This window comes from Zosterops lateralis, assembly GCF_965231275.1.
Source record: "Zosterops lateralis genome assembly, chromosome: 31".
Lineage (NCBI taxonomy): Eukaryota > Metazoa > Chordata > Aves > Passeriformes > Zosteropidae > Zosterops > Zosterops lateralis.
Window position 1 is genome coordinate 107773 of NC_139791.1, and position 70743 is coordinate 178515.

At 47.0% G+C, this 70743-nt stretch overlaps 3 protein-coding genes across 3 annotated transcripts in view; 1 reads left to right on the top strand and 2 right to left on the bottom strand.

The window, feature by feature from the left end:
* Window positions 1-16807: 16807 nt before the first annotated feature.
* RABAC1 (Rab acceptor 1) lies at window positions 16808-21972 on the top strand (the record flags this gene model as incomplete). The annotated part of the gene is made up of 5 exons (XM_083880671.1): window positions 16808-16878; window positions 18378-18575; window positions 20228-20319; window positions 20810-20911; window positions 21581-21972. 5 exons carry the CDS (start codon window positions 16808-16810, stop codon window positions 21667-21669), a joined length of 552 nt encoding a protein of 183 aa, XP_083736797.1. The 3' UTR covers window positions 21670-21972.
* Window positions 21973-24288: 2316 nt separating this feature from the next.
* ATP1A3 (ATPase Na+/K+ transporting subunit alpha 3) lies at window positions 24289-59745 on the bottom strand. The gene is made up of 23 exons (XM_083880700.1): window positions 59700-59745; window positions 52843-52965; window positions 51767-51826; window positions 50647-50850; window positions 49643-49756; window positions 48814-48948; window positions 47036-47153; window positions 45040-45308; window positions 43106-43304; window positions 41936-42045; window positions 40300-40434; window positions 39099-39291; window positions 37795-37970; window positions 36623-36759; window positions 35771-35921; window positions 33801-33969; window positions 33141-33295; window positions 31577-31700; window positions 29793-29938; window positions 29032-29162; window positions 27137-27238; window positions 25451-25542; window positions 24289-24504 (listed from the first exon to the last, which is right to left on the bottom strand). Exons 1-23 carry the CDS (start codon window positions 59703-59705, stop codon window positions 24476-24478), a joined length of 3078 nt encoding a protein of 1025 aa, XP_083736826.1. The 5' UTR covers window positions 59706-59745; the 3' UTR covers window positions 24289-24475.
* Window positions 59746-64635: 4890 nt separating this feature from the next.
* GRIK5 (glutamate ionotropic receptor kainate type subunit 5) overlaps window positions 64636-70743 on the bottom strand; it is a gene marked incomplete at both ends in the record, with an annotated part of 17759 nt that continues 11651 nt past the window's right edge. Inside the window, 6 exons of the mRNA XM_083880775.1 lie at window positions 64636-65037; window positions 65618-65739; window positions 66393-66521; window positions 67010-67235; window positions 68847-69012; window positions 70225-70398. Of these exons, the coding sequence (XP_083736901.1) occupies window positions 64636-65037; window positions 65618-65739; window positions 66393-66521; window positions 67010-67235; window positions 68847-69012; window positions 70225-70398 (1219 nt within the window). The remainder of the gene's footprint in view (window positions 65038-65617; window positions 65740-66392; window positions 66522-67009; window positions 67236-68846; window positions 69013-70224; window positions 70399-70743) is intronic.

Consider the following 70743-nt stretch of genomic DNA (forward strand, 5'->3'; position numbering starts at 1 on the left):
TGGGTCTGGGGTCTTCAGGGGCGGGTTTTATGGGTCTGGGGTCTCCCGGGGCGGGTTTTATGGGTCTGGGGTCTTCAGGGGCGGGTTTTATGGGTCTGGGGGCTCCCGGGAGGGGTTTTATGGGTCTGGGGTCTTCAGGGGCGGGTTTTATGGGTCTGGGGTCTCTGGGGGTGGTTTTATGGGTCTGGGGGCTCCGAGACTGATCCGGGGGTCTCTCTGTGGGTCTGGGGTCTTCAGGGCGGTTTTTATGGGTCTGGGGTCTCCCGGGGCGGGTTTTATGGGTCTGGGGTCTCCCGGGAGGGGTTTTATGGGTCTGGGGGCTCCCGGGGCGGGTTTTATGGGTCTGGGGGCTCCGGGATTGAGCCGGGGGTCTCTCCGTGGGTCTGGGGTCTCCGGGAAGGATCTCTATGGGTCTGGGGTCTCCTTGGGGGTCTCTGGGAGCTCCGGGGGGAAACTCGGGGGTCTCTCCGTGGGTCGGGGGGCTCCGGGGGTGTTTCTGTGAGTCTGGGGTCTTCAGGGCGGGTTTTATGGGTCTGGGGGCTCCGGGGGAGGGTTTTATGGGTCTGGGGTCTCCACAACCATCCCATGGGGGGGTCTCTATGGGTTTGGGGTCTCTGGGGGCGGTTCTGTGGGTCTGGGGGCTCCGGGATTGAGCCGGGGGTCTCTCTGTGGGTCTGGGGTCTCCAGGGGCGGGTTTTATGGGTCTGGGGTCTCCATGGGGGGGTCTCAATGGGTCGGGGGCGGGTCTCTATAGTTCTGGGAGCTCCAGGGGTGGTTTTATTGGGTCTGGGGTCTCTCCATGGCTCTGAGGGTCTCTGGGGGAGGATTTATGGGTCTGGGGTCTCCACCACCGAGCCGGGGGGGTCTCAGTGGGTCGGGGGGAGTCTCTATAGGTCTGGAGTCCCCAGAGGGAGTTTAAATGGGTCTGGGGTCTCTGGGATTGAGCTGGGGAGGTTCTGTAGGTCCAGGCCGGGTTTTTTGGGTCTGGGGTCTTCAGGGTGGGTTTTATGGGTCTGGGGTCTCCACCAAGAACTCGAGGGGGGTCTCAGTGGGGTCTGTGTCTGTCTGGAGTCTCTGGAGAGGAGTTTCTATGGGTCTGGGGGCTCCAGGAGAGGTTCTATAGGCCCAGGGCCGGGTTTTTTGGGTCTGGGGTCTCTCTATGGGTCTGGGGTCTCCACAGGGGGGGTCTCCCATCCTGGGGGGGATTTCTATGGGTTTGGGGTCTCTGGGGGTGGTTTTACTGGGTCTGGGGGCTCTGGGTCTGGACCAACGGTGTCTCTGTGGGTCTGGGGGCTCCAGGGGAGGTTTTTATGGGTCTGGGGTCTCCATGGGGGGGGTCCCAGTGGGTCGGGAGTGTCTCTATAGGTCTGGAGTCCCCAGGGGGTGTTTTTATGGGTCTGGGGTCTCCAGGATCAAGCTGGGGAGGTTCTATGGGTCTGGGGGCGGGTTTTTTGGGTCTGGGGTCTCTCTATGAGTCTGGGGTCTCCACCACCATCCCAGGGGGGTCTCAGTGGGGTCTGTGTCGGTCTGGAGTCTCTGGGGGGAGTTTCTATGGGTCTGGGGTCTCCAGGGCTGTTTCTATGGGTCTGGGGTCTTCAGGGGCGAGTTTTTTGGGTCTGGGGTCTCCACCACCATCCCATGGGGGGGTCTCCCATCCCGGAAGGGTCTCTGGGGGTGGTTTTATGGGTCTGGGGGCTCTGGGTCTGGACCAACTGTGTCTTTATGGGTCTGGGGGTCTCCATGGCTCCGAGGGTCTCCAGGGGCGGGTTTTTTGGGTCTGGGGTCTCCAGGATGGAGCCAGGGGGGTCTCCCCTCCCTCCCAATATTTTCTTATCTGTCTGGGGACTCTGGGACCAAATTTGGGGCAGTTTTTATGGGTCTGGGGGCTCCAGGACAGGTTTTATGGGTCTGGGGTCTCTCTATGGGTGGTTTTTTGGGTCTGGGGTCTCCCCCCACCCTCCCAGTGTTTTCCTCGGTGTCTCGTCGCCGCCGGAATTATGAAAAATTCGCCCCATCGACAGCTCTGTGGGTCTGGGGGCTCTCCATGGCTCCAGGAGTGTTTCTATGGGTCTGGGGTCTTCAGGGCGGGTTTTATGGGTCTGGGGTCTCCATGGGGGGGTCCCAGTGGGTCGGGGGGAGTCTCTATGGGTCTGGAGTCCCCAGGAGGTGGTTTTATGGGTCTGGGGTCTCTCCATGGCTCCAGGGCCGAGCCAGGCCGGGTTTTTTGGGTCTGGGGTCTCTCTATGGGTCTGGGGTCTCCAGGATCGAGCCAGGGGGGTCTCTCCTCCCTCCCAATATTTTCGTGTCTTTCTGGGGACTCTGGGACCAAACTGGGGGGACTTTTTATGGGTCTGGGGTCTCTCCATGGCTCCAGGGCTGGACTAGGGTGGGTTTTTTGGGTCTGGGGTCTTCACTGCCGAGCCGAGGGGTCTCCCCACCCTCCCAGTGTTTTCCTCGGTGTCTCGTCGCTGCCGGAATTATGAAAAATTCGCCCCATCGACAGCTCTGTGGGTCTGGGGTCTCTCCATGGCTCTGGAGTCCCTGGGGGCGGTTTTATGGGTCTGGGGTCTCTGGGGGCGGTTTTATGGGTCTGGGGTCTCTATGGGGGGGTCTCCCATCCCGGAGGAGGGGTCTCAGTGGGTTTGGGGTCTCTGGGTGCGGTTTTATTGGGTCTGGGGTCTCTCCATGGCTCTGAGGGTCTCCGGGGGCGGTTTTATGGGTCTGGGGTCTCCATGGGGGGGTCTCAATGGGTCGGGGGCGGGTCTCTATAGGTCTGGGGTCTCCAGGGGTGTTTCTATGGGTCTGGGGGCTCCAGGGGAGTTTCTATGGGTCTGGAGTCCCTGGGGGAGGTTTTGTGGGTCTGGGGTCTTCAGGGGCGGGTTTTTTGGGTCTGGGGTCTCCAGGATGGAGCCAGGGGGGTCTCCCCTCTCTCCCAATATTTTGGTCTCTGTCTGGGGACTCTGGGACCAGATTGGGGGGACTTTTTATGGGTCTGGGGGCCCCGGAATCGAGCCAGGCAGGAACTGAGAGCGGTTTTTTGGGTCTGGGGTCTCCCCCCTCCCTGCCAGTGTTTTCCTCCCCGTCTCGTCGCCGCCGGAATTATGAAAAATTCGCCCCATCGACAGCTCTGTGGGTCTGGGGGCTCTGGGATTGAGCCAGGAGGAGTTTCTATAGGCCCAGGGCCGGGTTTTTTGGGTCTGGGGTCTCCCCCCACCCTGCCAGTGTTTTCCTCGGTGTCTCGTCGGCGGCGGAATTATGAAAAATTCACCCCATCGACAGCTCTGTGGGTCTGGGGGCTCCAGGAGAGGTTCTATAGGCCCAGGGCCGGGTTTTTTGGGTCTGGGGGTGGTTTTTTGGGTCTGGGGTCTCCCCCCTCCCTGCCAGTGTTTTCCTCCCCGTCTCGTCGCCGCCGGAATTATGAAAAATTCGCCCCATCGACAGCGCGGCTCAGGCTCGATTAGGGCAGATGGGACATGACAGCCCCCGATCAATACGGGCCCGGCCGCCCAAGTGTCAAGTAATGAATCAATTTCGACTAAATTTTCCATTTTTCAGAGGGGTCTCTCCTCTTCTCCCCCCTCCTCCCCGCTCAGGCGGGCGAGAGAGAAAGAATATCCTCTTTTGTAAAGATATTATTATCGATTGCGGCGGCAATTTGACATCAGGGGTAGTTAATTCCACTTCGGAATAAAATTGAAAACACTTGAGAGAAAGAGAGAGAGAAAGAGAGAGGGGGGGGAAAAATAAAAGAGAGAGACAAAGGGATGGATTTTTGGGGGGGTAAAAGAGGGGAGGGGGGAAATGAGGTGAGGGGTGGGGGGATATGGGGGTGAAATGGGGGGAAATGGGGGGAAATGGGGTAAAAATAAGGAAAATTTTGAGATAAATGGGGAAAAAATGGGGAGAAATGGGGTGAAATAAGGAAAAAAGGGGAGAAAATGGGGAGGAAAGGGGGAGAAATGGGGAAAAATGGGGAGAAATGGGGTGAAAATGGGGAAAAATGGGGAGAAAATGGGAAAAGGGGGGAGAAAATGGGGAGAAAATGGGGTGAAAACAGGGAAAAAATGGGAGAAATGGGGAAAAAATGGGGTGAAATGGGGTGAAAATAGGGAAAAATTGTGAGAAAATGGGAAAAGGGGGTAGAAAATGGGGAGAAAATGAGGAGAAATGGGGTGAAATGGGGTGAAAATGAGGAGAAAATGAGGAGAAAATTGAGAGAAATGGGGAAAAAATGGGGGGAAATGGGGAAAATTTGGGAGAAAATGGGAAAAGGGGGGAGAAAATGGGGAGAAAGGGGCAGAAAATGGGGTGAAATGGGGAGGAAATGAGGAGAAAATGGGGGAAAATGGGGAAAAATGGAGTGAAAATGGGGAAAAAATTGGGGGGAAATGGGGTGAAAATGGAGGGAAAGTGGGAGAAAATGGGAGAAAATGGGGGGAAATGGGGTAAAAAGGGGTAAAAATAAGGAAAAATTGAGAGAAAATGGGGTGAAATGGGGAGAAAGGGGCAGAAAATGGGAGAAAATGGGGAAAAAATGGGGAGAAAAGGGGTAAAAATAAGGAGAAAATTGAGAGAAATGGGGAGAAAATGGGGAAAAAAAGGGGAGAAAATGGGAAGAAATGGGGTGAAATGGGGAGAGAATGGGGGGAAATGGAGGAAAAATGGGTGAAATGGGGTGAAAAGGGGTAAAAATAAGGAAAATTTTGAGAGAGATGGGGAGGAAGGGGGAGAAATGGGGAGAAAATATGGGGAGAAAATGGGGAGAAAATGGGGAGAAAATGGGAAAAGGGGGGAGAAAATGGGGAGAAATGGGGAGAAAATGGGGAGAAATGGGGAGAAAATGGGTAAAAATAAGGAAAAAATGGGGTGAAATGGGGAGATGTGGGGGGATATGGGGGGGAAATGGGAGAAAATGGGGGTAAAAGGGGTAAAAAGGGGTAAAAATAAGGAAATTTTTGAGATAAATGGGGAGGAAGGGGGAAAAAGGGGGAAAAAATAGGGAAAATGGGAAAAGTGGGTAGAAAATGGGGAGAAAATGGGGGGAAATGGGAGAAATGGGGAGAAAATAAGGAAAAAAGGGGAGAAAATGAGGAGAAATGGGGGGAAATGGGGTGAAAATGGGGTGAAAATAGGGAAAAATTGGGAAAAAATGGGGAGAAAATGGGGAGAAAGGGGGAGAAAATGGGAAAAATGGGGGGAAAATGAGGAGAAAATGGGGTGAAAATGGGAAAAGGGGGGAGAAAATGGGGAGAAATGGGAAAAAATGGGGTGAAATGGGGTGAAAATGGGGGGGAAATGGGGTGAAAATGGGGAAAAAAAGAGAGAAAATGGGGAGAAAAGGGGAGAAAACTGGGAAAAATGGGGAGAGAACGGGGAAAAATGGGGTGAAAATGGGGTGAAAATGGAGAGAAATGAGGAGAAAATGGGGAGAGAATGGGGCGAAATGGGTGAAAAAAGGGTTTTGGTGAGGGGGAAAGGGGCAGAAAAATGGAGAGAAAATGGGTTTGGGGAAAAGGGGGAAGGAAATGGGGGAAAATTGGGAGAAAAATGGGTTTAGGGTGAGGGGAAAGGGGAAAAGATAAAAGGGGAAAAATGGGGTGAAAAGGGGTGAAAATGGGGAGAAAATGGAGGAAAAATGGGGAGAAATGGGTGGAAAAATGGGTTTGGATAAAGGAGGGAAAGGGGAAAAGGGTTCCCACCCTGAACCCCACGTCCCTCATCCCGCATTCCTGATCCTGAATTTCCCATTCCTGAATCCCTCATCCCGCATTCCCGAGCCCACGTCATCCCAAATCCCCCCATTCCCGATTATCCCGATTATCCCGATGATCCTGATGATCCCAAATCCCCATCCCGATGATCCCGATGATCCCGATGATCCCACTGACCCCAGTCCTGATGATCCCGATTATCCCATTCCTGACCCCAATCGTCCCGACTACTCCGATTATCCCAATCCCAATCCCAAGGATTCCCAATCTCCATTGTGCCAATCCCAATCCTGACGATCCCGATTATCCCATTCCTGATCCCAATCGTCCCGACTACTCCGATTATCCCAATCCCAATCCCAACGTTGATTATCCTGATGATCCCAATGATCCCGACTATCCGGAATATCCCAATATCCCAATCCTCCCGCTGCTCCTGATCCTGAATATCCCAATATCCCAATATCTCGAATATCCCAATATCCTGAATATCCCAATTATATCCCAATGATCCCGACTATCCCGATTATCCCAATATCCCAATCCTCCCGCTGTTCCTGATCCCAATCCTGATCCCGAATATCCCAATTATCCCGAATATCCCGATTATCCCAATTATCCTGATCCTCCCACTGTTCCCAAGCCCAACCTCCCAATTATCCTGACTATCCCAACTATCCCGATTATCCCGATATCCCAATTATCCCAATTATCCCAATTATCCTGATCCTCCCACTGTTCCCAATCCCAAATATCCCAATATCCTGATATCCTGAATATCCCGATTATCCCAACTATCCTGGTCCTCCCACTGTTCCTGATCCTGAATATCCCGATTATCCCAATCCTGAATATCCCAATATCCCGAATATCCCGATATCCCAATTATCCCAACCCCACTGTTCCCGATCCCAAACATCCCAATATCCCAAATATCCCAATATCCCAATTATCCCGATATCCCAATTATCCCAATCCTCCTGCTGATCCTGATCCCAATCCCCATCCCGAATATCCCAATATCCCAAATATCCCGAATATCCCGATTATCCCAATTATCCCAATTATCCTGATCCTCCCACTGTTCCCAATCCCAAATATCCCAATATCCTGACTATCCCAACTATCCCAAATATCCCAATTATCCCAATCCCACTGTTCCCGATCCCAATCCTGAATATCCCAATATCCCAATATCCTGAATATCCCAATATCCCGAATATCCCGATTATCCCGATCCTCCCACTGTTCCCAATTATCCCGACATCCCCGATATCCCGACGATCCCGACGATCCCAATTATCCCTCTCCCCTCCCCTGTTCCGTCTCCCGCCGGCGGCGCCGCCGTTTGTGTTTAACGTTTCAATTTGGAGGAAGCCAAACATTCAATCAGGCGGATTAACTGGTTAATGCCGCGCATCGCTCACTGTCGCCGCTGCCACCACAGGGAGGGGACTGTCCCCTCCCCATTGTCACCATTGTCACCATTGCCAGCCACCCACAGTGTCCCCAATGTCACCACAGTGTGCCCAATGTCACCAGTGTCACCATGGTGTCCCCATGGCTGGGGGACTGTCCCCTCCCTATTGTCACCCACAGTCCCCACAGTGTCCTCAATGTCACCACAGTGTCCCCAATGTCACCACGGTGTGCCCAATGTCACCAGTGTCACCACAGTGTGACCATGGTGTCCCCATGGTAGGGACACGTCGCTCACTGTCGCCGCTGCCACCACAGGGAGGGGACTGTCCCCTCCCCATTGTCACCACTGCCACTGCCACCCACCAACGGGGTCCTCAATGTGTCCCCAATGTCACCAGTGTGACCATGGTGTCCCCATGGTAGGGACACGTCGCTCACTGTCGCCTGCGACACCGACACAGCGGGGACGGGGAGGGGACTGTCCCCTCACCATTGTTACCATTGTCACCATTGCCAGCCACCCACAGTGTCCCCAATGTCACCACAGTGTGCCCAATGTCACCAGTGTCACCATGGTGTCCCCATGGCTGGGGGACTGTCCCCTCTCCATTGTCACCCACAGTCTCCACAGTGTCCCCAATGTCCCCAATGTCACCACAGTGTCCCCAATGTCACCAGTGTCACCACAATGTCACTATGGTGTCCCCATGGGGTCATTACTGTGGGGAGAGGGGACACAGCCAGGGGACTGTCCCCTCCCCATTGTCACCCACAGAGTCCCCACAGTGTCCCCAATGTCCCCAATGTCCCCAATGTCACCAGTGTCACCAGTGTCCTCATGGTGTGACCATGGTGTCCCCACTGCCACTGTGAGGAGGGGACTGTCCCCTCCCCATTGTCACCGCTGGCACTGCCACTGTCACCCACCCACAGTGTTCCCAATGTCCCCACAATGTCACCAATGTCACCACAATGTCACTATGGTGTCACCACGGTGTCCCCATGGGGCCATCACCTCTGGGGTGAGGGGACTGTCCCCTCCCCATTGTCACCCACAGTGTCCCCAATGTCCCCAATGTCCCCAATGTCACCATGGTGTCACCGGTGTCACCACAGTGTCACCAGTGTGACCATGGTTTTCACGATATCACCAGTGTCACCATGGTGTCCCCACTGCCACCGCAGGGAGGGGACTGTCCCCTCCCCATTGTCACCCACTGTGTCCCCACAGTGTCCCCAATGTCACCACGGTGTGCCCAATGTCACCAATGTCACCACAGTGTCACCACAGTGTCACCACAATGTCCCCAAATGTCCCCTCAGTGTCCCCAAATGTCCCCAAATGCCACCACAGTGTCACCACACTGTCCCCAAATGTCACCATAGTGTCACCTCAATGTCCCTTCAATGTCCCCAAATGCCACCTCAGTGTCCCCAAATGTCCCCAAATGCCACCACAGTGTCCCCTCAGTGTCCCCTCAATGTCCCCAAATGTCACCATAGTGTCACCACAATGGGGACACTGAGGTGACACTGAGGTGACATTTGGGGACACCGAGGTGACATTTGGGGACATTTGGGGACATTAAGGTGACACTGAAGGAGCTCCGGTCCCGCCCCTCCCTCTCCTTAATTAATCCCCCCTCTGATTAATAATGGGGTAATTAATAATGGGGTAATTAATTAATGGGGGATTAATTAATTAACGGGTAATTAATTAACGGGTAATTAATTAACGGGGGATTAATTTGGGAGGGGGGAGGTGTCTGGGCTGGGGCTGGAGGGGGTCCTGGGGTCGGTTCTGGTCCCGGTTTCGGTTCCGGTTCCGGTTCCGGTTCCGGTTCCGGTTCTGATCCCGGTTCTGGACCCGGTTTGGACCCGGTTTGGACCCGGTTCTGGTCCAAAGGGCAGTTCCCGGTCTCGGTTGTGGTTCTGGTCCCGGTTCTGGTCCCGGTCCAATGAGGGATCCCGGTGCCGGTTCCAGTCCCGGTCCTGGTCCCGGTCCGGGTCCAACGAGGGGTCCAGTCCCGGTTCTGGTCCCGGTTCTGGTGTCGGTTCCGGGTCCAGTCCCGGTTCTGGTGTCGGTTCTGGTCCCGGTTCCGGGTCCAGTCCCGGTTCTGGTCCCGGTTCCTGGTCCAGTCCCGGTTCTGGTCCCGGTTCTGGTCCCGGTTCCTGGTCCAGTCCCGGTTCTGGTCCCGGTTCTGGTCCCGGTTCCTGGTCCAGTCCCGGTTCTGGTCCCGGTTCTGGTCCCGGTCCGGGCCCAACGAGGGGTCCAGTCCCGGTTCTGGTGTCGGTTCTGGTCCCGTCCCAATTCCCGTCCCCGTTCCCTGGTCCCGGTCCGGGTTTCCCGTTCCCCATTCTGGGGGTCTCCAGGGGGGTCCTGGGGGGTCTGGGGGGTCTCTGAAAGGTCCTGGGGGGTCCCGAGGGGTCCCGAGGGGGGTCTCCGGGAGGGTCTGGGGGGGTCCGGGTATTTGGGGGGGTGTCCGGGGGGTCCCAGGGGGGTCCAGGTTCCCCATTCTGGGGGGGTTCTCGGGGGGGTCCCCGTTTTGGGGGGGGGTCTGAGGGATCCCGGGGGGGTCCTGGGGGTCCCAGGGGTGTCCGGGGGTCTTTGGGGGTGTCTGGGGGAGGGTCCAGGGGGGTCTCTGGGGGGGGGTCCCGGTCCCATTTTCCCATTTCCCGTTCCCGTCCCGGGGGCTCCCGGTGTCTGGGGGATCCCCGTTGTGGGGGGGAGTCCGAGGGTCTTTGGGGGGGTCCTGGTGGGTCTGGGGGTCTCGGGTGGGTCTGGGGGTGTCCTGGGGGTCTCCGGGCCGGGGGGGGGGTCTCCAGGTCCATTCCCGTCCCCATGTCCCATTCCCGGGGGGGGGTCCCGGCCCCATTCCCGGTCTGGGGGGGTCTCCGGGGGGTCCCCGTTTTGGGGGGGGGGGGTCCTGGGGGGTCCCGGTATTTGGGGAGGGGTCCTGGGGGTCTCCGGGCCGGGGGGGGGCCCAGCGGAGCGCAGCGGCCGCCGCGTTCTGTTCCCGTTCCAGGGGGGTCCCCGTTTTGGGGGGGGGTCTGGGGGGTCCTGGTGGGTCTGGGGGCTCCTGGGGGGTCCTGGGGGGTCCCGGTATTTGGGGGGGGGTCCTGGTGGGTCTGGGGGTCTCCGGGGGGGTCCTGGGGGTGTCCGGGGGGGTCTCCAGGGGGGTCTCGGGGAGGGTCCCGTTTCTCACTCCCGTTTCCGGGGGGGTCCCGGTATCTGGGGGGGTCCTGGGGGGTCCTGAGGGGTCCCGATCTCTCGGGGGGGGGTCCTGGGGGGGTCCCGGTATTTGGGGGGGGGGGTCTCCGGGCCCAGCGGAGCGCAGCGGCCGCCCCATCCTGGCCCCAAGGGGAGGGGTCTCGGTGTCTGGGGGGGTCCTGGGGGCTCCTGGTGGGTCTGGGGAGGGTCCCGGTGGGTCTGGGGGGTCCTGGGGGGGTCCCGGTATTTGGGGGGGGGTCTCCGGGCCCAGCGGAGCGCAGCGGCCGCCGCGCTGATCAATATTCGATTTAGGTGCTAATTCGCCGCCGCCGGAGCTGTCAGCGGGTGATGGATGGGGGGCGGCGGGCGGGGGGCGCGGGGGGGTCTGGGGGGGTCTGGGGGGGTCTGGGGGGGTCCAGGGGGGGCACAGGGAATTGGGGGGACATTGGGGACCAATGGGGACATTGAGGGGACAGGGGGGGACAGGAGCTGTCAGCGGGTGATGGATGGGGGGCGGCGGGCGGGGGGCGCGGGGGGGTCTGGGGGGGTCCAGGGGGGGTCTGGGGGGGTCTGGGGGGGTCCTGAAACACGGGGGGGTCACCGGAGATGGGGGGGGGGGCACAGGGGACCAATGGGGACATCAGGGACGGGGGGGGACATTGGGGAGTGGTGGGCGGGGGGCACAGGGGGGGTCTGGGGGGGTCCTGGGGGGTCTGGGGGGGTCCGGAACACGGGGAGGGGTCCAGGGGGGTCTAGAGGGGTCTGGGGGGGTCCTGGGGGGTCTGGGGGGGTCCAGGGGGGTCTAGAGGGGTCTGGGGGGTCTGGGGGGGTCCAGGGGGGTCTAGAGGGGTCTGGGGGGGTCCTGGGGGGTCTAGAGGGGTCTGGGGGGTCTAGAGGGGTCTGGGGGGGTCCAGGGGGGTCTAGAGGGGTCTGGGGGGGTCCTGGGGGGTCTGGGGGGGTCCAGGGGGGTCTAGAGGGGTCTGGGGGGTCTGGGGGGGTCCGGAACACGGGGAGGGGTCCAGGGGGGGCACAGGGAACTGGGGGGACATTGGGGACCAATGGGGACATTGGTGGGCGGGGGGCACAGGGGGGGTTTGAGGGGGTTTGGGGGGTCTGGAACACGGGAGGGGTCCAGGGGGGGGCACAGGAAATAGGGGAGGGGTCCTGGGCAGGGGGGGACATGGTGGGGACATTGGGGACCAATGGGGACAAGGGGTGACAACGTGGGGGGTGATGGATGGGGGGTCTGGGGGGGTTTCTGGGGGGGTTTTGGGGGGTCCAGAGGGGTCTGGGGGGGGGGTCTGGAACACGGGGAGGGGTCTGGGGGGGCACAGGGAATAGGGGAGGGGTCCCGGGACCAATGGGGACATCAGGGACAGGGGGGGACATTGGGGAGTGGTGGGCGGGGGGCAGCAGGTGATGGATTTGGGGGTCTGGGGGGGGTCTGGGGGGGTCCAGGGGGGTCCAGGGGGGTCCAGGGGGGGCACAGGAAATAGGGGAGGGGTCCCGGGACCAATGGGGACATCAGGGACAGGGGGGTGACACCGTTGGGGGGGTCTGGGGGGGTTTCTGGGGGTCTGGGGGGGTTTCTGGGGGTCTGGGGGGGCCCAGGGGGGGTCCTGGGGGGTCTGGGGGGTCACCGGGACAGGGGGGGACATTGGGGGGGAGGGACACCGAACAGTGAGACCCCCGGGACTGGGGAAGGGGGAAAATCCCGGAAATCCCTTGAGGGACCCCCACCCAAAATCCAAAATAAGGACCAGAGACCCCCAAAATCGGGTCTGGGACCCCCAAAACCAACCCTGGGACCCCCAAACCCATTTGAGGACCCCCAAAACCAACTCTGGGACCCCCAAATTGGGTCTGGGACCCCCAAATTTGGGTCAAGGACCCCCAAAGCCAATTCTGGGACCCCTAAACCCACCTGGGGACCCCCAAAATTTGGGTCTGGAACCCCCAAAACCAACCCCAGGACCCCCAAAACCAACCCTGGGACCCCCAAATTTGGGTAAAAGACCCCAAAACCCCCAAAATCGAGACCAGGGACCCCCAATTTGGGTCTGGGACCCCCAAACCCATTTGAGGACCCCCAAAACCAACTCAGGGACCCCCAAATTTGGGTCAAGGACCCCCAAAATCAACCCCAGGACCCCCAAATCAACCCTGAGACCCCCAATTTGGGTCTGAGACCCCCAAAATTGGGTTAAGGACCCCCAAAATCGATTCCAGGGACCCCAAAACCAACCCTGAGACCCCCAAATTGGGTCTGGGACCCCCAAATTGGAGTCAAAGACCCCAAAACCCCCAAAATCGAGACCAGGGACCCCCAAACCAATTCTGGGACCCCCAAACCCACCTGGGGCCCCCCAAAACCAACCCCAGGACCCCCAAATTTGGGTCTGAGACCCCCAAAATCAACCCTGGGACCCCCAAATTGGGGTCAAAGACCCCCAAAACCCCCAAAATGGATCCCAGGGACCCCCACCCCTCCTCCCCCGCCCCAGTCTCCCCCTCCCCAATTCCCCCCCCCTCCCCCGGTGATTGATGGCGGCGGCGGCGCCGCGTTAATTAACACTTGAGTTAATTAGTTCGGGCCCATTTACGAGTGAAAATGTTTTTGATTTAAAATAAAAAAAAAAATAAAAAAATAAATTTTCCGTTCGGCGGCGCCGGGTGATGGATTTTGGGGAGGGGGAGGGGGGGTTTGGGGGGTGGGGGAGGGGGAAAAATGGGGGAAAAAATGAAAAATAAAATGGGGGAAAAAAGAAAAATAAAATGGGGAAAAAATGAAAAATAAAATGGGGAAAAAAGAAAAATAAAATGGGGGAAAAATGAAAAATAAAATGGGGGAAAAAAGGAAATAAAAATGGGGAAAAAAATGAAAAATAAAATGGGGAAAAAATGAAAAAAAAAGGGGGAAGAAAAGAAAAATAAAATGGGGAAAAATGGGGGAAAAAAAGGGAAAAATATGGAGAAAAAATGGGAAAAAATGAGGAAAATATAAAAAATAAAATGGGGAAAAAATGAAAAATAAAATGGGGAAAAAAGAAAAATAAAATGGGGAAAAATAAAAAAAAAGGGGAAAAATGGGGAAAAAATGAAAAAAAAAATGGGGAAAAAATGAAAAATAAAATGGGGGAAAAATGGGGGAAAAAAAGGAGAAAAAATTAGGGAAAAATGGGGAAAATATAAAAAATAAAATGGAGAAACATGGGGAAAAAAATGGGGAAAAAAATGGGGAAAAAAAAGAAAAATAAAATGGGGAAAAAAGGAAATAAAAATGGGGAAAAATGGGGAAAAAATGAAAATAAAATTGGGAAAAATAGGAAAAAAAGGGGAAAAATAGGAAAAAAATTGGGAAAATAAAAGAGAATAAATGGAGAAAAAAAATGGGGAAAATAGGGAAAAATGGGGGAAAAAAAAGAAAAATAAAATGGGGAAAAATGAGAAAAAAATGGAGAAAAAATTAGGGAAAAATGGGGAAAATATAAAAAATAAAATGGAGAAAAATGGGGGAAAATGGGGGAAAAAAGAGAAATAAAATGGGGGGAAATGGGGGAAAAAAAGAAAAAAAAAGGAAAAAATTGGGAAAAAATAAAAATAATAAATAGGGGAAAAATGGGGAAAAAATGGGGGGAAAAGAAAAATAAAATGGGGAAAAAAAGGAAATAAAATGGGGAAAAAAAAGAAATAAAATTGGGAAAATGGGGAAAAAAAGAAAAATAAAATGGGAAAAAATGGGGGAAAATGAGGAAAATATAAAAAATAAAATGGGGAAAAAATGAAAAATTAAATTGGGAAAATGGGGAAAAAAGAAAAATAAAATGGGGAAAAAAAGGAAATAAAAATGGGGGGAAAATGGGGGAAAAAAGAAGAAAAAAGGAAAAAAATTTGGAAAAATAAAAAGAATAAATAGGGGGAAAATGGGGAAAAAATGGGGGAAAAAAAAGAAAAATAAAATGGGAAAAAAAGAAAATAAAATGGGAAAAATGGGGAAAAATGAAAAATAAAATGGGGAAAAATGGGGGGAAAATGGGGAAAAAATTGGGAAAAAAAAGGAGAAGAAATGGGGAAAATATGAAAAATAAAATGGGAAAAAATGGGAAAAAAAATGGGGAAAAATGGGGAAAATATAAAAAATAAAATGGGGAAAAATGGGGAAAAAAAGAAAAATAAAATGGGAAAAAAATAAAATGGGAAAAAAAGAAAAATAAAATGGGAAAAAATGGAAAAAAAGAAAAATAAAATGGGAAAAAATGGGGGAAAAATGGGGGAAAAATGGGGAAAAAAAGAAAAATAAAATGGGAAAAATGGAGAAAAAAAGGGAAAAATATGGAGAAAAAATGGGAAAAAAGAGGAAATAAAGGGGGGGAAAATGGGGGGAAAATGGGGGGAAAATGGTGAAAATATAAAAAATAAAATGGGAAAAAATGGGGAAAAAAGAAAAATAAAATGGGGAAAAAATGGGGGGAAAATAGGGAAAAAAGGGGAAAGAAAAAGGGAAAAATGAGGAAAAATGTGAATTCACGGGCAGGTGCTGCCCCCTGGCGGACGAGAATAACCCCAACAAAAATCCCCCAAATTTTCCTTTAATTCCCCAAAAAAATATTTTATTTCCCTCAAAAAATTCACTTTTTTTTCTGGAAATAAAATCTTTTCCCACAAAAACTCTAAAATCACCTCCAAAATAATTTTTTTTTCCCCCCCAAAAAAATATTTTTTCATCAAAATTTACCCTTTTCTTTACTCTTTTCCCCAAAAAATTATAATTTTTTCTCACTGTTTATTTTTTTTTCTTTCCTCCCCCCAAAATTATATTTTTTCCTCAATTTTTACCCAAAAAAATCTAATTTTTTCTCTCAAAAAAATATTTTTCTTCCCCAAAACCGTTTTATTTCTCATTAGCCCCGCCCACTAATGAATATTCGTCAATAACCACGCCCCAAATATGTAAATATATAAAAACCACGCCCACGACCCATATTTGTCAAAACCACGCCCCTAAATTGTCAATCTGGATACCACGCCCCCAAAATGAATATTTATTATTAGCCACGCCCACAAATCTGTATAAGACAGAAGCCACGCCCCTAAATATGTAAATATGTAGAAACCACGCCCCAAGTCTGTATAAAGTCAAAACCACGCCCCCAAAGCCATATTTGTGAAAACCACGCCCCCAACGTCTCCATAAGGCTCTGGCCACGCCCCTAAGCCCAGATTTGTCAAGACCACGCCCCCAAATGTGTCAATGCAGATAGCCACGCCCACAAAGTCTGTATAAGGCTCTGACCACGCCCCCAAAGTAATATTCCTCGTTAGCCACGCCCCTAATTACGTAAATACCCCAAACCACGCCCCCAACGTCTATAAAAGGCGCTGGCCACGCCCCCAAGCCGCGCGCGCCGCCATTTTGCCCTTTGGCCACGCCCCCAAGCAATACAAGACCGTGGCCCCGCCCCTGACCACGCCCACCGTTACATCACTACATAAACCACGCCCCCAAACCCATACACAGTCATTGCCCCGCCCCAAACCACGCCCACCGTTACGTCAGCGCACAAGCCACGCCCCCTAAGTCAAATAAGGCCCTGGCCCCGCCCACAATGACATCACCTCAATAAGCCCCGCCCACCGCTGGCCCCGCCCCGGCCACGCGTTTCCCGCGTTTCCGGCCCCAGGTAAAGGGGGGGAGGGGCTGTTTCCATGGAAACGGGGGCGGGGGGAGCCCCGGGACCCCCAAAAACGGCATCGGGACCCCAAAAAACCCCCCGGGACCCCCAAAATCCCCCCCGGGACCCCAAAAATACCCGGAAATGACCCAAAAAACGCCAAAAATCCCCAAAAAACGCCGAAATTGCCCCAAAAATACCCAAAAATCCGCCCTGGGACCCCCAAAATCCCCCCCGGAATCTCCTGGGAACCCCAAATCCCACCCGGGACCCCCAAAAACGGCATCGGGACCCCAAAAATCCCCCCGGGAACCCAAAAAGCGCCGAAATTACCCCAAAAATACCCAAAAATCCGCCCTGGGACCCCAAAAAAAACAGGAATTGACCCAAAATCCCCCCCAGACCCAAAAATTCCCCCAAATTCCCCCAAATTCTTCCCCAAATCCCCCCAAAATCCCCAAAATTCCCCAAAATTCCCCCCAAACCCCCCCAAAACCCCCCAAATTTCCCCCCAAAACCCCCCAAAATCCCCAAATCCCCCCCAAATCCCCAAAAAACCCCAAAACTCCTCCAAAAAAATCCAAATTTTCCCCCAAATCCCCCAAAAAATCCCCAGATTTCCCCAAAAAAATCCCCAAATTCTCAGAAATTCACCCGAATTCTCCCCAAATTTCCCCCCAACCCCCCAAAAAATCCCCCAAATCCCCCCAAAACCCCCCAGATTTCTCCCAAATCCCCAAAAAAATCCCCAAATTCTCCAAAATTCCCCCCAATTTCCCCCGCAGCCCCCGATGGCCGAGGCGGGTCCCCCCCCCCAGGAGCTGCTGAACCCCCCGAGCGACGCCCGCGGGGGGCTGCAAAGGTAAACGGGATTTTTGGGGGGATTTTGGGGATTTTTTGGGGATTTTTAGGGATTTTTTGGGGATTTTTTGGGGGATTTTTAAGGGGATTTTTTGAGGATTTTTTTGGGATTTTTTGGGGATTTTTTTAGGGGATTTTTTGAGATTTTTTTTTATTATTTTTGGGGATTTTTAAGGGGATTTTTTTTGGATTTTTTAAAGGGATTTTTAGGGGATTTTTTTGAGAATTTTTTGGGGATTTTTAAAGGGATTTTTGGGGGATTTTTTGGGGATTTTTTGGGATTTTTTTTGGGTTTTTTTTTTGGATTTTTTGAGAATTTTTTTGGGGATTTTTTGGGGATTTTTTGGGGATTTTTTGGGATTTTTAAGGGGATTTTTTGGGATTTTTTTGGAGAATTTTTGGGGATTTTTGGGGATTTTTTTTTAAATTAATTTGCATTTTGGGGGGATTTTTTTGGGATTTTTTGAGGATTTTTTGGGGAATTTTAAAGGGATTTTTGGGGATTTTTTAGGGGATTTTTTGAGAATTTTTTAGGGATTTTTGGGGATTTTTAAAGGGATTTTGGGGGGATTTTAAAGGGATTTTTAGGGGATTTTTTGGGGATTTTTTGAGAATTTTTTGGGGATTTTGGGGGGATTTTTTGGGGGATTTTTTGGGGATTTTTTGGGATTTTTTTGAGGATTTTTTTTGGATTTTTAGGGATTTTTAAAGGGATTTTTGGGGGAATTTTAGAGGATTTTTTTGGGGATTTTTGGGGATTTTTTGAGGATTTTTTTTTATTTTTAGAGGATTATTTTGGGATTTTTAGGGGATTTTTTTGGGGATTTTTCGGGGGGATTTTTAGGTCAATTTAGGGATTTTTGGGGTGGAATTTTTAGGGATTTTGTGGTTGAATTTTTGCGGATTTTACGGTGAATTTTTGGGTTAATTTTGGGTGGAATTTTTGGGGATTTTGGGGTGGATTTTTTGGGTTAATTTTCTGATTTTTTTGGGGTATTTTGGGATTGAATTTTTGAGGATTTTTGGGTGAATTTTTTGGAATTTTTGGGTGGATTTTTGGGCAAATTTGGGGATTTTTTGGGGGATTTCGGGGTGAATTTTTGGGCAAATTTGGGGATTTTTTGGGGGATTTTGGGGTGAAATTTTTGGGCAAATTTTGGGATTTTTGGGGGGATTTTTGGGGTGAATTTTTGGGCAAATTTGGGGATTTTGGGGTGAATTTTTGGGTAAATTTTCTAATATAATTTTTAATTTTCTCCTATTCCCCCCCAGGCTGTCGGTGCCCCGCTGGGCGTGGCAGTGGGCGGAGTCAGATTTGGGGTGGGATTTTGGGGTGAATTTTTGGGCAAATTTGGGATTTTTTGGGGGGATTTTGGGGTGAATTTTTGGGGATTTTTGGGGATTTTGGGGTGAATTTTTGGGGATTTTTGGGGATTTTGGGGTGAATTTTTGGGTAAATTTTCTAATATAATTTTTAATTTTTTTTTCCCTATTCCCCAGGCTGTCGGTGCCCCGCTGGGCGTGGCAGTGGGCGGAGTCTCGGCGGGCCGGGCTCCGCCCCTGGGGGACCTTCCTGGACCAGCGACGCTTCGGGGTCCCCAAAGACCTGGGGGAGCTCTGGGCGAGGCTGGGCCACAACGGGGACAGGTTCCAGAGCAATTACCTCCTTCTCTTCCTGGGACTGGTCGTTTACTGCCTGTGAGTCATTTTGGGGAAATTCGGGGCAAATTGGGATTTTTGGGGATTTTTTCAGATTTTTTTAGAATTTTTTTGGAATTTTTTTGGATTTTTTAGGGGTTTTTTTGGGATTTTTTTTTTTGGATTTTTTGAGGATTTTTTCTGATTTTTTGAGGATTTTTAGGGGATTTTTTGGAATTTTTTTCAGATTTTTTGAGGATTTTTTTGAGATTTTTTGGGGATTTTTTGAGATTTTTTTCAGATTTTTTTGGGATTTTTTAGGGTATTTTTTGGAAATTTTTTGAGATTTTTTGGGGATTTTTTTCTGATTTTTTTGAGGATTTTTAGGGGATTTTTTGAGAGGTTTTTTTTTCAGAATTTTTTGTGGATTTTTAAAGGATTTTTTCAGATTTTTTGAGGATTTTTTCAGATTTTTTGGGGGATTTTTTTCAGATTTTTTCAGACTTTTTTGGAGATTTTTTCAGATTTTTTGGAGATTTTTTTCAGATTGTTTTGAGGATTTTTTTCAGATTTTTTGAGGATTTTTTCAGATTTTTGGGGGATTTTTTCATATTTTTGGGGAGATTTTTTCAGATTTTTTTGGGGATTTTTTTTGGAATTTTTTCTGATTTTTTTCAGGATTTTTAGGGGATTTTTTGTGGATTTTTAGAGGATTTTTTTCAGATTTTTTTCAGAATTTTTTGTGGATTTTTTGAGGATTTTTCGAGGATTTTCGGGGTCCCCATTCTCTTCCTGGGACTGGTCGTTTACTGCCTGTGAGTAATTTTGGGGAAATTCGGGGCAAATTGGGATTTTTGGGGATTTTTTGGGGATTTTTTTGTGATTTTTTTAGAATTTTTTTTGATTTTTTAAGGGTATTTTTTGGAAATTTTTTGAGATTTTTTTGGAATTTTTTTCAGATTTTTTGAGGATTTTTTTTGAGATTTTTTGGGGATTTTTTGAGATTTTTTTCAGATTTTTTTGGGAATTTTTAGGATTTTTTTTTGGAATTTTTATGATTTTTTTGGGGATTTTTTCAGATTTTTTTGAGAATTTTTTTTGATTTTTTGAGGATTTTTTTCAGATTTTTTGAGGATTTTTAGGGGATTTTTTTGAGATTTTTAGGGGATTTTTGGGGAGATTTTTTGAAGATTTTTTCAGATTTTTTGGGGATTTTTTCAGATTCTTTTGGGGATTTTTTTTTTTTAATTTTTCAGATTTTTTGAGGATTTTTAGGGGATTTGGGGGGGGATTTTTAGGAGATTTTTTGAGGGATTTTTTCAGATTTTTGGGGATTTTTTGGGGGGATTTTTTTCAGAATTTTTGGAGATTTTTTTTCAAATTTTTGGCAGGATTTTTTGGGGATTTTTTGAGGATTTTTTTCAGATTTTTGGGGGATTTTTTTGGGAATTTTTTCACATTTTTCGGCGATTTTTTTGAATTTTTTTGAATTTTTGGGGGGATTTTTTTTCACATTTTTGGGAGATTTTTTTATATTTTTGGGGGATTTTTTCAGATTTTTTGGGGATTTTTTGGGGGATTTTTCTGAGATTTTTTGGGGATTTTTTTTCAGATTTTTTCAGATTTTTAGGGGGGTTTTTTTGGATTTTTGGGGGGATTTTGGGGTGGGAAATCCCCTCCCAGTTCCCTCCCAGTAACCCCAGTACCCGCAGCGTCACCTCCCCGCTGCTCCTCGTGGCTCTCGCGGTTTTCGTCGGCGCCGCCGTCGGGGTCCGGCTGAGGGAGAGACCAGTGACCCTCCTGGGTGAGACTGGGACGGACTGGGATGGACTGGGGGGGACTGGGAGGGACTGGGAGGGGATTTGGGGGGACTGGGACAAACTGGGACAAACTGGGACAAACTGGGAGTTACTGGGAAGGAGCTGCAGTTCCCAAAGCCGCCACCAGGGGGAGCCATAAATACACTGGGAGTTCATTGGGGGGAACTGGGAGGGGACTGGGATAAACTGGGAGGGACTGGGAGGGGACTGGGGGGGACTGGGACAAACTGGAGGGGACTGGGACAAACTGAGAGGGACTGGGATGGACTGGGACAAACTGGGAGGGACTGAGGTGGACTGGGAGGGACTGGGACAAACTGGGAGGGACTGGGAGGGACTGGGAGGAGAATTTTATTCTGGTTTTTACTGGTTTATACTGGTTTTCATTGGTTTTTACTGTTTTTTTACTGTTTTCTGTGGTCCATACTGGTCCTGACTGGTCCTGACTGGTCCTGACTGGTTTCTCCCCCCCAGGTCGGGAGTTAAGCCCCGCCCACCAGCTGGGCGTGGCCGGGGGCGTGTCCCTGCCCCTGTTCTGGCTGGCGGGGGCGGGGGCCGCCGTTTTCTGGGTGTTGGGTGAGCCAAAAATACCCCAAAATTACCCAAAAATATCCCTAAAAATATCCCAAAAATACCCCAAAATATCCCTAAAATTGGCCCAAAAAATATCCCAAAAAACACCCAAAATATGCCCAAAATTGGCCACAAAAAATCCCCCAAAAATCCTGTAAAAATCCCCTCAAAAGTCCCTAAAAATACCCCAAATTTGGCTCCCAAAATACCCCAAAAAATAACCCAAAATTAGCCCCAAAAATAACCCAACATTGACCCTGAAAATCCCCCCAAAAATACTGCAAAAATACCCAAAAACCCCCAAAATTTGCCCCAAAAATCCCCCCAAAATACCCCAAAATTAGCCGCAAAAATACTCCAAAATTGTCCCCAAAAATCCCCCAAAAATACCCCAAAATTTCCCCAAAAATCCCCTAAAAATCCCCAGAAAATCCCCTAAAAATCCCCAAAAATACCAAAAAAATTCCCCAAAAAATACCCAAAAATCCCCTAAAAAATCCCCTAAAAATCCCCCAAAAATCCCCAAAAAATCCCCCAAAAATCCCCCAAAAATCCCCAAAAATCCCCAAAAAATCCCCCAAAAATCCCCCAATTTTTTTTGTTATCATTTTTCATGTTATCCCAAATTTCCATCCCCCCCTGACCCGTTTTTCTCTCTCTTTTCCCCCCCAGGAGCCGCCCTGGTGTTTCTGGGCTCTCACGCGGCTTTTCGGCAGCTGGACCCGCCCGAGAGCCCCGAGCTGGAGATGGAGCCCGTCTGACCCAAAAATGTCCCAAAAATATCCCAAAATCCCCAAAAATCCACCCAAAAATATCCCAAATCCACCCCAAATCCACCCCGAGAGCCCCGAGCTGGAGATGGAGCCCGTCTGACCCCAAAATACCCAAAAATATCCAAAAATCACCTCAAAATCCCCAAAAATCACCCCAAAATACCCAAAAATCCACCCAAAAATATCCCAAATCCACCCCGAGAGCCCCGAGCTGGAGATGGAGCCCATGTGACCCCAAAATGTCCCAAAAATACCCCAAAATCCACCCAAAACACCCCAAAATATCCCAAAATACCCAAAAATCCACCCGAAATAACCCAAAAAAATCCCCTAAAATCATCCCGAAAATATCCCAAAAAATACCAAAAATATCCCAAATCCACCCAAAAATACCCAAAAATATCCTAAATACCCCAAAATACCCCAAAATCCCCAAAATATCCCCAAATGTCCCCAAATACCCCAAAATCCACCCAAAATGTGCCCAAAAATCCACCCAGAATAACCCAAAACACCCCAAAATACCCCAAAAATGTCCTAAAATAGCCCTAAATCCACCCAAAACACCCCAAAATGCACCAAAATTGCCCCAAAACGCCCCGAAATCCAGCCTGGGAACATCAAAATCCACCCAAAATATCCCAAAAATATCCTCGGGACCCCCAAAATGTCCCCAAAATACCCCAAATCCACCTAAAAATCCACCCAAAATACACCAAAATACCCCAAAATACCCAAAAATATTCCAAGTACCCCAAAATATCCCCCAAAATCCCCCAATTTCCCCCCAAAAAACGGAATAAAGGCGTCACGTGAACTCGAACCCGCTGTGTGGATTCTGCTCGTTAATTAAAGAAATTAATTAAATCCTGAGCCCACAATTAATTAATTATCCCCGACCCCCTCAATCAATTGACTCGACTCCCCCATTAATTAATTAATTCTGACCCCCCCCATTAATTTTTTGCTGACGACCCCAATTAATTAGTTCTGACCCACCCAATTAATTAATTCTGACCCCCCTCCCAGTTAATTATCTCCTCTAATTAATTAATCTTGACACCCCCCCCAAATTTTTCAGGACGGCCCCAAAATTATCCAAAATTATCCCAATTTTTCCCGATTTTTCCCCAAATTATCCCAAATTTTCCCAAAATTTCCCCAATTATCCAAAATTACCCAAAAATTATCCCAATTTTTCTCAATTTTTCCCAATTTATCCCTAAATTATCCCAAAAAATCCCGAAATATCCAAAATTATCTAAAAATATCCCAAATTATCCCAAAATATCCCAAATTTTCCCCATTTTTTCCCATTTTTTCCCCATTTTTTCCCCAAATTACCCAAAATTATCCCAAAATACCCAAATTATCCTCAAATTATCCCAAATTTTCCCCAAATTCTCGTTTTTTTCCCCCCAAAAAATAAAATAAAAACTCCACTCGGGTCCAGTTTCTGCTTCATTTGGGAAATTCTCAGATTTTTCCCCGTTTTTATTTTGAATTTTTCGTTTTTATTTTTATTTTTATTTATTTTATTTATTTTAGGGGAGGGGAAAAAAGGAAAAAAAAAATTAATGATTTTAACATTTTATGGTTTTAATATTTTATTTTATTTTCTTCTTCATTTTAAATATTTTACAATTTTAATGTTTTAATGTGTTTTTTCTTCTTTATTTTTTTCTTCTTTTTTTTTTTTTTTTCTTCTTTTTTTCTTTTTCTTTTTCTTTTTCTTCGTTTGTTTCTTTTTTCCGGTTTTTTGTGGTTTTTTCCCCATTTTTTTTTTTGTTGTTGGTTTTTTTTTCTCTCACGACGACGACACAAAAGGGAAAAAGGAGAGACCCCAACCCAAAAAAAAATATCCCCCGTTTTGGGGGGAAAAAAGGGAATTTTGGGGGAAAAAAAATGGAAATTTTGGGGAAAAAAAATGGGATTTTTTGGGGAAAAAATGGAAATTTTTGAGGAAAAAAAAGGATTTTTTGGGAGGAAAAAAGGGAAATTTTGGGGGAAAAAAATGGGATTTTTTGGGAGGAAAAAATGGGATTTTTTTGAGGAAAAAAGGATTTTTTTGGGAGGAAAAAAAGGGATTTTTTGGGAGGGAAAAAGGGATTTTTTGGGAGGAAAAAAGGGAATTTTTGGGAGGAAAAAAGGGAATTTTTGGGAGGAAAAAATGGGATTTTTGGGGGGAAAAAATGGGATTTTTGGGGAGGAAAAAATGGGATTTTTGGGGAGGAAAAAATGGGATTTTTGGGGAGGAAAAAAAAGGAAATTTGGGGGGAAAAAAAAGGAAATTTTTGGAGGGGAAAAAAAGGGATTTTTTTGGGAGGAAAAAAGGGATTTTTTGGAGGGAAAATAATGGGATTTTTTGGGAGAAAAAAGGGAATTTTGGGGAGGAAAAAATGGGATTTTTTTGGGGAAAAAAAGGATTTTTTGGGGGAAAAAAGGAAATTTTTGGAAGGAAAAAAAATGGGATTTTTTGGAGGGAAAAAGGGATTTTTTTGGGAGGAAAAAAAAGGAAATTTGGGGGGAAAAAAAGGGAATTTTTTGGGGAAAAAAGGAAAATTTTGGAAGGGAAAGAAAGGATTTTTTTCGGGAGAAAAAAGGGAATTTTGGGGAAAAAATGGGATTTTTTGGGAGGAAAAAAAAAGGATTTTTTTGGGGAAAAGAGGAAATTTTTGGAAGGGAGGAAAAAAGGGATTTTTTTGGGAGGAAAAAAGGGATTTTTTGGGGTGAAAAAGGGTATTTTGGGGGTCCCGTGAGGTTTTTTTGGGGGGTCTCTGGGGGTTTTGGAGGGTCAGTAATAGGTTTCCTTCTCCACCCAACCTGGAAATGAAATAGAAAAGGAGAAAAGGTGAGAGTGGAAATGCCCAAAATTCCCAGAATTTATCGCCCAAAACCGTCCCAAAATCTCCCAAAATTAACCCCAAAAATTAACCCCAAAAATTCCCCCCAAATTACCCCAAATACCCCCCAAAAATTCCCCCCAAATTACCCCAAATACCCCCCAAAATTCCTCCTAATTTCCCTAAAAATGTGCCCAAAACTGCCCCAAAATCTCCCCAAAATTCCCGTAAAAATCTCCCAAAATTCCCCCCAAAATCCCCCCGAAATTCCCAAAATTTCCCCCTGAAATCCCCCAAAAAATCCCCCAAAATCCCCTCAAAAAATCCACAAAGAAATCCCCAAAAATCGCAAAAAAATCTAAAAAAATCCCAAAAAAAATCCCCTAAAAAATCCCCCCAAAATACAAAAAAAAATTCCCCAAAAAATCTCAAAAATACCTCAAAAAAATTCTCAAAAAATCCCCCAAAAAATCCCCAAAAAATCCCCCCCAAAATCCCCAAATTTTTCCAAAATCCCTTGAAATTTCCCCTAAAAATCCCAAAAAATCCCCTAAAATTACCCCCAGAAAATCTCCCAAAAATCCCCTAAAAATCCCCAAATTTTTTCAAAAAAATCCGCAAAAAATCCTCAAAAACCCCCCAAAAAACCAAACAATTCCTCAATTTTTTCCCAAAATCCCCCAAACCCCCCAAAACCCCCCAAAGTCTCCCCAAACCCCCCAAAACCCCCCATAATTCCCCCAAAAAAAACCCCTTAAAAATAAAAAAAAAACCAAAAAAAATCCCCAAAAAAATTTTTAAAAATTTAAAAAAAAATTTTAAAAACCCCCAAAAAATCCCCCAAAAAATCCCAAAAAAATCCCAATTTTTCCCCAAATCCCCAAAAATCCCCAAAACCCCAAATCCCCCCGAATTTCCCCCCCGACCTCCGGGGTTGCGGCGCAGGATGAGTTTGCGGATCTCGTCGTAGACGAAGATGAGGAAACTGTACGGGAAGGCGCAGAACCACCAGCTCGGCCTGACGACGGAAAATTGGGCACGGGGGTGAAATTTGGCCAAAAAAATTAAAATTAAAATTAAATTAAAATTAAAATTAAAATAAAATTAATAGAAAAATTAAAATTAATATAAAAATTAAAATTAATATAAAAATTAAAAATTAAAATTGAAATTAAATTAAAATTAAAATTAAAATTAAAATTAAATGAAAATGAAAATTAAAATTGAAATTGAAATTAAAATTAAATAAAAATAAAAATAAAAATAAAAATAAAGATAAAAATAAAAATAAAAATAAAAAATAAAAAATAAAAATAAAATAAATAATAAAAATAATGAAAAATTAAAATTAAAATTAAAATAAAATAACAAATAAAAATAAAATAAAAATAAAATAAAAATAAAATAAAAATTAAAATAAAATAAAAATAAAAATAAATTAAAATTAAAATTAAAATTAAAATTAAGATAAATTAAAAATAAAAATAAAAATTAAGATAAAAATAAAAAATAAAAATAAAAATAAAGATAAAAATAAAATAAAAATAAAAATAAAAATAAAATAAAAATAAAAATAAAAATAAAAATAAAAATAAATTTTTTCCCCCATTTTTTGGGGGGGTCCTGACCTCATTTTTTTGGGTCCCTGAACCTGTTTTTGGGGTCCCATCCCATTTTTGGTGTCCCTGGGCCATTTTTTAGGGTCCCGACCCCATTTTTCAGGTCCCAGTCCTGGTTTTTTGGGTCCTGAACCCATTTTTGGGGGTCCTGACCCATTTTTTTTGTATCCTGACCCCGTTTTTGGGGTCCCTGACCCCATTTTTGGGGGTTCTAAACCTGTTTTTGGATCCCTGACCCCGTTTTTGGGGTCCCCAGACCCGTTTTTGGGCCCCCAGACCCATTTTGGGCTCACTTGAGGGGGTACATGACACCCCAATCCCATTTTGGGGGTCCCATCCCCTTTTTTGGGGTCCCCAGACCCGTTTTTTGGGCTCCCAAACCCGTTTTTGAGGGTCCTGAACCCATTTTTGGGGTCCCCGACCCCATTTTTGGGCCCCCAGACCCATTTCAGGGCTCACTTGAGGGGGTACATGACACCCCAGACCCATTTTTGGTGACCCCAGACCCGTTTTTTGGCCCCCAGACCCATTTTTGGGCTCCTTGAACCCATTTTTGGGGTCCCCAGACCCGTTTTTGGGCCCCCAGACCCATTTTTGGGGTCCCTGAACCCGTTTTTTGGGCCCCCAGACCCGTTTTTGGGCCCCCAGACCCGTTTTTGGGCCCCCAGACCCGTTTTGGGGCCCCCAGACCCGTTTTTGGGCCCCCAGACCCATTTGGGGCTCACTTGAGGGGGTACATGACACCCCAAACCCATTTTTGGGGTCCCTGAACCCGTTTTTTGGGCCCCCAGACCCGTTTTTGGGCCCCCAGACCCGTTTTTGGGCCCCCAGACCCATTTTTGGGCTCACTTGAGGGGGTACATGACACCCCAAACCCATTTTTGGGGTCCCTGAACCCATTTTTGGTGACCCCAGACCCGTTTTGGGGCCCCCAGACCCGTTTTTGGGCCCCCAGACCCGTTTTTGGGCCCCCAGACCCATTTTTGGGCTCACTTGAGGGGGTACATGCGCAGGGCCACGTCCATGCCGGGGCAGTAGGACAGGAACGCCGCCAGCGCCGTCTCCTCAAACAGCCCGAAAATCAGGATTTTGTTCCTAAAAAACGGGGGAAAAAAGGGGAAAAAAGGGTCAGAGGGGGAGGTGGGAAAATAGGAGAGAAACCCCAAAAAAATCCGCCCAAGAAAGCCCAAAAATCCCAAATAGTTCACCCAAAAATCAAAAAAAATCCACTTGAAAATCCAAAAAAATCCGCCCAAAAATCCCAAGAAATCCACCCAAAAATTCACCCAAAAAATCTACTCAAAAAACTCAAAATAATCCACTCAAAAATCCCAAAAAATCCACCTAAAAAATTCCCAAATATCAAAAAAAAAATTCGCCCAAAAATCCCCAGAATTCACCCAAAAATTCACCCAAAAATCCACCTAAAAATACCCAAAAATCCACCTGAGAAACCTCAAAAATCCACCCAAAAAAACCTAAAAAGCCACCAAAAATTCCCCAAAAATTCACCCAAGAAATCCCAAAAAATCCACACAAAAATCCCCAAAAAATCTACCTGAGAAAACCCCAAAAATTCACCAAAAAAAATCCCCAAAAAATCCACCCAAAAAAACCCAAAAAATCCACCTGAGAAAACTCAAAAAATCCACTCAAAAATTCCCAAAAATCCACCTAAAAAAATCCCCAAAAAATTCACACAAAAATCCCAAAAAATCCACCCAAAAAAAAACCCAAAAAAACCACCAAAAAATCCCAAATTTGGGGAAATTTTGGGTGATTTCGGGTGGATTTTTGGGTTATTTCAGGTGGGATTTTTTTGGGTAATTTTGGATGGGATTTTGGGTGATTTCGGGTGAGATTTTTTTTGTGATTTTGGGTGATTTTAGTGAGGTTTTTTTTGCTGATTTTGGGTGATTTTGTTGGGATTTTTTTGCTGATTTCGGGTGGAATTTTTGGCTGATTCCGGGTGTGATTTTGGCTGATTTTGGGTGGAATTTTGGGCTGATTTTCGGTCAATTTTGGGGCATTTTGGGACTCGCTTCATGCCCTGCTGGAAGACGGAGTTGTGGCACATTTTGGGTGATTTTTGTTTGGGATTTTTTTGGCAATTTTATGTGATTTTAGTGCGATTTTTTTTGGTGATTTTGGCTGATTTCAGGTGGGATTTTTTGGGTGATTTTGCATGATTTTGGATGGGATTTTTTTGGCAATTTCAGATGGAATTTTTGGCTGATTCTGGGTGGGATTTTGGCTGATTTTGGGTGGGATTTGAGCTGATTTTCGGGCATTTTGGGACTCGCTTCATGCCCTGCTGGAAGACGGAGTTGCGGCACATTTTGGGTGATTTTTGGGGTTGTTTCAGGTGGGATTTTGGGTGATTTCAGGTGGGAATTTTTTGGTGATTTTGGATTATTTTGGGTGAGATTTTTTTGTGTTTTCGGATGGGATTTTTGGGTTATTTTGGGTGGGATTTTTGGGTTATTTCAGGTGATTTTGGGTTGAATTTTTGGCAATTTTGGGTGGGATTCTGGGTGGGGTTTTGGGGTGATTTCAGGTGATTTTGGGTGAGATTTTTTGATGATTCTGGGTGGGGTTTTTGGGTTATTTTGGGTGATTTTGAGTGCGATTTCGGGTTATTTCACATGGAATTTTTTGACGATTTCGAGTGGGATTTTTGGGCCATTTCAGGTGGGGTTTTTTTGGCGATTTCGTATGGAATTTTTGGCTGATTTCAGGCAGGATTTTGGCCGATTTTGGGCCAATTTTCGGTCAATTCAGACTCACTTCATGCCCTGCTGGAAGACGGAGTTGCGGCACATTTTGGGTGATTTTTGGGAGATTTCAGGTGGGATTTTGGGTGGAATTTGGGGCATTTTGGGACTCACTTCATGCCCTGCTGGAAGACGGAGTTGCGGCGGGTCTTGCAGATGATGAGATCCGCCCACTGCACCACCACGATGCTGACGAAAAACGCCGTGTGGCAGGTGAACTCCACCACCTTCCGCTGCTCGTAGGTCTGGGGAGGGGCCGCAGGGTCACAGACCCCTCCCCGAATTAAATCCCACCCCCGGGATGGCCCAGACCCCCCCCAGACCACACCCCGAAATTCCCGTCCCTGTGGGACCCCCGGGGTGGGCAGAGGAGGGGGAGAAGTGACCCCAAAATGGGGGAAAATCCTCCCAAAAAATGGGATTTGGGGTGCAGAGACCCCTCCCCGAATTAAATCCCACCCCCGGGATGGCCCAGACCACCCCCCAAAAACCCCCCGAAATTCCCGTCCCCGTGGGACCCCCGGGGTGGGCGGGAGGAGGGGGAGAAGTGACCCCAAATGTGGGAAAAATTCCCCAAAAAAATGCGATTTGGGTTGAAAAGACCCCTCCCCAAATTTCTTTTGGGAATCCTCATTTTTTGGGAATTCCCATTTTTTTGGGAATCCCCATTTTTTGGAACTCCCATTTTTCTGGATCCCCATTTTTCACGATCCAATTTTTTTTTTCAAATTCCCGTTTCCCATCACCCCCATTTTTGGCCACCCCCATTTTTTGCCCCGCCCATTTTTGCCCCACCCATTTTTTTGCCCACCCCCATTTTTTCCCACCCCCCATTTTTTCCCCCCACCCCATTTTTTGGGCCCCCCCAGACTGACCCACTGCTGCCCGTAGGAGTCCTCGAGGTCGTTGATGGTCCGGTCGTCCCAGCGCAGGCGGATCCCCACCAGGCACGAGGGCAGGAACCCGTTCTCCGCCAGGATCACGAAATAGGCGAAGAACCCGCCCAGGGCCTGGATCATCCCTGGGGGGGCGGGGACAAATGGGGTAGGGTCACAATGGGAGCCAATGGGAGTCAGTGGGATGCAGTGGGAGTCGATGGAACCCAATCAGAGTGAATGGGACATGATGGGAGCCAATGGAAGTCAATGGGATCCAATGGGACCCAATGGAACCCAACGGGACCCAATGGAACCCAATGGGAGTCAATTGGACCCAATGGAACCCAACGGGACCCAATGGAACCCAATGGGAGTCAATTGGACACAATGGAACTCAACGGGACCCAATGGGAGCCAATGGGAGTCAATGGGATCCAATGGGAGTGAATGGGACACGATGGGACCTGACAGGACCCAATGAGAGTCAACGGGATCCAATGGGACCCAATGGAACCCAATGGGACCCAATGGAACCCAATGGGATCCAATGGGATCCAATGGGAGTCAACAGGACCCAATGGGACCCAATGGGAGTCAATGGGACTCAATGGAAGCCAGTGTGACCCAATAGGAGTTAATGGGGCCCAACAGGACCCAATGGGATCCAATGGAATCCAATGGGAGTCAGTGGGACTCAAAGGGACCCAACAGGACCCAATGGGAGTCAATGGGACCCATTGGGATCCAATGGGACCCAATGGGAGTCAATGGGACCCAATGGAACCCAATGGAACCCAATGGGACCCAATGGGACTCAATGGGACTCAATGGGAGTCAATGGGATCCAATGGGAATCAACAGGACCCAATGGAACCCAATGGGAGTCAATGGGACCCAACGGGACCCAACAGGACCCAATGGGGACTCAATGGGACCCAATGGGACTCAATGGGAGTCAATGGGATCCAATGGGAATCAACGGGACCCAATGGGAGTCAATGGGACCCAACATTGATGACCGTGACTGACCCCAGAGTGACCTCAGAGTGACCTCAGAGTGACCACTGACCGGCCTGGCCATAGGCCATGCTGATGGCCCTGGGTGACCCCGGATGACCCCAGATGACCCCCGGATGACCCCTGGCTGACCCCAGAGTGACCACTGACCGACCATGCTGATGGCCCTGGGTGACCATGACTGACCCCTGGGTGACCCCAGGTGACTCTGACTGACCATGACTGACCAGTGAGTGACCACTGACCGATCTGGCCGTAGGCCATGCTGATGGCCCTGACTGACCCCTGGGTGACCCTGGGTGACCATGACTGACTCCTAACTGACCATGACTGACCAGTGAGTGACCACTGACCGATCTGGCCGTAGGCCATGCTGATGGCCCTGACTGACCCCTGGGTGACCCTGGGTGACCATGACTGACCCCTGGGTGACCCTGACTGCCCCTGACTGACCCCAGATGACCAGTGAGTGACCACTGACCGATCTGGCCGTAGGCCATGCTGATGGCCCTGGGTGACCATGACTGACCCCAGATGACCCCAGATGACCCCTGGCTGACCCCAGAGTGACCACTGACCGATCTGGCCGTAGGCCATGCTGATGGCCCTGGGTGACCATGACTGACCCCTGGGTGACCCTGACTGACCCCTAACTGACCGGTGAGTGACCACTGACCGATCTGGCCGTAGGCCATGCTGATGACCCTGGGTGACCCTGACTGACCCCTAACTGACCAGTGAGTGACCAGTGAGTGACCACTGACCGATCTGGCCGTAGGCCATGCTGATGAGCCTCTCGTTGACCAGTTTGTCGCTCCGGGGGTTCCGGGGCTGCCGTTTCATGATGTCGCTCTCGGCCGCCTCGTACGCCAGGGAGATCGCCGGGACCTGAATTGGGGTGAAAAAACACAAATTTGGGCAAAAAATCCCAAAATCTGGGGAGATAAAAAGGAAAATTTGGGGAAAAAAACCCCATATTTGGGCAAAAAAATGAAATTTGGGGAGAAAAACCTGAAATTTAGGGAAGAAAAAGGAAATTTGGGGCGAAAAGAAACCCCAAATTTGGGCCAAACCACGAAATTTGGGGCAAAAAACTCCCGAAATTTGGGGGGAAAAAAAACCTCGAAATTTGGAGAGAAAAACCTGAAATTTGGGGCAAAAAAAAGCCCAAAATTTCGGGGCAAAAAAATCTGAAATTTGGGGAGAAAAACCATGAAATTTGGGGAGAAAAACCATGAAATTTGGGGAGAAAAACCCAAATGGTTTTTCTGGGGTGGATTTGGGGTCAATGGTTGTATTTTGGTGTATTTTGGGGTTTCCGGTGTTTTGTTTTTTTTTTTTTTTTTGGTTTTTTTTTTTTTTTTTGTGTGTATTTTTGTGTATTTTGGGGTGGATTTTTTTTTGGAATTTTTGAGATATTTCTGGGGTTTTGTGGATTTGGGATTTCCTCCCTCACCATGTCAGTGCCCAGGTGTATTTTGGGGTTTCTGGGGTGAATTTTTGTGCATTTTGGGGTGGATTTTTTTTGGATTTTGGGGTTTCTGGGGTGGATTTTTGGTGTGTTTTTTGTGTATTTTTGTTGTATTTTGGGGATTTTTTGCGTATTTTGGGGTTTCTGGGATGGATTTGGGGTCTCTGGGTGAGTTGGGGTGGATTTGGGGTCTGTGATTGAGTTTTGGTGTATTTTGGTGTATTTTGAGGTTTCTGGGGTGGATTTTTGTTTATTTTTCGTGTATTTTGGGGTGGATTTTTGGTGGATTTGGCCCATGATGGATTTGGGGATTTCTGGGCTGGTTTTGGTGTATTTTAGAGGTTTTGGGATGGATTTTGGTGGGTTTGGAGACTCTGGGATGGATTTGGGTTTTTTTGGAGCGGATTTGGGACGGATTTGTGGGTTTTGGGGTGGGCTTTTGTTTATTTTTGTGTATTTTGGGGCGGATTTTTTGGGGATTTTTGTAGATTTTTGCAGATTTTGGTGTATTTTTGTGGATTTGGGGTCTCCCCTCACCATGTCGGTGCCCAGGTCGATGCAGAGGATGGTGATGGTCCCCAGGGGCAGCGGGATGTTGCCCAGGAGGGGTTTGGGGTGGATTTTGGGTGGGTTTGGGGTGGATTTGGGGTGGGTTTGGGGTGGATTTTGGGGTCCCCCCTCACCATATCCGTTCCCAGGTCGATGCAGAGGATGGTGATGGTGCCCAGGGGCAGCGGGATGTTGGCCAGGGTGGGTTTGGGGTCTCTGGGGTGGGTTTTGGTGTATTTTGGGGTCCCTGGGGTGGATTTTTTTGGGGATTTTTTTGGATTTTTGCAGATTTTGGGGTCCCCCCTCACCATATCCGTTCCCAGGTCGATGCAGAGGATGGTGATGGTGCCCAGGGGCAGGGGGATGTTGGCCATGATGAAGAGCAGGAAGGGGGTGATCTCGGGGATGTTGCTGGTCAGGGTGTAGGCGATGGATTTCTTCAGGTTGTCGAAAATCAACCTCCCTGTCCCCGGAGAGAGAGACCCCAAAAATCAACAGAACAGCCCCAAAACGGCCCCAAAACCCCTCAAAAGGAGCCCAAAACCCCTCAAAACATTCCCAAAACTCCTCAAAATGGCCCCAAAACCCCTCAAAGTGACCCCAAAAATGACCCCAACCTCCCCAACCCTCTCCAGGAGTGGTCAGTGACCCAAAAAAATTACCCCAAATCTCCGCCAGGACCCCAAAAATGACCCCAAACTCCTCCTGGAAGGGTCAGTGACTCCAAAGATGACCCCAAATCTCCCCCAGGACCCCAAAAATTACTCCAAAGCCCCCCCAGGAGTGGTCAGTGACCCCAACCCCCCCCAGGAGTGGTCAGTGACCCCCCAGCAGTGGTCATCACCCCAAGGATGACCCCAAACCCCCCCAGCAGTGGTCAGTGACCCCCCAGCAGTGGTCAGTGACCCCAGGATGACCCCAAACCCTCCCAGGACTGGTCATCACCCCAGGGATGACCCCGGCCGGACCTTCCTCGACGCCGGTGACGATGGAGGCGAAGTTGTCGTCCAGCAGGATCATGTCGGCCGCTTGTTTGGAGACGTCGGAGCCGGCGATGCCCATGGCCACCCCGATGTCCGCCTTCTTCAGGGCAGGTGAGTCATTGACACCGTCACCCGTCACCGCCACGATGGCGCCCTGGGGACACGAGGACATTGAGGGGACAATGGGGACAGTGGGGACATTGGGGACATTGGGGACATTGGGGACACCCCAATATCCGCCTTCTTCAGGGCAGGGGAATCGTTAACGCCGTCACCAGTTACGGCCACGATGGCGCCCTGGGGACAGCAAGGGGACAGTGGGGTCAATGGGGACATTGGGGACACTGGTGACATTGGGGACATTGGGGACATGGGGACATTGGGGACATGGGGACATTGGGGATATTGGGGACATGGGGACATTGGGGACATGGGGACATTGGGGACATTGGGGACACTGGGGACACTGGGGCCACCCCAATGTCCGCCTTCTTCAGGGCCGGAGAGTCATTGACACCGTCACCCGTCACCGCCACGATGGCGCCCTGGGGACACGGGGACAGCGGGGACATTGGAGACACTGGTGACATTGGGGACATTGGGGACATGGGGACATTGGGGACATTGGGGTCAATGGGGACATTGGGAGGACATTGAGGGGACATTGGGGACATTGGGGTCATTGGGGTCATTGGGGACATTGGGGACATGGGGACATTGGGGACATGGGGACATTGGGGTCATTGGGGACATTGAGGGGACATTGGGGACATTGGAGACATTGGGGACATTGGGGACATTGAGGGGACATTGGGGACATTGGGGACATTGAGGGGACATTGGGGACATTGGGGACATGGGGACATTGGGGACATTGGGGACATGGGGACATGGGGACATTGGGGACATTGGGGACATGGGGACATTGGGGACATTGGGGACATTGGGGGGACATTGGGGACATTGGGGACATGGGGACATTGGGGACATTGGGGACATTGGGGACATTGGGGACATGGGGACATTGGGGACATTGGGGACATTGGGGACATTGGGGACATGGGGACATTGGGGACATTGGGGACATTGGGGACATTGGGGACACTGGGGATATTGGGGTCATTTGGGTCCTTAAAATCATTGGGGACATTGGAGGAAATTGGAATATTTGGGATATTTGGGGTCATTGGGGTCACTGGAGAGATTTGGGATATTTGGGTCATTTGGGTCACTGGGGACATTGGGGACACTGGGGACATCATTGGAGAGATTTGGGATATTGGGGATATTGGGGTCATTGAGGTCATTGGGGTCATTGGAGGAATTTTTGGGATATTTGGGACATTTGGGTCATTGAGGACACTGGAGGGATTTGGGATATTTAGAATATTTAGAATATTTGGGATATTTGGAATATTTGGGTCAATGAGGTCATTGGGGTCGTTGAGGTCATTTGGGTCCTTAAAGTCATTGGGGTCATTGGAGGGAATTGGGATATTTGGGATATTTGGGATATTTTGGACACTTTCAGTGTCCCCAGGTCCATTTTTAGTGTCCCCAGGACCATTTTCGGTGTCCCCAGGTCCATTTTCAGTGTCCCCAGGCCCATTTTTGGGTCCCCAGGTCCATTTTAGTGTCCCCAGAACCATTTTTGGTGTCTCAGGACCATTTTCAGTGTCCCCAGGACCATTTTCAGGCCTCCAGGACCATTTTTAGGCCCCCAGGCCCGTTTTTTGGCCCCCCTGGCCCATTTTTTGGCCCCCCAGGACCATTTTCACTGTCTCCAGGCCCGTTTTTGGGCCCCCCAGGCCCATTTTCAGGCCCCCCAGGACCATTTTCAGGCCCCCCAGGCCCATTTTTAGCCCCCCAGGCCCATTTTTAGCCCCCCAGGACCATTTTTTGCCCCCCCAGGCCCATTTTTTAGGCCCCCAGGCCCGTTTCTGGGCGCCCCCGACCTGTCTCTGGCAGCCCTCGACGATGATGAGTTTCTGCTGGGGCGACGTGCGGGCGAAGACGATCTCGGTGTGGTTCTGCAGGATCTCGTCGATCTGCTCCGAGCTCATGTCCTTCAGGTCCGTCCCGTGGATCACGCACGCCTTGGCGTCCCTGGGGGGCCAAAACGGGTCAGGGACCCCCAAAAATGGCTCAGAAACACCAAAAAACCAACCCTGAAACCCAAAAACATCGGGATTGTACCCAAAAAATTGCTCATAAACCCCAAAAATGGCACAGAAACCCCCAAAATTGGGATTGTACCCAAAAATGGGTCCAAAACCCCAAAAAACATCAGGATTGTATCTAAAAAATGGCTCCAAAACCCAAAAAATGGCTCCAAAAACCCAAAAGTGTCTCACCTGTGTCTCACCTGGTTACCCCTGGCTCACCTGGGGTTCACCTGGGGTTCCCCTGACTCACCTGGGGTTCACCTGGCTGACTCCTGGAGCTCACCTGGGGTTCCCCTGACTCACCTGGGGTTCACCTGGCTGACTCCTGGAGCTCACCTGGGGCTCCCCTGACTCACCTGGGGTTCACCTGGCTGACAGGTATGTTCAGACTGGCTGACCCATGTCACACCTGGCTCACAGGTGTGTTCGGTCTGACTCACCTGGGGTTCCCCTGACTCACCTGGGGCTCACCTGGCTGACAGGAATGTTCAGTCTGGCTCACAGGTGTGTTCAGGCTCACCTGGGGCTCACCTGGCTCACAGGTATGTTCAGTCTGACTCACCTGGGGTTCACCTGGCTCACCTGGGGTTCACCTGGCTGACAGGAATGTTCAGTCTGGCTCACAGGTGTGTTCAGGCTCACCTGGGGTTCACCTGGCTGACAGGAATGTTCAGCCGGGCCGCGATGTCCTCCACGGTCTCGTTGCCCTCGGAGATGATCCCGACGCCTTTGGCGATGGCCTTGGCCGTGATGGGGTGGTCACCGGTCACCATGATCACCTGGGGGGTCACCTGGGGGTCACCTGGGGGGTCTGGGGCCATTGGGGTCACTGGGGTCACCCTGATCACCTGGGCACACCTGGGCACACCTGGGCACACCTGGGGTCATTGGGGTCATTGGGGTCATTTGGGTCACTGGCCTTGGCCGTGATGGGGTGGTCACCGGTCACCATGATCACCTGTGGGGTCACCTGGGGGTCACCTGAGGGGTCTGGGGGTCACCTGAGCTCACCTGGGCACACCTGGGCACACCTGGGGTCATTGGGGTCATTGGGGTCATTGGGGAGGGTCTCAGGGGGATGTGGGAGAAATTTTGGGGGATTTTGGGAGATTTGGGGGAATTTGGGGGAATTTGGGCACCAAAAATCTGAGAAAAATTCGGGAAAAATCTGAAAAAAATTGGAGAAAAATCGGAGAAAAATCCAAAAATAAATCCAAGAAAAGTCTGAAAAGAACCCAAGAAAAATCAGGGAAAAATCTGAAAAAAAAGTGAAAAAAATCCAAAAGAAATCTGAAAGAAATCCAAAAAATCTGAAAGAAATCCAAAAAAATCCGACAAAAATCCAATTTAAAAAATTAAAAATAAAAAAAAACCTGAAAAAGATCCAAAAACAAGTTTAAAAACTCTGAAAAAACGTCTGGAAAAAATCTGAAAAAAACCTGAAAAAAATTCCAAAAATATCAGAAAAAAAATCAGGAAAATATCCAAAAAAATTCCTAAAAATCCCCCCAAAAAACTCGAAAAAATTAAAAAATAAAAAAAAAGTTTAAAAATCCGAAATAAATGCAGGAAAAATCTGAAAAAAAATCCTTTAAAAATCCGAAAAAAAATCCAAAAAAATTCTGAAAAAAAAGTGAAAAAAAATCCGAAAAAAAAAAAAATATTTTAAAATTAAAAAAAAAATTTAAAAAAAAATTTCCAAAAAATTCCAAAAATAATTCAAAAAAATTCAAAAAAATCCAGAAAAAAAATCAGTAAATTTTGGGACAGTTTTGGGGGGACTTGGGGTATTTTTTTGGGGTTCCCAGGGTTACCTTGATGCCGGCACTTCGGCACTTCCCCACGGCGTCGGGCACGGCCGCCCTGGGGGGGTCGATCATGGACATGAGCCCCACAAAGCAAAGGTTGTCGGTGGCGAAATTCACGTCGTCGCAGTCGAAGGCGAAGCCCTTGGGGTATTGCTCCTCGGGCAGGTAAAAGTGGCAGAAACCTGCGGGAAAATGACCCAAAATCAGCTCAAAATTAGCTCAAAATTAGCCCAAAATTATCTCAAAAATATCCCAAAATTATCTCAAAAATATCCAAAAATTATCTTGAAAATTGTCCCAAAATCACCCCAAAATTACCCCAAAAACTACATTAAAAACACCCCAAAATTATCTCAAAATTATCCCAAAATTATCACAAAAATTGTCCCAAAATCACCCCAAAATTACCCCAAAAATTACGATAAAAACACCCAAAATTATCCCAAAATTCGCCCCAAAAATCACCACAAAAATTACCCCAAAATTATCCCAAAAATTATCCCCAAAAATTACCTAAAAATTATCCCAAAAATTACCCCAAAATTATCCCAAAAATTACCTAAAAATTATCCCAAAATTATCCCAAAAATCAGCAAAAAATTACCCATAAAATTACCCCAAAATTAGCCCTAAAAATTTTTCCAAAATTACCCCCAAATCCCTTTTAAATTCCCTAAAAAATCCCTTTAAAAATCCCTTTAAAAATCCCTGAAAAATCCCTGAAAAAAATCCCTAAAAAATCCCTCAAATTCCCTAAAAAATCCATGAAAAATCCCCGAAAAAATTCCTCAAAAATCCCTTAAAAATCCCTGAAAAAAATCCCTAAAAAATCCCTTAAATTCCCTAAAAAGCCCCGAAAAAGTTCCTGAAAAATCCCCGAAGAAATTCCTAAAAAATCCCCCAAAAAATCCTCTTAAAATACCTTGAAAAATCACCGAGAAAACCAACTAAAAAAAACCCTCCAAAACTTCCCGGAACAAACCACAAAAAACTTCGAAAAGGGCTCAAAAAATCCCTTAAAATATCCCTAAAAAAATCCTAAAAAAATTCCTAAAAAATCCCAACAAATCCCCTAAAAAAACGCTTTAAAAATCCCTAAAAATATCACTTTTAAACCCTTTAAAAATCTATTTGAAATACCCTAAAAAACCGCTAAATATACCTCAAAAAATCAGAGAAATATCAGAAAAAAAACCCTTAAAATTCAGAAAAAAATCTAAAAAAATCCGAAAAAAATCCTAAAAAAATCCAAAAAAAATCCGAAAAAAATCCTAAAAATTCCCCAATTGCCCCAAACCCCCCAAACTGACCCAGAACCCTCTCTCCGAGCCCCCCGAGCTCCAGATACGCGTTCTGAAAAGCCTCTTTCATCTCCTCATCCAGCGGCTGCTCCTTCCCCTGCAGGAGGATGGTGGAGCAGCGGTCCAGGATCCGCTCGGGGGCGCCCTTCATCACCAGCAGGTACCGGTTGTCGTTCGGGTCCTCGGTCTCGTGGATGGACAGCTGCGGTGAAAAACAACCATTTGGGGCAATTTCAGATTTTTGGGAATTTTTTTGGATTTTTTTCGGGGAATTTTTTGGGGATTTTTTAGGGATTTTTTGGGGGGGATCCGCCAGGGGGCGCCCTTCACTAGCAGCAGTTGTTGGGGTCCTCGGTCTCGTGGATGGACTGATGGGATTTGGGGTAAAAAACAGGGATTTTTGGACATTTGGGGTGTCAGGGGATTTTTGGGGATTTTTTGGGAATTTTTGGGATTTTTTAGGAATTTTTTGCGGGATCCGCCAGGGGGCGCCCTTCACCAGCAGCAGTCGTTGGGGTCCTCGGGCTCGTGGATGGACAGATGGGATTTGGGGTAAAAAACGGGGATTTTGGGACATTTGGGGGGTTTTGGGATGTCAGGGGATTTTTGGGAATTTTCCGGGATTTTTTGGGAATTTTTTGAGATTATTTTGGAAATTTTTTTTTATTTTTTGGAAATTTTTAGGGATTTTTTTTTATTTTGGGGGGATTTTTCGGGGATTTTTCAGGGATTTTTTTGGGATTTTGAGGGGAATTTTGGGGGATTTTTTGGGGAATATTTTTGAGGGATTTTTTTGGGGATTTTTTGTTTGATTTTTGGGGTATTTTGGGGTATTTTCTTAGGGATTTTTTAGGGATTTTTGGAAGGATTTTGGGGGGGGATTTTTTTGTAGATTTTGGGGGGGGTTGTATTATTTTTTGCAGGGATTTTTTTGGGATTTTTTTTTTATTTTTAGGGGGAATTTTTTCGATTTTTTTTTTTTTAATTTTGGGGGGATTTTTTTGATTTTTTTATTTTTTTAGTTTGGGGATTTTTGGGGGGGATTTTTTTCAAATTTTTTTTTTTTTTATTTTGGGGGGATTTTTTGGGGATTTTATTTTTGGAATTTTTTTTGGAATTTTTTTTTATTTTTGGAGGATTTTTTGGGGGATTTTTTGTGGGAATTTTTCGGCTTTTTTCGGGTTGTTTTGGGGTATTTTTTGGGGTTTACCTGATACTTGTTGGTGGAGTTGAAGGGGATCTCGGCCACTTTCTTGTTCCTCTCCCTCATGACCTTGACGGAGCCCGAGGAGAGTTCGATGCATTTCAGCAGCGCCGACTCCGACGCGTCCCCGGCCACGTCCCGCTGCCAAAACCGGCCCAAAAATTCAGATTTTAAACCCAAAATATCGCCCAGAATCACCAAAATCCGACCTGGCCGTGTCCCCCCACGAGAACCAACCTAAAAATCAAAAAATACTCGCAAAAAATGCCAAAAAAATCCCCCAAAAAATTCCCCCAAAAATCAAAAAGACCCTCAAAAAACTCCCAAAAAATGGTCAAAAAATCCCCAAAAAGTCCTTTAAAAATTCTCAAAAAATCCCAAAGAATCCCCCAAAAATATAAAAAAAAAAAAAACAGGAAAAAAAAAGCCAAAAAAATCCTCAAAAAAATCCCCCCAAAATCCCCCAAAAATCCACAAAAAAATCCCCCCCAAAATCCCCAAAAAATCCACAAAAAATCCCCCCCAAAAAAATCTCCCCAAAATTCCCCAAAACCCCCCCCAAAAAAATCCTAAAAAATTATTAAAAAATCCTCAAAAAGTCCACAAAAATTCCACCAAAAAAAAAAAAAAAATCCCCAAAAAATCTTCCAAGAAAACAAACAAAATTCCCCCCAAAATCCACCAAAAAAAAAGAAAAAATCACAAAAAAAATAATTTAAAAAATCGAAATAAATCCCCAAAAAAAAATCCTTAAAAAATCCTAAAAAATTTTTAAAAAATTTCCCCAGAATTTCCAAAGTTTCCAAAAATTTCCCCAAAATCCCAAAAACTCCCCAAATTTCCCCAAAATCTCCCCCTGACCTTGAGGATGGGCACGTTCTCCTGCCCCCCCTTGAACACGGCGCGGTTGCAGAGCCCCGCGATGTGACTGGGGGCAAAAAACACCCCAAAAATCCCCAAAAAATCCCCCAAAAACCCCTAAAATACTCACAAAAAATTCACCAAAAATCCCCAAAAAAATCCTTAAAAATTTACAAAAAATTCATTAAAAAATCCCAAAAAAAATCCCCCAAAAAATGCCCCCAAAAAATCCCCAAAAACTCCCCCCAAAAATCCCAAAAATCCACAAAAAATCCTCAAAAAATCCCCCAATAATCCCATAAAAATCCCATTAAAAATCCCAAAAAAAACTCGCAAAAAATCCAAAATATTCACAAAAAAATCCCCCCAAAAAATCCCCAAAAATTCCACAAAAAATTCACAAAAAAATCCCCAAAAAATCCTAAAAAAAACCCACAAAAATTCGCAAAAAAAATCACCAAAAAAAAATTCCCAAAAAATTCCCCCAAAAAATCCACAAAAAATTCCAAAAAAATCCAAAAAAAAATCCCCAAAAAATCCACAAAAAATCCCCAAAAAATCCTAAAAAAATCCCCAAAAAATCCCCAAAAAATCACAAAAAATTCGCAAAAAATCCCAAGAAAATCCCCAAAAAATCCCCAAAAAATCCAAAAAAAAACCACAAAAAAAATCGCAAAAAATCACCAAAAAAATTCCAAAAAATTCGCAAAAAATTCCAAAAAATCCCAAAAAATTCCCAAAAAATCCCAATACACCCCCAAACCCCCCAAACCCCCCTGACCTTGAGGATGGGCACGTTCTCCTGGCCCCCCTTGAACACGGCGCGGTTGCAGAGCCCCGCGATGTGACTCAGGGCCACCCACGTCGGGGAGCTCTTGTCAAACGCCGTCCCTGGGGGGAAAGGGACAGTTCAGACCAGTTCAGACCAGTTTGGACCAGTTCGGACCAGTATGGACCAGTATAAACTGGTATAAACCAGTATAAACCAGTATAAACCAGTGTAGATGAATATAAACCGATATAAATTGGTATAGAGCAGTATAAACCAGTATAAATCAATATAAACCAGTATAAACCAATATAAACCAGTATAAAGGGTTCAGACCAGTTTGGTTCAGTATAACCCAGTATAAACCAGTATAAACCAGTATAAATCAATATAAACCAGTATAAACCAGTACGGACCAGTATGAACCAGTATAGAGCAGTATAGACCATTATAAACCAGCATAAATCAGTATAAACCAGTATAAACCAGTATGGACCAGTATAAACCAGTATGGACCAGTATAAACCAGTATAAATTGGAATAGAGCAGTATAAACCAGTATAAACCAATATAAACCAGTATAAACCAATATAAACCAGTATAAAGGGTTCAGACCAGTTTAGACCAGTATGGACCAGTATAAATCAGTATAAACTGGTTTGGACCAGTATAAACCAGTTGGACCAGTATAAACCAGTATAGACCAGTATAAACCAGTATAAATAAATTTTAAAAAAAAAAGAATTAAAAAAAAATCCAAGAAATTTCCCAAATAATAATAGTAATAAACTAAACTAAAAAAAAAAAAAAAAAAAAAAATTTAAAAAAACCTAATAAAAATAATAAAAAAAAATCCCAATAAGGTTCCAAAAGAATTTCAAAAAAATTCCAAAAAAATCCCCCCAAAATAAAAAATAAATAAATAAATAAATAAATAACCCCCACAAAAATCCTAAAAAAAAAAAAAACACCCAAAAAAATCCGAATAAAAATTTTTAAAAAATTAAAAAAAAAAAAAAAAGAAAAAAAAAATGAAAAAAAATCGAAAAATAATCGAAAAAAAGCGAAAAAAATTGAAAAAAAAATTGAAAAAAAATAAAAAAAAAATCCATAAAAATCAAAAAAAAATCCAAAAAAATCCCCAAAAAATCCCAAAAAACCCCAAAATCCCCTCCCACCCACCGGACTGGTCCTCGGTGGTGTCGGCCTCGTGGATCTGGTTGTCGAACCACATGTGGGCCACGGTCATGCGGTTCTGGGTGAGGGTCCCGGTCTTGTCGGAGCAGATGGTGGAGGTGGAGCCGAGGGTCTCCACGGCCTCCAGGTTCTTCACCAGGCAGTTCTTGCGGGCCATGCGCTTGGCCGTGAGGGTCAGACACACCTGGGGGGACACGGAAATGGGGCTGGGGGCTCTAATGGGGATGGGGGCTTCAGTTCAGGGGGTGAGGACATGAAAATCCCAAAAAAAATCCCCCAAAAATCGAATTTTTGGAAGTTTTTAGTGGTTCCAGAAGGTCTAAATTGGGCTTGAAAGGGTCTGAAATGGGTCTGGGGTCCCAAATGAGTCTGGGGGCTTCAAGGGGGTTTGGGACATCCATACAAGGGGTGGGAGCACAAAAATCCCCCCAGAAATCCCAAAAAATCCCCAAAAATCCAGAGAAAAATGGAATTCTGGGGGATCTGAAAGACCCAAAATGAGTCTGGGGAAAGGGAAATGGGTCTGGGGTCTCAAATAGGTCTGGGGGATTTGGGTCGGGGGGTGGGAGCACAAAAATCCCCGAAAAAATTCCAAAAAATTCAGAGAAAATTGGTCTTCAGGGGTCTTAGAATGTCCCAAATGGGTCTGGGGTCCCAAATGCGTCTGGGGGTTTTGGTTTGGGGAGAGGGGATCATGAAAATCCCCTCCAAAAAAATAAAAAAAAATGGGATTTATGGGGGTTCTGGAAGGTCCAAAATGGGTTTGGAGGGTCTGAAATGGGTCTGGGGGTTCTAATGGGTCACTCCCAGTTTGTCCCAGTCACTCCCAGTCCATTCAAACCCCCAATATCTCCATCCCAGTGACTCCCAGTCCCTCCCAGTCCCTCCCAGTCCCTCCCAGTCACTCCCAGTCACTCCCAGTCACTCCCAGTCCATTCCAATACCCAACATTTCCATCCCAGTGGCTCCCAGTGGCTCCCAGTTTGCGGCACTCACGGTGACGGTGGCCAGCAGCCCCTCGGGCACGTTGGCCACGATGATGCCGATGAGGAAGATGACGGCCCAGTCCAGGCCAGTGCCCTCCCAGTGCCTCCCAGTCCAGCCCAGTCCATTCAAATCTCCAATATCTCCATCCCACTCACTCCCAATTCAATCCCAGTGACTCCCAGTCCAGCCCAGTCCATTCAAATCTCCAATATCTCCATCCCACTCACTCCCAGTTGGCTCCTGGTCTATCCCAGTCCATCCCAGTGGCTCCCAGTCCATCCCAATTCAATCCCAGTAACTCCCAGTCATTCCCAGTCTGTCCCAGTCCATCCCAGTCACTCCCAGTCCATTCCAATACCCAACATTCCCATCCCAGTCCATCCCAGTCCATCCCAGTCACTCCCAGTCCATCCCAGTCTATTCAAATTCCCAATATCTCCATCCCAGTGGTTCCCAATCTCTCCCAGTTGACTCCTAGTGACTCCCAGTCCCTCCCAGTCCATTCCAGTCACTCCCAGTCCATTCAAATCTCCAATATCTCTGTCCCAGTGAGTCCCAGTCCATCCCAGTCACTCCCAGTCACTCCCAGTCCATTCAAATCTCCATTATTTTCATCCCAGTGAGTCCCAGTCACTCCGAATTCAATCCCAGTCCACCCCAGTCACTCCCAGTCCATCCCAGTCCATTTAAATCCCCAATATCTCCATCCCAGTCACTCCCAGTTGGCTCCTGGTCCATCCCAGTCAGTCCCAGTCACTTCCAGTCCCGTCCCAGTCCAACCCAATTCAATCCCAGTCCATCCCAGTCCATTCAAATCTCCAATATCTCCATACGAATCACTCCCAATTCAATCCCAGTGACTCCCAGTGACTCCCAGTCCATTCCAATCCCCAGTATCTCCATCCCAGTGGCTCCCAGTTTGCGGCACTCACGGTGACGGTGGCCAGCAGCCCCTCGGGCACGTTGGCCACGATGATGCCGATGAGGAAGATGACGGCCTCCAGCCAGGTGTAGCCCAGGATGAGGGAGAGGATGAAGAAGGAGATGCCCAGGAAGACGGCGACGCCGGTGATCAGCTGGATGAAGTGCTCGATCTCCACCGCGATCGGCGTCTTGCCCACCTCCAGCCCCGAGGCCAGCGTGGCGATGCGGCCCATCACCGTGCGGTCGCCCGTGGCGATCACCACGCCCCGGGCCGTGCCTGGAATTGGGGTGGAATAGAGAAAAAACGGGAAAAAACGGTGAAAAAATGGCAAAAAACGGTGAAAAACGGGGAAAATTTGGTGAGAAATGACCCAAAGAGTGACCCCCATCACCGTGCGGTCGCCCGTGGCGATCACCACGCCCCGGGCCGTGCCTGCGGAGAAAACGGGAAAAATGGAAAAAAACCCGGTGAAAAACGGTGAAAAAATGGTGAAAAATCAGTGAAAAAATGGGAAAAATTGGTGGAAAAAATGGGGGAAATTTGGTGAGAAATGGCTCAAAGTGACCCAAAGAGTGACCCCCATCACCGTGCGGTCGCCCGTGGCGACCACCACGCCCCGGGCCGTGCCTGGGGAGAAAACGGGAAAAATGGAAAAAAACCCAGTGGAAATCGGTGAAAAAATGGTGAAAAACGGTGAAAAAACAGGAAAAAAACGGACAAAAAGAGAGAGAATTTGGGGAGAAATGACCCAAAAGTGACCCAAAAGTGACCCAAAAGTGACCCAAAAGTGACCCATCATCACACCTTGAGCAGTCCCTGAAAACGGGAAAAAACGAGGAAAAAAACAAGAGAAAATGGCGATAAAACCATGAAAATCGGTGAAAAAACAGTAAAAAACTATGAAAAAAAATGGGGAAAATTAGGTGAGAAATGACCCAAAAGTGACCCATGACCGTGTGGTCACCATGTCCCAAACAGTGCCTGGAATTGGGGTGAAATAGAGAAAAAATGGGAAAAAACGGTGGAAAAAATGGTCAAAATCAGTGAAAAAAATTGAGAAAAACTGTGAAAAAATGGGGAAAATTTAATGAGAATTGGGGAATATTTGGTGAGAAATGACCCAAAAGTGACCCAAAGATTGACCCATCACCATGCCATGGGCAGTGCCTGGAAATGGAGTAAAAGAGAGAAAAAACGGGAAAAAATGGTGAAAAAATGGTGAAAATCGGTGAAAAAATGGGGAAAATCCCGTGAGAAATGACCCAAAAGTGACCCAAAAAAATTCACATTTTAGGGACAAAAATTGACATTTTTGGGACCAAATTTTTTTGGATCCCTCCCCAAATTTTGGGGGCTCACCCTTGACGCATTTTGGGGCCAAAAATTCACATTTTGGGGAGAAAAAAAAAATTCGCATTTTAGTGACAAAAAAAAAATCACATTTTGGGCCAAAAAAATTCACATTTTAGTGACAAAAAAAATCACATTTTAATGACAAAAAAAATCACATTTTAGTGACAAAAGAAATCACATTTCAGTGTCAAAAATTCACATTTTAATGACAAAAAAAAAATCACATTTCGGTGCCAAAAATCGACATTTTTGGTACCAAATTTTTTCGGATCCCTCCCCAAATTTTTTGGGACCCCTCCCCAAATTTTGGGGGCTCATCCTCAAGACAGTTTGGGGCCAAAAATTCACATTTTGGGGAGAAAAAAAAAAATCACATTTTGGTGCCAAAAAATTCACATTTTAGTGACCAAAAAAAATCACATTTCAAGGACTTAAAAAATCGACATTTTGGGTCTAAAAATTCACATTTTAATGACAAAAAAAAATCACATTTTAGCGTCAAAAATTCACATTTTAATGACAAAAAAATCACATTTCGGTGCCAAAAATCGACATTTTTGGTACCAAATTTTTTCGGAATCTTCCCCAATTTTTTTGGGACCCCTCCCCAATTTTTGGGGACCCCTCCCCGAATATTTTCGGGGCCTCACCCTCGACGCAGTTGGTGGAGAAGAAGGTGATGTTCCGCGTCTCCAGGGGGTTGTCGTGGGTGCAGTCGGGGGAGCGAGTTTGGGGCTCCGACTCCCCGGTCAGGGATGAGTTGTCCACCTGGGCAGGGAAAATTCCACAGTTTGGGGTGAATTCCGGGGATTTTGGGAAAATTCTGGGGATTTTGAGTGAAATTTTGGGGATTTTTGGGGAATTTTTGAGGATTTTTGGGCGAATTTTGGAGTGAAATTCTGTCAATTTTGGAATTAAATTTGGAGGGTCTTGGGGTGAAATTCTGGGGATTTAGGAAAAAAAAAATATCCCGGGAATTTTGGGGTGAATTCTGCCAATTTTGGGAAAATTCTGGGGATTTTGGGGTGAATTTTGGCAATTTCGGGACAAAAATCGGGGTTTTGGGGTGAAATTTGGGGGAGCGAGTTTGGGGCTCCGACTCCCCGGTCAGGGACGAGTTGTCCACCTGGGAAGGGAAAATTCCACAGGTTTGGGGTGAATTCCGGGGATTTTGGGAAAATTCTGGGGATTTTGAGTGAAATTTTGGGGATTTTTGGGGAATTTTTGGGGATTTTCGGGTGAATTTTGGCAATTTTGGGGATAAAAATCCAGGAATTTTTGGGATGAAATTCTGGAGGGTTTTTTTGGGAAAATTCTGGTGGTTTTGGGGAAAATTTGGGAGATTTTTGGGAAAATTCTGGGAGATTTTGGGAAAATTCTGGGGATTTTGAGTGAAATTTTGGGGATTTTTGGGGAATTTTTGGGGAATTTTTGGGGATTTTTGAGTGAATTTTGGTGGTTTTCGGGGGAAATTTGGAGATTTGGGGCTCGGATTCCCCGGTCAGGAACGAGTTGTCGACCTGGGCAGGGAAAATTCCACATTTTTGGGGTGAATTCCGGGGATTTTGGGAAAATTCTGTGAATTTTGAGTGAAATTTTGTGGATTTTTTGGCAAATTTAAGGGGTTTTGGGGCAAAAATCCAAGAATTTTTAGAGGAAATTCTGGTGGGTTTTGGGATGAAATTCTGGGGATTTGGGAAAAGAAATCCCGGGAATTTTGGGGTGAATTCTGGAGGTTTTGGGAAAATTCTGGGGATTTTGAGGGAAATTTTGGGGATTTAGGAAAAAAAAAAAATGGGGAATTTTTGGGATGAATTCTCGGATATTTTGAGACAAATTCCTGAGATTTTTGGGGTGATTTTTTTCCTGGTGTTTTTGGGGCAAATTCTCATCTATTTTTGGGGTGAATTCCAGGATATTTGGGGCAAAATCCTGGATTTTTTGGGGGATTTTTCCTGGTATTTTTGGGGTGATTTCCCGGATATTTTTGGGGCAAACTTCTGGATATTTTTGGGATAAATTCACGGATCTTTATGGGGTAAGTTCCTGGAATTTTTGGGTCAAATTCCCGGGATTTTTGGGTTGAATTCTCAGATATTTTTGGGACAAATTCCAGGATTTTTGGTTCAAATTCCAGGATATTTTTGGGGATTTTTCCCGGATATTTTTGGGACAAATTCCAGGATTTTTTGGGGTGATTTAATGGGATTTTTGGGTCAAATTCCCAGGATTTTGGGAGGATTTTTCCCAGGAAATTTGTGCTGATTTTCCAGGATATTTTCGGGACAAATTCCCGGCTATTTTTGTGATACATTCCAGGATTTTTGGGGGATTATTCCCAGGATTTTTTTTCATTTTTCCCGGATATTTTGGTCCAAATTCCCGTCTATTTTCGTGTGAAATCCCCATTATTTTTTCCCCCACCCACCTTGCAGCCGTGCGCGGAGATGATCCTGAGGTCGGCCGGGACTCGGTCGCCGCCCTTGACCTCGACCAGGTCCCCGACCACGACCTCCTCGGCGTTCACCTGCATCTTCTCCCCCTCGCGGATCACCAGCGCTTGCTGCACGCGGGGGAAAATGGGAATTAAATCGGGATTAAATCGGGAATTAATCGGGATTAAATCGGGAATTGGCCAGGGAAAATCGGGAATTAAATTCGGAATTATTCAGGGAAATTTGGGAATTAAATCAGGAATTTTGGGGGTTATTCAGGGAATTTTGGGAATTAAATCGGGAATTTAATTGGGGATTAATCAGGGAATTAATCGGGATTAAATCAGGAATTGGCCAGGGAAAAATCGGGAATTATTACAGGAATTTTGGGGATTATTCCGGGAATTATTCAGGGAATTAAATCGAGAATTGTCATCCCCCCAAAATTCACCAAAATCCCCCCCAAATTTCCCCAAAATTCCCCAAATTTCACCCTCAAATCCCCCAGATTTCCCAAAATCACCCAAAATCCCCAAATCCCCCAAAAATCTCCCCTAAAATTCTCCAAAATTCCCCCAAAATCCCCCAAAATCCCCCAAATTTCCCCTAAAATCCCTTAAAATCCCTTTAATTTCCCCAAATCCCCCGAAATTCCCCAAAATCCAAAAAAATCCCCCAAATTCTCCCCTAAAATCCCCAAATTTCATCCTCAAATCCCCCCAAAATCCCCCGAAATATCCCAAAAATCCCCCAATTTTCTCCCAAATCCCCCCAAAATCCCCAAATTTCCCCCAAATTTCCCCGAATTCGGGGATTTCCGACCTGCGGGACCATGTTTTTGAAGGACTCCATGATCTTGGAGCTTTTGGCCTCCTGGTAGTAGGAGAAGCAGCCGGTGATGATGACCACGGCCGCCAGGACGATGCCCAGGTACAGCTGGAAATGGCATTAAAATGGGAAATAATTAGAAAAAATATAGTTAAAAATACTGAAAAAGTCTTTAAAAAATTTCTGTAAAAATCTCTTAAAAAAATCCCCCAAAAAATCTGTAAAAATCCCCAAAAAAATCCCCCAAATGCCCAGGTACAGCTGGGAAAATCAGGGGAAAAGGGGAAATAATTTAAAATAAATAGTGAAAAATACCGGAAAAGGCTTTAAGAAAAAATCCCCCTAAAAATCGGAAAAAATTTGGAAAAAAAATCTGGAAAAAATTAAATTAAAAAAAAAAAATCCAAATAAAATAATTTAAAAATCCATTTAAAAATCCCTAAAAAACCAAAAAAAAAAAAAAAAAAAAAATCCTCAAAAAAAGTCCACAAAAAAACCTAAAAAAGTTCCCCCAAAAATACCTAAAAATCCCTGAAAAATCCCTGAAAAGTGCCCCAAAAATACCTAAAAAATCCCCCCAAAATACCTGAAAAAGTTTTAAAAATCATTAAAAAATCCAAAAAAATTCTGAAAAAATAATAAAAAAAAAAATCCGAAAAAAAACGTAAAAAAAATTTGAAAAAATCTGAAAAAATCCCCCCCCCAAAAATCTCAAAAATCCTTTAAAAATCCCAAAAAAATCCTGAAAAAGTCCTGAAAAAAATCCCAAAAAATCCTCAAAAAAATCCCAAATAAATCTGAAAAAACCCCCCAAAAATCCCCAAAAAACTCTGAAAAAATCCCAAAAAAACCAAAAAAAATCCCCAAAAAATCGGATAAAGTTCTGAATAAAATCTGAAAAAAATCCCAAAAAAATAATTTTAAAAAAGATTTAAAAATCCCAAAAAATAATAATAAAAAATCCCCAAAAATTGGATTTTTTTTTAATTTTTACTCACATTATCATTGGACGGCTCATCCTCGGTCCCGGCCTGGATCCCGTAGGCCAGGAAACACAGGATGGCCCCGATCCAGAGCAGGATGGAGAAGCCCCCGAAGAGCTGCCGGCAGAACTTCACCCACTCGGGGGTCGTGGGGGGAGGGGTCAGAGCGTTGGGGCCGTCCCGGGCCAGGATCTCCTGGGCCTTGCTGTGGGTCAGACCCTGCACGGGGGAGGCGAGAAAAGGGGTCAGGGGGTCCCGAAATCCCAAATGTTCCCAGAAATCCCAAAATTCCCAGGAGCTGTCCCGAAAAAACGGTGAAAAATGAGCGAAAAATGACCCAAAACCACCCAAAAATGGCCCAAAACCACCCAAAATATTCCTGAATTAACAAATTCCCAATTTTATACGGAATTAACCCAAAAAAAACCGGCGAAAAAACGGTGAAAAATGACCCAAAAAATGACCCAAAAAATGAGATAAAACCACCCGAAAAATGGTCGCAAATATTCCCCAAAATGTTCCCGAATTCCCAAAATTTATACGGAATTAACCCAAAAAAATGGTGTGAAAATGGTGAAAAATGAGCCAAAAATGAGCCAAAAATGACCCAAAATCACCCAAAAAATGTTTTTAAAATAGTCCCAAACATTCCCCAAATATTCCCTAAAAAAGGGGTCCCAAAATCCCAAATATTCCCAGAAATCCCGAATTTATTTGGAGTTTTATACAGAAGAAATGGTGAAAAATGACCTAAAAATGACCCAAAACCACCCAAAAATGACCCAAAATTCACCAAAAAATTCCCCAAAAATCACCCCAAAAATCCAAAACAATCACCCAAAAATCACCCCAAAAAAATCGTGAAATAAAAGCCCCAAAAATCACCCAAAAAACCCCCCAAAATCACCCAAAAAACCCCCAAAAAATCACTAAATAAAACTCCCAAAATTCACCAATAAAATTTTAAAAAAATCACGAAATAAAAGCCAAAAAAAATCACAAAAAAATCACCAAAAAAAGCCCCAAAAATCCCAAAAGTCCCAAAATATTCCAAAAAATCCCGAAATGTCCCAAAATGTCCCGAAATGTCCCGAAATGCCCCAAAAAGTCCCGAAATTTCCCCCAAAGAACTGACCTGCACACAGTCGGTGTTGTATTTCCTGCAAACCTCCTCGATGGACATTTTGTGTTCTGTCTGTGGGAGCCCAAAATTGGGGAAAATTCACCCAAAATTCCCCAAAATCCCCCAAAATCCCCCCTAAATCAACCAAAAATTCCCCCAAAAATATAGGAAATAGCCCCAAAATTCTGGGGACCCAAAATCTGGGGAAATCACCCCAAAATTGGTGAAAATCGACACGAAATTCTGGAAAATTTCCCCAAATCTTCTCGTTTCACCCCAAAAATTCCCCAAAAATCTCCCCCAAACCTCCCAAAATCCCATTTTTAACCCCAAATCCCCCCAAAATCCCTTTTTTTAACCCATAAACCTCCCCAAATTCCCCCAAAATCCCATTTTTTACCTCAAAATCCCTTTTTTTCCCCAAAAATCCCTTTTTTTTTTCCCCCAACCCTCCCAAAATCCCATTTTCCCCCCCCAAACCCCTTTGTTTTTACCCCCAAGCCCCCAAAAAATCCCATTTTTTTACCCCAATCCCCCCAAATTTCCCCCCAAATCTCATTTTTTAACCCAAAATCCCCCCAAAATCTCATTTTTTCTTCCCATAATCCCCCCAAAAATCCCATTTTTTATCCAAACTCCCCCAAAATCCCATTTTTTCCCCCCAAAATTCCAATTTTTCCCCCCCAAAATCCCAAATCCCCCCCTGTGACTCACCATGGCCACCTCCTTCTTGAGGTCCTCCCCAATCCCCCCCAAAATCCCATTTTTCCCTCCAAATCCCCAAAATCCCCAGAAAAATCCCATTTTTTTTTACCCTGTAATTTCCCCAAAACCCCATTTTTTTACCCCAAACCTCCCAATATTCCCCCCAAATCCCCCCAAAATCCCATTTTTTTACCCCAAATCCCCCCAAAATTCCATTTTTTCCCCCCAAAATCCCATTTTCCCCCCAAAAATCCCATTTTTTCCCCCCAAAATCCCATAATTTCCCCCCAAATCCCCCCAAAATCCCATTTTTTACCCATAAACGTCCCCAAAGCCTCCCAAAATCCCATTTTTTCCCCCCAAATCCCCCCCCTGTGACTCACCATGGCCACCTCCTTCTTGAGGTCGTCGAGGTCGCGGGTTTTGCTCTTGCCCTTCTTTGGGGAGTCCTTGTCGCCCCCCTTGTCCTGCGTGGTGGCCACGCGGTAACTGTCGGAGCCGCCGAACTGGGGGGGGCCGTTACTGGGGGTCCCCAGACCCCCCCGGGACCCCCCAGGGACCCCAGACCCGGCCCAGGGCGGCTCCGCAGGCACCACAGAGAGAACCCCAAAATATCCCAAAAATACCCCAAAAAATGGCAGAGAAATACACGAAAAAATGGCGCTGAAATACCCCAAAATCACCCCCAAATAGTTCAGAAATTCCCCCAAAAATGGCAAATAAATACCCCCAAATCCCCCCAGAAATGGCAGAGAAATTGTCCCAAAAATGGCACCAAAATACCCCCAAAATGGCCCAGAAATTCCCCCCAGAAATGGCACAGAAATGTCCCAAAATTGTCCCAAAATCCCATCGAAAATGGCAGAGAAATGTCCCAGAAATTGCCCCAAAAAATGTCATAGAAATACACCAAAATACTCCCCAAAAATAAGACAGAAATTCACCAAAAATGGCCCAGAAATCCACCAAAATCCCCCCAAAAATGGCACCAAAATACCCCAAAAATGCCATTGAAATAGACCAAAATTCTCCTCAAAAATGGCACAGAAATGTCCCCAAAATTATGACAGAAATATCCCCGAAATTGTCCCAGAAATGGCGCAGAAATACCCCAGAAATCGCCCCAAAAATACCATAGAAATACATCAAAATTCCCCCCCAAAATGGCACCGAAATATCCCCCAAAATTGCCCCAAAAAATGTGATTTAAATACACAAAAAACTGCCCCAAAAATGGCACAGAAATGTCCCAAAATCACCCAAAAAAAAAGGCAGAGAAATAGACCCAAATACCTCCAAAAATGACATTGAAATCGCCCCAAAAATGGTTTAGAATTACCAAAAAAAAAAGTCATAGAAATACACCAAAAATATCCCCAAAATATCCCCAAAAATGGCACAGAAATATCCCAGAAATGGCAAAAAAGAAATGTCCCCAAAATCCCCCCAAAATTAAATAGAAATAGACCAAAATAGCCCCTAAAAGTGGCACCAAAATATCCCAAAACTGGCACAGAAATATCCCTAAAAATGCCATTGAAATACACCAAAATCCCCCCAAAATTAAATAGAAATAGACCAAAATTTGCCCCAAAAATGACACAGAAATATCCCAAAAATCCCCCCCAAAACTGACATTGAAATCCACCAAAATTCGCCCCAAAAATGACACAGAAATACCCCAAATCACCCCAAAATTGGACAGAAACATCCCTGAAACTTCCCAAAAAATGCCGCAAAAATGTCCCACAAATTCACCCCAAATTCCCCCAAAAATCCCCCCCAAGACCCCCCAAATTTCCCCCAAAAAAATCCCCAAATTCCACCCCCAAACCCCCAAATTCTCCCCAAAAATCCCCAAATTTCCCCAATTTTTCCCTTTTTTTCCTTCTCAGGGACCCCAAATTTCCCCAAATTCTCCCCAAAACCCCAAAATTCTCCCAAATTCCCCCAAATCTCCCAAATTTTTCCCTCTCAGGGACCAAATTCTCCCCAATTTTCCCCCAGGACCCCCCAAATTTCCAAAAAAATCCCCCAAATTTCCCCAAAAATCCCAAATTTCCCCAAAATTTCCCCCCAAAATCCCCCCAAATTTCCCCCTAAATCCCCCAAATTTCCACCAAATTCTCCCCAAATTCCTCCAAATTAATTTTCCATTTTTTTTCCCCCAAATCCCCAAAATTTGCTCCAAAAAATCCCCAAAAATCAAAAAAAATTCGCCCCAATTTTTCCCCCTTTTTTTATTTTTTTCCTCCTTCCCCTCCCCCCTCCCCCCCCGCCCCTCCCCCCGCCCCTCCCCCCCTCCATCTGCTCGGGTTAATCCTTTGGGGTGGGGGAGGGGAAATCCCGCGGGGGGGGGGAGGGGAAATCCGGGGGGGGAGGGGCAGGAAACAAAACCCCCAATTTTTGGGATTTTTTTGGGGTTTTTCCCAATTTTTAATTATTTTTATTTTGATTTTTTTGGTGATTTTTTAAGGGAAAATTCCCTTATTATTATTAATAATAATAATAGTTTAAATAATATTTTTATTTTATTTTATTTTTTCCCCTTTTTTTTGGTGATTTTTAAAAGAGAAAATTCCCTTATTATTATTAATAATAATATTAGTTTAAATAATATTTTTATTTTATTTTTTCCCTTTTTTTTTTTTTTGGTGATTTTTTTTTTTTTAGAGAAATTTAAAAAATATTTTTATTTTAATTTTTTTGGTGATTTTCTGGAGTTCCTGATATTTTATTTTATTTTATTTTATTTTATTTTATTTTATTTTATTTTATTTTATTTTTGGGGGTCCCATTTTTGGGAGGTGAATTTTCCCCCTTTTTTTGGGAAAAAAATTCCTGATTTTTATGGGAATTTTCTCTATTTTTAATGGGATTTTTCTCTGGTTTTTAATGGGAATTTTCAGTTTTATTAATGGGAATTTTCTCCATTTTTTAATGGGAATTTTCTCCATTTTTAAAATGGGAATTTTTCTCTAATTTTAATGGAAATTTTCCCCTTTTTTTGGGTGGGATTTTTCTCTAATTTTTATTGGGAATTTTCTCTACTTTTAATGAGAATTTTCACCATTTTTAAAATGGGAATTTTCTCTATTTTTAATGGGAATTTTTCCCCATTTTTTGGGACATTTTTTCCATTTTGGGAAGGAGAATTTTTCCATTTTTTGAGGAGAATTTTCCCATTTTTGAGTGGAAATTTTCTCTATTTTTAATGGGAATTTTCCCCTTTTTCTGGGAAGAATTTTTCCATTTTTGGGGAGAATTTTCCCATTTCTTGGGGGTTTTTTTTGGGGGGTGGGGACAGGACATGGGGGACACCGGGATCTGGGGACATCCCTGGGATTTGGGGACACCAGGACAAGGACAGGGAGGACATTGGGATTTGGGGACATTTGGGATTTGGTGACAAGGGGACACTGAGGGGACACTGAGGGCCAGGCCAGGCCGCTGGCACAGGGGACAGGGACACGTCTGGGGACATTTGGGATTTGGGGACATGGGGATGTGACAAAGGGACACTGATGGCCAGGCCAGGCCGCTGGCACAGGGGACAAGGACACGTCTGGGGACATTTGGGATTTGCACCTCCAGAGACTCGGGGACAGCGGGATTTACACCGGGTGGGGACAGGGGACATTGGGGACAGGGACGGGGACAGGGGACAGTGACAGGGGGACATTGGGGACAGGGACAGGGGGACAGGGACAGGGGGACAGGGGACAGGGACAGGGGGACATAGGGGACAGGGACAGGGGGACAGGGACAGGGATGGGGATGGGGACATCGGGGTGGGGACAGGGACAGGGGGACATTGGGGACAGTGACAATGACAGTGACAGGGGACAGTGACAGGGACAGGGTTTTTCCTGTGGCGGGGACAGGGATGGGGACAAAAACGGGACAGGGATGGGGACAGGGACAGTGACAGGGGGACAGGGACAGGGACAGGGATGGGGATTTTTCCTATGGTGGGGACAGGAATGGGGACAGAAATGGGACAGGGGTGGGGACACGGGGACATCAGTGGCCTCAGGGCCTGGCAGAGCCGCTGGCGCAGGGACAAGGACACGGGGACAGTGGATTTGGGGACAGGGACAGGGATTTTTCCTGAATTGGTGACAGCGACACAGGGACAGGGACAGGGACAGGGACAGGGACAGGGATTTTTCCTGCAGTGGACACAGGATGGGGACATGGGGACATCAGGGTGGGGACACAGAGCCTGAGGCCTGGCAGTGCCACTGGCGCAGGGACAAGGACACGGGGACAGGGAACAGCAACAGGGACAATGAAGGGACAATGACAAGGATTTTTCCTACGGTGGGGACAGGGATGGGGACAAAAATGGGACAGGGGTGGGGACACGGGGACACGGGGACACAGGGACCAGGACAAGGATTTTCACAGGGATGGGGACACGGGGACAGCAGGAGCCGCAGGGCCTGGCAGCGCCACCGGTGCAGGGACAAGGACACGGGGACAGGGACAGAAACAGGGACAGGGATGGGGATGGGGACAAGGACACGGGGACAGTGACACGGGGATTTTTACTGGGATGGCGACAGAGGGGAGGGGACAGCGACAGTGACAGTGACAGTGACAGGGACAGGGACAGGGACAGGGACAGGGACAGGGGACAGGGACAGGGACAGTGACAGTGACAGGGACAGGGACAGTGACAGTGACAGGGACAGGGACAGGGACAGGGACAGCGACAGTGACAGTGACAGGGACAGGGACAGGGACAGGGACAGTGACAGTGACAGGGACAGGGACAGGGACAGGGATTTTTCCTACAGTGGGGACAGGGATGGGGACAAAAATGGGACAGGGATGGGGACATGGGGACATCAGTGGCCTCAGGGCCTGGCAGCGCCACTGGCGCAGGGACAAGGACACGGGGACAGGGGACAGAAACAGGGACAGGGACAGGGACAATGACAGGGATTTTTCCTGAGGTGGGGACAGGGATGGGGACACCGCGGTGGGGACACGGCCACCGGTGTCCCCGTGTCCCTCAGGGCCTGGCAGAGCCGCTGGAGCAGGGACAAGGACACGGGGACAGGGATTCTTACAGGGTGGGGACATGGGGACAGCAGGATTAGCACCGGGGTGGGGACAGCGACAGGGACAGGGGAAGGGGACAGGGATGGGGACAGGGACAGGGACAGGGACAGGGACAGTGACAGTGACAGGGACAGGGACAGGGACAGGGACAGGGACAGGGATGGGACAGGGATGGGACAGGGACAGGGACAGGGACAGGGACAGTGACAGTGACAGGGACAGGGACAGGGACAGGGACAGGGGACAGGGATGGGACAGGGATGGGACAGGGACAGGGACAGGGACAGGGACAGGGGACAGGGATGGGGACAGGGACAGGGACAGGGGACAGGGATTTTTTCCTGGGATGGTGACAGGGACATGGGGACACGGGGACAGGCGGGATTTGGGGGTTTGGGGATTTGGGGACACCAGGACAAGGATTTGGGGACACGGGGACATCACTGGGGACTGGTGGCCGCTCAGGGGACACGCGGGGGACACGCGTGACACATCCAGGGACACACGTGACACACTTGGGGACACACAGGGGACACGCGTGACATTCGTGACAACCCTGGGGACACTCAGGGGACACTCATGACACACTCAGGGACACTCGTGACAACCCTGGGGACACGCGTGACACTCTGGGGACACTCGTGACATGCGTGACACACTCAGGGGACACTCTGGGGACACTCGTGACACGCCAGGGGACACTCGTGACACTGGTGACACGCTCAGGGGACGCTCAGGGGACACCGGTGACAGCCCCGGGTGACGCAGGAGCCGCGTCACGTCCCCAGTGGGGGAGGGGACACCTGGCAGTGTCCCCTGGGTGTCCCCTGAGCGTGTCACGGGCGTGTCCCTTTGCACACCCGGCCCTGGGCGTGTCCCCCGCCACACCTGCTGTCCCCTCAGTGTCACCTGGGTGTCCCTTGCACACCCTGGTTGTCCCCTGGGTGTCCCTTGCACACCTTGCACGCCTTGCACACCCCTCAGTGTCCCCTGTCACACCTGTCACACCTGTCACACCTGTCACACCCACCCCGGGCTCCTTCCAGAACCTTCCACGCCCCTGCGGCAGCGCCTTGCACACCCACAGAGCCCCTTGCACACTCATCCTGCCCCTTGCACACCCATCCCCATCCCTTGCACGCCCCCAGATCATTTTGCACGCTCATTTTGCCCCTTTCACGCCCCTGCAGGACCCCCCAGCCCCTCCTTGCACGCTCATCCCGTCCCTTGCACGCCCCTGCTGCGGCCGCTGCGGCATTTTGCACACTCATCCCTCCCATCCCCTTGCACGCCCCTGCGGCACCGCGGCGGCCCCTTGCACGCCCATCCCGGCCCCTTGCACACTCATCCCAGCCCCTTGCACACCCATCCCGGCCCCTTGCACGCTCGTCCTGACCTTTTCTCAGCCCCTCTGAGCCTTTGCACGCTCATTTATCCCCTTTGCACGCCCACCCCGGGCTCTTACACACTCCCCCAGCCCTTTGCACGCTCCCCCAGACCCATTTCCAGCCCCCTTTGCACATTTATCCCCTTTGCACGCTCATTTATCCTCTTTGCACGCCCATTTAATCCTTTTACACACTCATTTTTCTCCTTTGCACGCCCCCAGACCCATTTGGACACCCCCAGACCCATTTAGACACCCCCAGACCCCCTTTTACACGCCCCAGACCCTTTTACACACCCCCCAGACCCTTTTTCCAGCCCCCCGACCCAATTTGCACACTCATCCATCCCCTTTACCCACCCCCAGCCCCATTTACACGCCCCCAGACCCCCTTTACCCACCCCCAGACCCCTTTTACACACTCATCCATCCCCTTTACACGCTCACCCTGACCCCCCCACCCCTTTTAAATGCCCCCAGACCCTTTTTCCAGCCCCCCAACCCATTTACACACAACAGACCCATTTTCCACACTCATCATCACCCCCAGACCCATTTTCACACCCCCAGACCCATTTTCACACCCCCAGACCCATTTTTCCCACCCCCAGACCCCCTTTACACACTCATTCATCCTCTTTACACACTCATCATCACCCCCAGACCCATTTTTCACACCCCCAGACCCCCTTTTCCAGCCCCCAGACCCCCTTTACACACTCATCCATCCCATTTTCCACCCCCAGCCCCCCATTTCCCGCCCCCTCCCCGGTCCCCACGTACCCCCATGGCTGCGGCGGGGGGGGGTCTCTGTCTCTGTGTCCCGGGGGGTTTTTGGGGGGTTTTTGGGGGGGTTTGGGGGGTCTTTGGGGGGTTTGGGGGTCCCGAGCCCTCGGAGGCTGCGGCGGGTCTGGCCCGGGGGGCGCGGGGGGCTCGGGCTCAGATGGGGATGGAGGGGGGGGCGCGGGGGGGGATGGACCAATCACGGCCCGAGTTCAGGGGAGCCCCCCCGCCCAGGCCACGCCCACAAAGGGGAGGCCACGCCCATTGGATGGAGGGGGGGGCGCGGGGGGGGAATGGACCAATCAGGGCCCGAGTTGAGGGGGGCCCCCCCCGCACAGGCCACGCCCACAGAGGGGAGGCCACGCCCCCTTTACTGCGGATTGCGGCGGTGGGGGAGGGGAGAGGGGGGACAGGGAAATAAAATATAAAATATAAAATAAAATAAAATAAAATAATAAAATATAAAATAAAATAAAATAAAATAAAATAAAATAAAACAGAAAATATAATCACCAATGCAATACAATACAATAAAATATAAAATATAAAATATAAAAAATAATAACAAAAAAATATAATAAAATAGAAGAGAATAAAATAGAATAGAATAAAATAAAATAGAAAATAAAATAGAAAATAAAATAAAATAGAAAATAAAATTAAATAAGATATAAAATAGAATAAAGTATAAAATAAAATAAAATATAAAAATAAAATAAATATAAAATAAAATAGAATAAAAAAATAAAATAGAATATAGAATAAAATATAAAATATATAAAATAAAATAAAATAAAATAAAATAAAATAAAATTATTTGGGTTGTTTTTTTAAATAGATTTATTGGGGGGTTTTTGTGGGGGGGTGGTCTGGAATAAAATAAAAATAAAATAAAACTGAAATAAAAATCAATTAAAAATAAAATAAATTAAGGAAACAAAAAAAATGAAATAAATAAATAAAGAAGGAAAAATATATAAAAAAAAATTCGGGGGGGGGGGATTCCCCCAGAATGAAATGGGGATAAAGATAAAAATAAAACAAAAAAATTTAAAAATAAAATAAAAATTAAAAACGAAAATTAAAAGTAAATAAAATGTAATAATAAATAAAATAAAATAAATATAAATAAATAAAAAATTCGGGGGGGGGGGGGGGACGGTTTGGAAAATTCTGGGGGTTTCCAGAAGGAAAGAAAAATAAAAACAGAAATAAGAAAAATAATAATCGAAATAGGAATAAAATAAGAGTTAAATTAAAATAAAATTTAAAAAAATGTATAAAATAAAGTAAATAAAATAAAATAAAATAAAATAAAATAAAATAAAAATAAAATTTAAAAAATAAAATAAAAATGGAATAAAATAATAAAACCGATGGGTTTGGAAAATCCAATAAAATAAAATCAACCAAAATAAAATAAAATAAAATAAAATAAAATAAAAATAAACTAAAATTGGGGGTCCCCCCCTCAGCCCCTCCCCCCTCATTAATTAACCCTTTCCTTTAATTAACCCCCCCCGCCCCTCCCCCACCCCTGCCCGGCCCCGCCGCAATCCCGCCCCTCCCCCACCCCAGAAACCCCCAATCAGGGCCCGGAATAATCAATTAATTAATCAATCGCCTCCCTAATTAATTAATTATTATCGCTAATTAATCAATCTTTAAAAATCCCCGAAAAAAAAAAAAAAACAACCGCAATGCGGCCCCTCCCCCACCCCCCCAAAAAACGGCCACGCCCCTTTTCCTGATCAATCAATCGATGAATTGATCAATAATTAACAACCGCCTTTAATTAACCCTTTGAGGAGCATCAGCGGGGTTTCCATGGCAACACCGGAGGGGTTTCCATGGCGACAGCCAATGGGGGGTTGCCATGGCAACCGAGGGGGAGGGGCTGGAAATTGGGGAAAAATTTGGGAGAAAAATGGGGGAAAATCCCCCCCAAAAATTGGGGAGAAATTGGGGAAAAATTGGGGAAAAATTGGGGAAAAATTGGGGGGAAATTGAGAAAAAATTGGGAAAAATTGGGAGAAAATTTGGGATAAATTGGAGAAAAATTGGGGAGAAATTGAGAAAAAATTGGGGAAAATTAGGGAGAAATTGGGGGAAAATTGGGGGAAAATTGGGGAGAAATCCCCAAAATTTTTTGGGTTTATTTTCGGCGGAGACCCCGAGTTTTGTTTTATTTTTATTTTTATTTTATTTTATTTTATTTTATTTTATTTTATTTTATTTTATTCTATTCTATTCTGTTCTATTCTATTCTATTCTATTCTATTTTCTTTCTTTTCTTTGAATTTTTATTTTATTTTATTTTATTTTATTTTATTTTATTTTATTTTATTTTATTTTATTTTATTTCATTCCCTCCCGGGGGGGTTTCCCCTCGGTGTCCCCGATGACGTCACGTCTGGTTGCCCCGGCAACGCCCCGGGGCGGGAAAAGGGGGCGGGGCGACCTTGGGGCGTCCCTTTGATCCCCGCGCTCATTGGCAGCTCATTTGCATCTCATTTGCATACGGCGGGACTTGTGACAGCAGCGCCCCCTGGCGGCCACTGCGGGGAATTTTTTAAGGGATTTTTTGGGGATTTTTGGGGGGGATTTTTGGGGGATTTTTTGGGGAAATTTTTTGGGGATTTTTGAGGATTTTTTTGGGATTTTTGTGATATTTTTGGGGGGGTTTTGGGGGATTTTTTGAGGATTTTTTGGGGGGGTTTTTTTTGGTGGATTTTTGGGGGATTTTTTGATATTTTTTTTATTTTTTGGGAGCTTATTGGGGGAATTTTTGGGGAGTTTGGGGCTATTTTTTCAGATTTTTGGGGGATTTTTTCAGATTTTTTGGGGGGATTTTTTGTGGTTTTTTGGGAGGATTTTTTTGATTTTTTGGGGGGATTTTTTGGGGGGATTTTTAGGGATTTTTGGGGGGATTTTTTGGGGATTTTTGAGGATTTTTTTGGGATTTTTGGGGGATTTTGGGGGGGATTTTTGGGGATTTTTTGATGATTTTTTGGGGGAGATTTTTTAGGGAGTTTTTGGGGAGTTTTGGGGGGATTATTGAGATTTTGGAGGGATTCTTTGGGGGGATTTTTCTGGGATTTTTGGGGGAATTTGGGGGATTTTTTGCAGATTTTTGAGGGGATTTTTAGGGATTTTGGGGGGATTTTTTTAGGATTTTTGGAGGGGATTTTTAGGGGATTTTTAAAATGATTTTGGGGGGATTTTTAGGGATTTTGGGAAGATTTTTTGAGAATTTTTTTGAGATTTTTTGGGGGCATTTGGGGGGGAATTTTCAGGGATTTTTTGTGGATTTTGGGGGATTTTTTGGGTGGATTTTTAGGTGATTTGGGTGGATTTTTGCGGATTTTTTGGGGGATTTTTCGGGGAAATTTCCTGAGATTTTTTTGTGATTTTTAGGAGGATTTTTGGGGATTTTTTGGGGATTTTTTTGGTGGATTTGGGGGGATTTTTGGGGGGATTTTTGGGGGGATTTTTGGGGGAATTTTTTGGGGATCTTTTGGGGGGATTTTTGTGGGATTTTTTGGGGGATTTTTGGGAGTTTTTCTTGGGGATTTTTTGCTGCGATTTTTTGGGAATTTTTGGGGATTTTTGGGTGAATTTCCGGCGATTTCAGGAGTCTGGACACGATGGAAAAAGTCCGGGTTGGTTTTTATTTTTTTCTTTTTTTTGTCTGTTTTTTTGTGTTTTTTGGGGGGAGGGGGGAGGGGCGCGCCCGATGACGTCACGCCCCGAGCCGGGGGGGGAGGGGAATAAAAATGACAAAAAAATCCGCCCCGAAAAGTGTCGAAAATTGAAATAAAAAATAATAAAAATTATTATTATTAATAAAATTAGAATAAAATATGAAAATTATAATAACAAGAAAAATAAAATTAAAAATATAAAATTATATAAAATACAATAAAATTAAATTAAATTAAAATCTCAATAAAATAAAATAAAATAAAATAAAATAAAACAAAATAAAATATCTCCGGAAAATAGAAAAAGTTAATAAAAAATTTTTAATAAAAAAATAATTTAAATTAAAAATCTCAGGAAAATAAACCAAAATAAAATATAAAAAAAAAAAAATATAAAAAAAATAAAATACATCAAAACAAAACCATAAAAAAAAATAAAAAAACAACAATTAAAAAAGCCCCAAAATCCTCCCAAACCCCCAAAACCGAAAATTTCTTTTATTCTCATTTAACAACAACAATTAATTAATAATCAATAATCAATCAATTAATTAATGACCAACAGAACGCCCCTCCCCCTTCCCTTTGCCCCTCCCCCACCCCCCTTTGCCCCTCCCCCCCTCGGCCCCTCCCCCCTCGGCCCCTCCCCCCCCGCCGGGAACAGTTCTGGGGGTGGGGGAGGGGCGGGAAAAGGGGGCGGGGCTCAATCCAAGGTGGGGGAGGGGCCTCCTCCCCCCGCCCCTCCCCCACCCCCCGGGAAGGCACATTTTTTATTGGGGGGGGAGGGGCCAAAACCATCAAAATATTCATTTTTTATTTGGGGGGGGAGGGGCTTAAAATGCGAGTGGGGGAGGGGCGGGAGGAGGGGGAGGGGCTTGAAAACCCCTCCCCCACCCCTTTAAAAATAATAATTAATAAGAAATAAAAGGGGGCGTGGCTTTTTTCCGGAGGCCACGCCCCCACTTTTGTGACGTCATTCCGAGTGGGGGGAGGGGCTGGAGTGGGGGTGGGGGAGGGGAAAAGGATCTTCCAGCCCCTCCCCCACCCCTCAAACCAATAAAAACTAAGAAAAAAAAAATTTAGAAAAGGGGGCGTGGCTTCTTTCCAGAGGCCACGCCCCCACTTCTGATTGGACGGAGGGAGGGGGCGTGGCCACACCTCAAGCCCCTCCCCCACCCCTTTAAAAAAAATTCCAATAATTAAAATATAAAAGCAGAAAAGGGGGCGTGGCTTCACTCCGGAGGCCGCGCCCCCACTTCCGGCTGGGCGGGGGGAGGGGCGGGGGGCGTGGCGGCCCCTCCCCCTCCCCCCCCCTGCGGGCGCGGCGTGGGTGGGGGAGGGGCGGCGCGCAGGGCCTGGATCCGCCGGCACTCGGGACAGACCCGCACGTGACCGCAGGGGGGCGGGGCCAGCGCCGCCCCTCCCCCACCCTCGGCCCCTCCCCCCGAGTAGAGCTTGCCGTTGCTGAGGCGCAGGGCATGATGGGATTGCTGATAAGGGGGGTGGTGATAGGAGGGGGGAGGGGCGGCCCGGGGGGGTCTCTGGGGGCGGCGCCGGCGCCGGGAACGGGGGCGGCTCCGGGAACACGAAACGGCGCGACGGAGCTCCCGGAGCATCTCCGTGCACAGCGAGATCTGGGATTTGGGGGGAAAAAATAATTATTTGGGTTAAAATTAATGTCCAGAATTAAATTGGGCAGAAAAAACGGGAGTTGGGGGAGAAAAAAAAACCAATTTCCCCCCAAAAATCCCCCAAATTCTCCCCCAAAAATCCCAAATTCTCCCCCCAAAAAGCCCCCAAATTTTACCTCAAAAAACAACCCGAATTCCCCCCAAAAAATCCCAAATTCCTCCCAAAAAATCCCCCCAAGACCCTCAGGACCCCCCCCAAAAAAAACCCCAAAAAAACTCCCAAAATAACCAGATTTTCCCCAAAAAAACCTCCCAAATTCCTCCTCAAAAAACCCCCCCAAGACTCTCAAGACCCCCAAAAAGTCCCCAAAAAAACCTCCCAGATTTCCCCAAAATCTCCTCCCAAAAACCTCTCAAATTCCTCCAAAAAACCCCCAAATTTTCCCCCAAAAAAACCAAAAAAAATCCCCTCAAAAAACCCCAAAAAATCCCCAAAAAACCCCAAAAAAACCCCAAATTCCTCCCCCAGACCCCCCAAACCCTCCCCAAATCCCCCCCCAGGCCCCCCCGGACCCCTCCCCACCTCCTCGGTCTCGGCCGAGCGTCGCGTGGACCAGACGAACTCCATGACGGCGACCAAGATGGCGACAACGAGGCCGCAGACCAAAACCACGAAGATGCCGCCGATGTTCTCCATGCCCAGCCCTGGGGGCGGCGGGACGGGTCAACCCAACTTTGGTCAACCCAACTCAACCCAACCCAACATTGGTCAACTCAACCCAACATTGGTCAACTCAACCCAACCCAACTCAACCCAACTCAGCATTGGTCAAATCAACCAAACCAAATCCAACCCAACTCAACCCAACCTTGGTCAACCCAACCCAACTCAACTTGAGCCAACTCAATTGAACTCAACTTGGTCAATTCAACCCAACCCAACTCAACTCAACCCAACCCAACTCAACTTGGTCAACCCAACTCAACTTGGTCAACCCAACCGAACCCAACTCAATTAAACTCAACGTGGTCAACTCAACCCAACCCAAGCCAACCCAACCAAACTCAACTCAACCCAACCAAACTCAACTCAACCCAACTCAACCCAACCCAACTCAACTCAACTCAACTTAGTCAACACAATCCAACTCAACCCAACTAAACTTGGCCAATCCAACTCAACTCAACCCAACCCAACTCAATCCAACTCAACTCAACCCAAAATAACACAACTAAACTTAACATGGTCAACCCAACTCAACTCAACCCAATCCAACTCAACTTGGTCAACTCAACTCAAGTCAACTCAACTTGGCCAACCCCCTCCACCAGGTCCCCGCCCTCCAGGCCCCGCCCACCTTTGGCCCTGTGATCCTCCTCCTTGGGGCAGTGCCCGCCCTCCCACCATTTCCTCTTGAGGATCTCCAGCCGGTTGTTCTCCTGCAGCTGCAGGATGGCCAAGGTGATCTCGTCGCGGAACGGCGACCCTGGCGCCCAGGGGAGGAGCCCGGTTTGATTGGCCGAAACGAAAAGGCCCCGCCCACACAAACCCCCCCCCAGCCAATCCCACCCAAGCTCCACCCACACACAACCCCCCAGCCAATCCCACCCACACCCCCCAAACCCCACCCATAATCCCCCAAATCTCACCCCAAGCCCCGCCCAAACCCCCCAAACTCCACCCACAATCCCACCCACACATAACCCCCCTGTCAATCCCACCCTAAGCCCCACCCACACCCCCCAAACCCCACCCAATACACCCCACACTCCCAAAACTCCACCCACAACCCCACCCCAAGCCCCGCCCACCCCTGAACCACACCCAATCCCACTTTAAGCTCCTCCCACACCCCAATAAACCCCGCCCACCCCCCCAAACCCCGCCCACTCCCGTCAGTACCCCGCGGCATGCCGATGCCGTAGCCCCCCAAGCCCCTCCCACCCCCCAAACCCCGCCCACTCCCCTCCGTACCCAGCGGCATGCCGATGCCGTAGCCCTTGGTGTCCAGCAGGCCGCCGATCTGCGTCAGGTTGCAGTTGTGGCGCCGGTGGTACTCGTTCATGGTGGACTCCAGCAGGAAGGCGTACTTGGAGTTGAGGACGCGCGCGATCCCCTCCTCGGTGCTCTTGACGAAGACGCTGGGCTGCTTGGAGTGCATGTAGTTCCACATCCGCTGGTAGGTCTGGTAGCGCGAGTTCTGGCGGGGGGGCGGCGGTGGGGGGTGATGGGGGGGCGGGTTGGGTTGGGTTGGGCTGAGTTGGTTGAGTTGAGTTGGGTTGAGTTGGGTTGGGATGATTGGGTTGGGTTGAGTTTGGTTGGGTTGAGTTTGGTTGAGTTGGGTTGGGTTTGATTTGGTTGAATTACGTTGAGTTGGGGTGGGTTGGTTGGGTTGAGTTGAGTTGGCTTGTGTTGAGTTGACTTGATTGGGTTGGGTTGGGTTGGGTTGGGTTGGGTTGGGTTGAGTTGGGTTGGGTTGAGTTGGGTTGGGTTTGATTTGGTTGGACTGGGTTGAGTTGAGTTGGGTTGATTGGGTTGGGTCGACCAAAGTTGGGTTGGGTTAGGTTGGGTTGGTTGAGTTGGGTTGGATTAATTGGGTTTGTTTGATTTGGGTCGGGTTGGGATGATTGGGTTGTGTTGGGTTGGGTTGAGTTGGTTGAGTTGGGTTGGGTTGATTTGGTTGAATTAGGTTGAGTTGACTTGGGTTGGGTTGGGTTGGATTGGGTTGAGTTGGATTGGGTTGGGATGGGCTGGGTTGAGTTGACTTGGGTGAGTTGACTTGAGTGGGGTTGGGATGAGTTGGCTTGACTTAGTTTAGGTTGGTTTGGTTGGGTAGAGTTGGTTGAGTTGAGTTGAGTTGAGTTGGGTTGGGTTGGGTTTGGTTGAGTTGAGTTGGGTTGGGTTTGTTTGATTTGGGTGGATTGGATTGAGTTGGGTTGGTTGGGTTGAGTTGAGTTGGGTTGCGTTGGGTTGACCTGATTGGGTTGGTTGCGTTGAGTTGGGTTGGGTTGAGTTGGGTTGGGTTGGTTGGGTTGGGTTGGTTGGGTTGAGTTTGTTTGACTTGCTTGGACTGGGTTGAGTTGACTTGAGTTGGGTTGGGTTGGGTTGGGTTGGTTGAGTAGAGTTGGGTTGACTTGACTTGCATTGGGTTGGGTTGAGTTGGGTTGGGTTGGGTTGGTGGCGTTGAGTTGGGTGGATTTGGGTTGAGTTGAGTTGGGTGGATTTGGGTTGAGTTGAGTTGGGTTGGGTTTGTTTGATTTTGTTCGATTGGGTTGAGTCGGGTTGAGTGAGTTGGGTTGGGTTGACCTGATTGGGTTGACCAAGGTTGGGTTGGGTTGACCAAGGTTGGGTTGGGTTGAGTTGGGTTGACTTGGGTTGGGTTGGGTTGATTGATTGGGTTGATTGGATTGATCAGGTTGATGGATTGATTGGATCAACTGGGTCAATCGATCGACTGATCACACCAGTTGATTGATTGGATTGGAAACCCCCCAAATCCCCCCCAAAAAATCCAAAATAATCCCCAAAAATCATAAAAAATCCCAAAAAAAATCCCAAAATAATCCCCCAAAAATCCAAAAAAAGTCCTAAAAAATCCCAAAAAAATCCCAAAAAAATCCCAAAAAAATCCCAAAAAAATCCCAAAAAAATCCCAAAAAAATCCAAAAAAAATCCCCAAAAAATCCCCCAAAAATCAAAAAAAAATCCTAAAAAATCCCAAAAAAATCCCCAAAAAAATCCCCTTCAAACCCCAAAACCAATTGGATCGATTAATTAATTGATGAATTGATTGCGGGCCCTCCCGGCTGACCTGGAAGAAGGTCATGGTGGAGCCGGCGTGGATGGTGCCGTACTCGATGTTGGTCTGGTCGGCGAGGTCGTCGGCCGACTCCACCGGCACCTCCATGCGCTGCACGGTCAGAAACGCCGCCAGGTTCGCCGTGTACGACGAGATGATGATCAGGGTGAACGCCCACCTGGGGGGCGGGGCCGGGGGGCGGGGTCAGGGGTCAGGGTGGGCGGGGTCAGGGTGGGAGGGGTCAAGGGGAGGGAGAGACACGCCCACAGATAAGGAATGGCTGCGAAAAGCCAAAAAATTACCCTAAAACAGCCCCCAAAACCCACAAAAATGACTCAAAACCAGCCCCAAAACCCCAAAATAAATCAGCCCAAAATGCACAAAAAAGTCAACCAAAATAGCCCCAAAAACCCCCAAAAATCAACCCGAAACAGTCCCAAAATCCAAAAAAAATCAGCCTGAATCAGGCCCAAAAACCAACCCCCAAAATAGCCCCAAATCCCACAAAAATCAACCGCAAAAAAGCCAAAAAAACGTACAAAAATCATCCCATAAAACCTCCCTAAAAATCTCCAAAAATTCCATATAGAATCCCCCCAAAAAATCCCAAAAAATCCCCCAAACCACCCCCCCCAAAAAAAATTTCTGGAAAAATGCAAAAACAATCTCTAAATAATTTCTAAAAAATCCCTAAAAAAAAAAAATCCCCATAAACCCCCCCCCCAAAATGCAAAAAATTCCCTAAAAATAATTTTTTAAAAAATTGGAAAAAAATCTGAAAAAAAACCAGAAAAAATTGGAAAAAAAATCAGAAAAAATACGAAAAAAATCCAAAAAAATCTGAAAAAAATCCCCGAAAAAAATCCCTAAAAAATCCCTAAAAAATCCCCAAAAAATTCCCCAAAAATAAAATTAAAATAAAATAAAATAAATCACCAAATATTTCTCACCAGACTCCGCTGACGCATCGCGTGCTGAGCGCCCGGGGCAGCACCTCGGCCCCCTGCTGCAGGAACCCGCCCCAAATCTGCCCCCCAAACACCCCCAAATCCCCCCAAAATCCTCAAAAAAATCCTGAAAAAAATCCCCAAATAATCTTCCCGAAATCCCCCAAAAATAAAAAAATAAATCCCGTAAAAATAAAAAAAAAAATCCCCCCAAATCCCAAAAAAATTCCAAAAAAAATCCGAAAAAAATCTGAAAAAAATCTGAAAAAAATCTGAAAAAAATCTGAAAAAAAATCTGAAAAAAATCTGAAAAAAATCCGAAAAAAATCTGAAAAAAATCTGAAAAAAATCTGAAAAAAATCTGAAAAAAATCCGAAAAAAATCCCAATAAATCCCCATAAATTTCCCATAAAATCCCCCAGAAAAACCCAATTTTTCCTCACCAGACTCCGCTGACGCATCGCGTGCTGAGCGCCCGGGGCAGCACCTCGGCCCCCTGCTGCAGGAAGCCGCCCACGGGGAACCAGAGGCTGTTCCCCAGCGTGAACTGGTTCTCCAGGAGCCCCGGGCGGTCCCGCAGGCACGGGTGGGGGTTGTACCACTCGTAGGGGCTCAGCCTGGGGGTCAACAGGGTCATCAGTGGGGTCATTGAATGGTCAGTGGGGTCATTGAATGGTCAGTGGGGTCACTGAATGGTCAGTGGGTCAGGGGATGGCCAGTGCAGACATGGGTGGGGGTTGTACCACTCGTAGGGGCTCAGCCTGAGGGGAATGGAGTGGTCAGTGGGGTCACGGGGTCAGCAGAGTGGTCAGTGACACAGGGGAGTGGTCAGTGATACAGGCCATGGGATGGTCAGTGGGAGAGGGAATGGTCAGTGGGGTCACGGAGTGGTCAGTGGGGTCAGTGGGTCAGGGGAGTGGCCAGTGACACAGGATACAGGATGGTCAGTGGGGTCATGGGAT

Coding starts and splice junctions, on each gene's coding strand:
- ATP1A3 (XM_083880700.1), bottom strand. Junction 29,163..29,792: donor ACTCCTACGGGCAGCAGTGG/GTCAGTCTGGGG, acceptor GCCCCTCCCCAG/ACCTACGAGCAGCGGAAGGT. Junction 27,239..29,031: donor GTCTTCCAGCAGGGCATGAA/GTGAGTCCCAAA, acceptor CCCGTTTTTTAG/GAACAAAATCCTGATTTTCG.